The 72,089-nt window shown below is 36.9% G+C and overlaps 3 protein-coding genes across 5 annotated transcripts; 2 read left to right on the top strand and 1 right to left on the bottom strand.

Moving 5' to 3' along the window:
* The first annotated feature begins 11,766 nt into the window (after positions 1–11,766).
* On the top strand, positions 11,767–13,401 carry LOC104245397 (uncharacterized). Its single transcript, XM_070147229.1, has 4 exons — positions 11,767–11,783; positions 11,876–12,145; positions 12,573–13,123; positions 13,211–13,401. Exons 1-4 carry the CDS (start codon positions 11,767–11,769, stop codon positions 13,399–13,401), a joined length of 1,029 nt encoding a protein of 342 aa, XP_070003330.1.
* A 69-nt stretch (positions 13,402–13,470) lies between these two features.
* On the top strand, positions 13,471–14,852 carry LOC138869599 (uncharacterized). Its single transcript, XM_070147230.1, has 2 exons — positions 13,471–13,821; positions 14,460–14,852. Exons 1-2 carry the CDS (start codon positions 13,471–13,473, stop codon positions 14,850–14,852), a joined length of 744 nt encoding a protein of 247 aa, XP_070003331.1.
* Positions 14,853–25,120: 10,268 nt separating this feature from the next.
* LOC104245396 (uncharacterized) lies at positions 25,121–36,252 on the bottom strand. Of its 3 annotated transcripts, XR_715722.2 has the most exons (16): positions 35,935–36,252; positions 35,781–35,865; positions 35,294–35,333; positions 34,933–35,172; positions 33,010–33,109; positions 32,843–32,917; positions 31,221–31,319; positions 30,883–30,999; positions 30,685–30,800; positions 30,484–30,583; positions 29,709–30,067; positions 27,785–29,531; positions 27,149–27,286; positions 26,209–27,071; positions 25,615–25,685; positions 25,121–25,539 (listed from the first exon to the last, which is right to left on the bottom strand). XR_715722.2 is itself a non-coding variant. In XM_009800998.2 (15 exons), exons 1-14 carry the CDS (start codon positions 36,064–36,066, stop codon positions 26,247–26,249), a joined length of 4,173 nt encoding a protein of 1,390 aa, XP_009799300.1. In that variant the 5' UTR covers positions 36,067–36,252; the 3' UTR covers positions 25,509–25,685; positions 26,209–26,246. The 3 variants fall into 3 exon arrangements, 2 of the variants coding, with proteins under 2 accessions (XP_009799300.1, XP_009799299.1); XM_009800998.2 differs by having other exon boundaries at positions 25,509–25,685; XM_009800997.2 differs by lacking the exons at positions 25,121–25,539; positions 25,615–25,685 and having other exon boundaries at positions 25,975–27,071.
* Between the last annotated feature and the right edge of the window lie 35,837 nt (positions 36,253–72,089).

Raw genomic sequence — 72,089 nt, forward strand, 5'->3', positions numbered from 1 at the left:
ATCAGGGATGCCAAATGTCCTCGATCTCTTCAATTTGATCCAGCTTAATGGGATCCCCGCTTGGTGTGCAAACCATGGAACTCACGGTCATAGAACGGAAAATTGTCGACAACTAAGAGAAGAAGTATCCCAACTATTCAATGATGGGCATCTTCGAGAATTCTTGAGCGACCGAGCAAAGAATCACTTCAGAAATAGGGATTCTAACAGGAAAATAGAATAAAAGGATACCGAACCTCAATATGTCATTAATATGATCATTGGTGTGGTCGATATCCAACAAGAACCAACATTGAAATGCACTAGGGTGTCTGTCACCAAGGAAAAACGAACTCGAGAGTACGGATCGGAGGGAGTCCTATCATTCAGCAATGAAGATGTAAAAGGAATAATAAAACGTCACAACGATGCACTGGTAATATCTGTACTAGTAAACAAAACTAGAATTAAATGTGTGTTAATTGATTCAGGTAGCTCAGCCAACATTATTCAGTCGAGGGTCGTAGAACAGCCCGGGCTACTAGACAAGATCGTGCCTGAAGTCCGAGTCCTTAATGGATTCAACATGGAATGTGAAACCACTAAAGGGGAGATCACATTACCAGTCAATACCACAGGAGTCATATGTGGAACTAAATTTTATGTGATTAAAGGATACATGAGGTACAACGCCCTTCTCGGAAGGCCATGGATCCACCACATGAGGGCAGTGCCCTCAACTCTTCACCAAGTGCTAAAATTCCCGGTCCCGGAAGGGATTAAGACAATCTACGAAGAACAACCCACAACAAAAAAATGTTTGCCATCGAAGAGGTGATTCCGATATCAACACTCACAACATCAAAGAAACCAAGTTCAAGCTCGAACCTTGAGGCCAAATAGCAATCACCGATACCGGCCTCGACACAATCGGATCAGCAAAAGATTTTCAAGGGAGACGATTACGGGGTCTCTCGATCTTTTATAGTGCCAGATGTTTTCCAAATCAACGGTCCAAAAGTTGGACCAGGTTACATTGATCGAACATCTGCCCGATCGAAAGGTATACCTGGGCACGAGGTTAACTCCCGAGCTCAGGAAATTTTTTATTCAATTTCTCCTAGCTAACATTGATTGTTTTGCTTGGTCCCACCTCGATATGTCAAGAATTCAGCCAAAAATAACCGCTCACAAGCTGAGTCTGGATTCAAAAATCACATCGGTCAAACAGAAACAAAGACCCCAGTCCGAAGTAAAGCATGCTTTTATCAAGGACGAGGTATCTAAACTCCTTAAAATAGGGCCCATTCGGGAGGTTAAATACTCGGAATGATTAGCAAACGTGGTGGTAGTCCCTAAAAAAGGGAATAAAATGAGAATATGTGTAGATTATAAGGATTAAATAAGGCATGTCCCAAAGACTCTTTCCTTTTGCCCAATATCGATCGCATGATCGATGCCACGGCCGACCACAAGATCCTTAGTTTTCTCGATGCCTATTCCGGGTATAACCAAATATGGACGAACCCGCCGACCAGGAAAAAACTTCCTTCATTACTAAAAATGGCACGTACTGCTATAACGTAATGCCATTCGGATTAAAAACCCCACTTATCAACGTCTAGTAAATCGAATGTTTGAGGAGAAAATAGGAAAAATGATAGAAGTTTATATTGATGATATGTTAGTAAAGTCTCACCGAGCAGAGGACCATTTGAAACATTTGCAAGAAACCTTCAGTATATTGAAGAAGTACAACATGAAGCTGAACCTGGAAAAATGTGCCTTCGGGGTCGGGTCAGAAAAATTCCTCGGGTTCATGGTATCCAACGGAGGAATCAAGATTAACCCCGATAAGATCAAGGCTATTGAGGATATCGCTATAGTCGATAATGTGAAGGTCGTTCAAAGGCTAACCGGGCGCATTGCCGCCCTGGGGCGATTCATCTCGAGATCCTCCCATAAAAGCCATCAATCTTTTCTCACTACTGAAGAAGAAAAATAGCTTTGCATGGACCCCAGAATGCCAATAAGCCTTGAAAGGACTAAAACATTATTTATCGAGCCTACCACTACTTCACACTCTGAGGGCGGATGAACGACTGTACTTGTATTTGGAAGTATCAGAGGCAGCGATAAGTGGAGTCCTGGTTCGAGAAGAATGAGGTATGCAATTTCCCATTTATTATGTTAGTAGAACCTTAGGTGAGGCTAAAATCAGATATCCTCACCTAGAAAAAATGGCTCTCGCTTTGCTAAGTGCCTCTAGGAAACCTTAAACCATATTTTCAATGTCATCCTATATGTGTTGCACTTGTGACAACTTACCCATTATGAAATGTAATGCATAAGCCCTAACTCTCGGGACGATTGGCCAAATGGTCCATAGAAATTAGCGGGTACAATATCGAGTATCGACCCTCGACAACTATTAAAATTGCAAATTTTGGCAGATTTTATGGCCGACTTTACACCAGCCGTAATACCTGAGGTTGATAGAGAACTGTCGGTTAACTCGAAGATGTCCTCGGGAATCTGGTCTTATTTACAGATGGCGCCTCAAATGTAAAGGGGTCCGGACTTGGCATCATGTTAAATCCACCTTCGGGCAACATAATTAGACAATCCATTAGAACTCTGAAATTGACTAACAACGAGGCCATGATTGCAGGTCTTGAACTAGCCAAAAGCTTGACGACGAAGGTGATAAGGCTAAATCTGACTCCCTACTTGTGGTAAACCAAGTTAACGGGACGTTCGAGGTCAGAAAAGAACGAATGCAAAGGTATCTAGATAAATTGCAGGTAATACTGCACCGGTTCAGAGAATGGACTTTATAGCACGTGCCTCGAGATCAAAATAGTGAGGTTGATGCCCTTGCAAACTTAGGATCATCAATCGAAGATGCCGAGCTCAAATTGAAGGCAGTTGTACAAATCAGGAGATCGGTAGTAGCAAAACGGCCATGCCGAAATAAACTCTACAAGCCTAACCTAGTATTGGAGAAACAAATACATAAAATATTTGAAAACATGGAAACTACCCTCAGATACTAAAGAATCAAGGGCCCTGCACACAAAAGCAGTTCGATTCAGCCTATCCAAGTACGAAATCTTATTTAGGAGAATGTTCGATGGACCATTAGCAATACGTCTGGGACCAGGATACACCAATTATGTTCTAAGGGAAATCCACGGGGGAACCTGCGGAAATCACTCCGGTGCTGAATTATTGGTTTGAAAAATAATTAGAGTCGGTTATTACTGGATCAATATGAAAAAAGATGCGAAGGAGTTCGTATGGAAATGTGACGGATGAAAGAGACATGCTCCGATGATTCACAAGCCCGAGGAACCACTGCATACGATCTTGTCAACATGGCCATTCATGAAATGGGAAATGGACATCGTTGGCCCCTTCCACGGGCACCGCGTGAGGCTCAATTTGTTTTATTTATGGCTGACTACTTTTCTAAGTGGGTTGAAGCACAAACATACGATAAAGTTAGGAAAAATAAGTCATCGACTTCATTTAGGAACATATCATATGCCGGTTCGAGATGCCATCCGAAATTGTATATGACAACGGGAAATAATTTATCGGCAGCAGAGTTAAAATTTCTCGAAGACCATAAGATCAAAATAATCTTATCGACACCTTACCACCCCAATGCGAATGGATAAGTGGAGTCGACCAACAAAACCATAATCCAAAGAAGAGGTTGACCGGTGCCAAGGGGAAATGGAAAGAGATCCTGCCCGAAGTTCTTTGGGCTTATCGCACGACCTCAAAATCTAGTACCAGGGCCACCCCGTTCTCATTGGTCTATGGCACCGAAGCTCTTATACCGGTCAAAGTCGGAGAACCAAGTATCAGATTTCGATACACCACGGAGGAATCCAATAACGAGGCCATGCATACAATCATGGAATTATTGGACGGGAGGCGTGAAGCCGCGCTTGTTCGATTGGCCGCCCAAAAATAGTGGATCGAGAGGTATTATAATCGAAGGACCAATATTCGATATTTCAATATCGGGAACTTAGTGCTAAGGAAGGTCATATTGAACACTCGGAATCCGAACGAAGGGAAGTTGGTCCTGAACCAGGGAGGTCCATACCAAATTCTCGAGCTTACCAGGAAAGGATCTTATAAACTCGGAACAATGAACGGTGAAGAAATACTTAACAATTGGAATGTAACTCACTTAAAACGATACTACTGCTAAAGTACGACCCCCATTCGTTCTCTTTTGTTGATATTTCAAAACTAACAATTGTAGGTAAACAACAAAGAATAATACGAGACTTGAGGTCTGAAAGCACGCGTTGCACTCTTTTTCCCTTGAACCAATTTTTTCCCAAATGGGTTTTTCAACAAGTTTTTTAACGAGGCAACAGTGGATCGTGCTAACTTAGAACATCGAATCAGTGTTATATATTGCATAAACAGTATCCGAGGCTTCTCTCTATGATCAACCTCGAATACTAGGGGGTAACATCCTCGGATATCAGCTGCGGTAGAGAAAATGATTCATATTAAAAGGTCCTCGAGAAGACAAAATTATTGTATGGGACAAATGGTCAAATGAACCGTACCCACGTAGATTGCTCAAGCCTTAAGCATAAAACATGTACGCGTGTAAGATTGTTTTACACAAGAACGAAAAGAGGTCCCTCAAAGAATTTATTGTATCTAATTTCTATGAATATATCGAGCCTAAGGGACACTTCAGTCCGAGTTCGAACAAATCACTCTCACTCGACGATTATGTATAAAGCCTAAGGGCTACATTACTTCGAGTTTGAGAAATCATTCTCACCCGACTGCTAAGCGCAAGGGCTACTTTGTTTCGAGTTCGAGCAAATCCTTACTCGACTACAAAGCCTAAGGGCTACATTACTTCGAGTTCGAGAAATCATTCTCACTTAAATGCTAAGCCCAAGGGCTAACTTATTTCGAGTTTGAGCAAATCCTCAATTGACTATAAATCCTAAGGGCTACATTACTTCGAGTTCGAGAAATCATTCTACCCCGAATCAAGGACTAAGTATTAAGCCTAAGGGCTACCTCAGTTCGAGTTCGAAGAAACCATTCTCACTCAACTGCAAAGCCTAAAGGATACCTTAATTCGAGCTCAAACAAATCATCTCACTTGGAATGTATTTATCGAACCTAAGAGCCACCCCAGTTCGAGTACGAACATTCACTCGGGGACTACCGATTAGAAACGGTCGAGGGCAGTACTTATTATCGGTCCTTACCATCTCAAACCTTCGAATACAACCCATTATTTTATGCTAAGGTGCTTTGACCTTTGTATAAATGAAAAAAAAGACAACAAATTCAGAAGACATGGAAGGGAAAAGGTTTTATATATACATCAAAATCATCTACAAGGGCAACACGACCCGATAGAAGTTCTTTACAAAGGCCAAAGCGACCTCGACAGAAACACAATACCTATTTAAAAGCCTAAGTGGCCTGGTCATCTTCAGGAGTAGCATCTCCACCCTCAGGGTCTTCTCCACTTTTGGATTCACTCGAGCTCTCAGGTTCATCATCATCATTGGGATAAGCTAAACTCCTAGATTCAGCTTCGAGCTCCTTAATGTTCTTGATCTCGGCTATGAGGTCAAAGCCCCGAGCATGGATTTCCTCAAGGGTCTCCCTTCGAGATTGACATATGGCATGCTCGGCCATCTCCTTTGCTCGAACCTAAACGGCCTCGGCATCGGCTCGGTAAATAGACACCACTGTATTAGCATTAGCCTTCGTTGCTTTGATCTCCGATTTGGAAGCTTCGAGCTCCGTGACCAGTTTCTTCCGACTGGAAACTGCCGAACCCAACTGGGACTGGAGCTCCTTGATTTTCTTGGCTTGCACCAAGGTTTTCTCTTTTTTACTTAGGAGCTGGATTTCAGCCGAGGCCAGATGATCCATGTTCTTTTTTCGTTCCTTGGCCTCAGTTTTTATTGCACCTACTTATTGATGGAGCTGCACGATCATGTCAAGTTTTTGTTGGATATGCGGGTTCGGACCATTAGTCACCGTGCCCGATTCACCATCACTAACTTCAAAGATTCTTCTTACCTGCTCGGTTAGGTCGGCATGCTCTTTCTAAGCCATTTCTAGCTCAGCCTGAAGACCTTTAACTTCCCCTTCTCTTTGCTCGCTAAGAAGTTTGTAAGCACCCTTCTTCTTGGGGAGCCCTCGGATCTCGGCCTCGTACCGGCTCAACTTCTCTCGGGATCAGAGGAAGGCCTTATGATGAAGCACTGAATCCTGCAAACACAGAAAGGGAAATTATATAAAAAGCATAAGTGCAGAACTTAAAACTGTCCAAAAGATCTAAGGGTACCCGATTTAACGCATGTTGAGCTTTATTGAATAGGCAGGGTATTTCCACCTCATCCATCGTTGCTTGGTATTCTTCGGTCACCAAGCACTGAAGATATCTTGCCACCTCTACAGGGGTAGAGAGGACCCGAGCATCCTCTGGGATCGAGATGACAATCAATTGCTTTCGCCTGGAATCGACACTTGGAGATGGAAACCAACTAGTTAGTTTAAGGCTCGAGGAAGCCTGACTAGAGCTCTTTATCGGTACTTCCAAGTCACCCAGACCGGTGACATCCTCCACTCCGACAAAATAACCACGAAAAAGGTCTTCTTCTCTATGAACGCTTTTACCATGGCAAGTCTCCACCACTTGAGCCTCCTTGATCATCGACTCACTAAATGAGGGAAATGAGGGGGAACCTTCAATGTTTGTTACCCCAAGTAAATCTTTTGGGGATCCACCTTCATATAGGGAGGCCTCGAGCCAAGTTTCCACACCAGTGTCAACCGCCTCCTCATCAGCCCATCTCTCTCAAGATGGAGCATCTTCGACCCTTTGTGGTTTAGGGGCTTCGGATAAGACTCCCTTCTCGAGCTCACCAAGTCATGGTAGTGTAGTTTTAGCTCTCACCGGCTCGGGGATTTCTTGAATTACGATGCCTGACCTCGGATGAGCCACTAGCTTGGATCCTTCCTCTTTTTCTTCAGACTCATCCAACAGCCGACGAACTGAGTCGAAAGATAGGATGATCGTGTTTCCCTTGGGTTTAGTTTGCTTCTTTTTGGGCTTCTACCCCCCCGAACTCGTGGAACCCGAAGCCCCTTTCCTCTTCTTATCCCTCACCGGCTTCAGAACAGATGGTTGGGGAAGGATTTCTTCATCACCAGATGGGGGCCTCATTGTCACATCCTTCCTGAGACCTACAAAAGGAAAGAGACAAATGAGCTCAAGAAGAAGTCCAAAGCAACGACCGATTATTGAATTAGAAAGAAAAATTTACCATGATTACGGGCCTCTCATCGACCCTTCGATAAATCGCACCATGCGCACTCAGAATATGTCTTCTACGACACTAGGCCTCTGACCCAGTCCTCAAGTTGGGGAATCACACCCAACATCCAGGCAATAGTTGCATCGAAAAACACTAATAAGGGAGGGAGGAAAAATGAAGACACAATAAGGGCAGAATTATACTTACGGTTCATATTCCATTTCTCAGAAAATGGCATACTCTCGGTCAGGATCAAGTTCGAGGTCTTCAGTCGAACAAATCGGCCCATCCAACCCCGGTTTTTATCCTTATCTATGCTTGAAAATAGGGTCCTGTGGGATCGGCGTGCAAGTTTTATTAATCCCTCTCGATAGAGTCGGGGACTATATAGACGTATAAGATAATCAAGGGTGAAGGGACACCCATCGATTTTTCTTACAAAGAAACGAAGTAGTATCACTATCCTCTAGAAAGAGGGGTGAATTTGATTGAGGGTCACTTCGTACTTCTTGTAGAAATTGATAATAATCGGGTCCAAGGTACCCAACGTGAAGGGGTAAGAGTAAACACTTAAGAAACCCTCGACGTGCATGGTGATTGATTCCTCGGGCGCAGGTACCACCACATGTTTACCATCCCAGTTGCAATCTTTTTTAACCTGGGAGAGGAGATTGTTGGGGATCGAACACATATATCTCGATACTGGCTCACATCTACCGGTACCGATGAAGTCTTTTCAACCTTAAAATTGGAATCGATGACACACCCTCTGGGAAAAAACTCTTCAGGGCGTGGTTCCGCCAATGGTTCCTCGTTGGCCGACCGTGACGAGTAAGTAGTTGCCTTTTGTGGAACAGTTTTGGAGGTCTTAACCATTTTCTTTTGTGGGTAAATAAGAACAAGAAGAAGTCAGAAGGGATACTTGGTATTATGAGGCAATAATAGGCAAAAAACTTCGCAGAGATCTCTGATACAAGCACTGAGAATTGCAATGGATTTTGAAAATGAGAGTGAAGAAAGTTTGGATGTAAAGTTTGGGCAAAAGAAGAAGGGTATATTTATAGGTTTCAAATGGCGGTTCAAATCCAGTAATGGCCGACCGTCGACTGACGCACATTTAATGCCTTGAAAATTTTATCGATGGGACGTTTCGATGACCTTTTGTCACTTACATCATGATTTATCAAGGTGAAGATCGAGGATTCAAATCGTTTCTTATTGTTTACTCTCCAAAAAACAAGGGGATTGTCTGTATACGATAAAATTCGAGCCCGATGCTCGATCAGGAACCTGAAGCAATAGACCGGAGTTGGCACATCTGTATCAGGGTAGAAACCGAAGTCATGGGTGACATAGGCCTCAATATCCAAGTTCGGGGTTCGATCTAATGTCCAACATAGTCAGCCGGTTCGGAATATGATAAATACCAGACTCGAAAGCAATATCGAAGCCGACCATCGAAATTATCAAACTTGCCCCCGAGTTTGTCGAGGACATAATCGATCATATTCTTAACGGCCTTGAAGATAAGGCCTGCCAGCTCAGCCGATAAGGGTGACTCTTGCCACTAACTAATTATTATAGTGTGAATCATGGTATTAGTGGAAAAGGTAGCTAACGGTCAGAAAGACCTATATTTTCTTATAGAATAATGCAAAAAATGGGAGATTTTCCCCCAATAAATAGAGGAGACTGAGTTATTCATAGCGGCATTGAAATACACTTCTAATCAATATACTGTCACTTCTAGTTTCAATTTATTTCTACCCTGTGTTCCATAATATCATTATTGGCTAAAGGGAAATCAATCTCATAAGGCCAAAGTTTGCTACATTTGTGAAGGTTGTATTTATCTTTCTACAGTTTATTTCTACATTAATATAATTTCTTGCCCTTGTATCAATTCATATCACTTATCTTTAGAACCACGTATAAATTCAATTGTTATACGATTTTAAGGGTAAATCGGTTTATTCAAGGGAATTTGGCATTGCAAGACAATCTAACCTAATAAATAAGCCCAATTTATAGTTATTGGCACCTTGCAGTCCACATTTATATTTTAATTTGATAAATTAGTATTTTATAGTCAAACTCGGTTAGCTCACAATAATTAAAAGAGAAGAAGAAGAAGAAGAATAAGAAGAAGATGCAACTCTCTCTCTCTCTCTCTCTCCTCTCTTCGTTGAATACCTCTACTCTAGCTCCCTTCCAATAATCTTTCTTCTATTTCTCCCCAAAATTTTCAAACTTTCTTCCCAAATCTCCCTATTACATTATTCTCCTCCAATAACTATTGCTGAAATTATATAACTTTCGATTGGGTAATATTGGATATTTTTAGAAAACGTTTTAAGAAATTTGAATATCGAATTTTGGAGGTATTTAGAGATGATTTAAGGCGAATTTGGGATGATTTTCAGATTAAAAACTCTGAGATTAATGAATGCTACATTTTGTGTATGTCCCTCTATATATCCACGTATATCACTTTATATGCCAGTATATATTACCATGTATATCCGTTTATCTCATGTATAGTGGTGACAAAATGGTTAAAAGAAGAGAATTTTTCCTAAAGCACCATCTTTTAGGTCTAATTAGTCATTTATAGATACCTTTTGCTATATTACGTGTTATAAATACCTTTTATGTGGTTATACAATGTATTTGATGTATTTAAGCTATTGTATTCATTAATAAAATAGCAAAAATAGGCATTAAAAAGGAAATTCCAGCCAAGGTTGATATGTATTTGACTGTATTTACGTGGCCTTATCGTGAATACAGTAATGTATTTGCGTAAAACCTGGAAGGTTGAACTAGTTAAAAACGTAAAGGAAATCAAATCACCTGATATTCTCCTAATTTAATTCAACGAACAAAAACTATTATCCATTAATCTGTATTCTTCCATTCATGATTCAACAAAAAAAATAGCGAAAACAAGAGCAACATTTGTTCGTAGTTCTTCCATTCACTTCTCCATTTTCTCTGTTCGCAGTTCTCAATTCAACCACGGAAAATTACGATTGATACAATTGTATACAAAATACGGTATAGTTCTATTATACATATGGCAAGTTTAACAGTGTTGTTGTGTCATTCTGGCAAGTGGAACGATGAGGGCAATTACGTTGATTTTTCAATTGAGGGAATACTGATAAAGGAGTATGCGTCGTATAATGATTTGGTTGCTTCAATTTCTAATCAACTGGGCATAGATTTGAGCACAAAGTCCATTAAAATTCAATACAAAGTAGAAGGGAATAGCACGCCAATGTAAATACATAATGACATGGGTTACAGGGTGTATGTAGAGTTGAAAAAAGAGAACAGGGAATTCGGGATGTATCCTTTGTGCATAAATAGTATTTACTTTAAATAAATAGGGGATTAACCTTTGCTATAGGAGGTAAAAATTCCTTAAAGAGAATTTTTCCTAAAGCACCATCTTTTAGGTCTAATTAGCCATTTATAGATACCTTTTGCTATATTACGTGTTATAGATACCTTTTATGTGGTTATACAATGTATTTGATGTATTTAAGCTATTGTATTCATTAATACAATAGCAAAAATAGGCGTTAAAAAAGGAATTCCAGCCAAGGTTGATATGTATTTGACTGTATTCACGCGGCCTTATCGTGAATACAGTAATGTATTTGCGTAAAACCTGGAAGGTTGAACTAGACCTTTGCTATAGGAGGTAAAAATTCCTTAAATAGAATTTTTCCTAAAGCACCATCTTTTAGGTCTAATTAGCCATTTATAGATACATTTTACTATATTACGTGTTATAGATACCTTTTATGTGGTTATACAATATATTTGATGTATTTAAGCTATTGTATTCATTAACACAATAGCAAAAATAGCCGTTAAAAAGGGAATTCCAGCCAAAGTTGATATGTATTTGACTGTATTCTCGCGGCCTTATCGTGAGTACAGTAATGTATTTGCGTAAAACCTGGAAGGTTGAACTAATTAAAAACAGAAAGGAAATCAAATCACCTGATATTCTCCTAATTTAACTCAACGAACAAAAACTATTACCCATTAATCTGTATTCTTCCATTCACGTTTCAACAAAAAATTAGCGAAAACAAGAGCAACATCTGTTCGCAGTTCTTCCATTCACTTCTCCCTTTTCTCTATTCGCAGTTCTCAATTCAACCACGGAAAATTACGATTGATACAATTGTATACAAAATACGGTATAGTTCTATTATACATATGGCAAGTTTAACAGTGTTGTTGCGTCATTCTGGCAAGTGGAACGATGAGGGCAATTACGTTGATTTTTTAATTGAGGGAATACTGATAAAGGAGTATGCATCGTATAATGATTTGGTTGCTTCAATTTCTAATCAACTGGGCATAGATTTGAGCACAAAGTCCATTAAAATTCAATACAAAGTAGAAAGGAATAGCACGCTAATGGAAATACACAATGACATGGGTTACATGGTATATGTAGAGTTGAAAAAAGAGAACTGAGAATTCGGGATATTTCCTTTGTGCATAACAACGATTGAAAAAGAACTTGTATCTTGTGGTAGTTTAAGTGAAGGAGATATTGTGCAAATAGACGAATCACTCCAAAGGTATGATTCCGGTACGGATGATATGCTTGCTCTAGATCTTGTCAATTCAGGAGAAGCAATTGGGGTGTTTGAACTGAACAAGGATTTGATAATTTCAAAAACTAATCAAAGGGAGGTTATTGTTGGACAAGTATATAAGGACAAGGCTACATTGAAAGAGGTGATGGAGCATTATGCTATATCTCAAAGGTTTCAATTCCGGGTTGATAGGTCTAATGTTGTCAGGTTTGCGTGTATTTAATTTTTTTTGTATTTTGTATTATTGGTTCGAGCTGTAAGTTAAACATTGATGTATTTATGCGTATTTGTGGATTTACACTTGATCATCACTGATGTGTTTAACATATGTTTGTTTATGGTCCTTAAATACATGTATTTATATGTATTTTACTGGTATAATTACATTACATTGTCTCTAATTATTTTCGTATTTTGTTTATTGTCCTTTTAAGTGTATGTATATAACAATAATTGTATTCAGTTGTATTCATTGTATTTAAATGCATATAACTATAATTGAATTTAGTTGTATAATAATTTATATATATAGATGTCAGAATGTATTCAAGTCAGATTGTATTCGTGTGTATATGAGTGCATTTTTTTGTAAATATTTATGCTAATCATATGTACAATGATTAATTCTTTGCAGCTATGTATTATTATGTATGTCAGAAAATTGTGAATGGAAGTTTAAGGCTTCAAGCATTAACAAATTAGAATTATTAAAAGTGAGAGAGTTCATTGATAACCATACATGTCCGCTGAAGGACAAGGTGTATGAGCAGCGGCAGGCAAGTAGTAGCCTTATAGGTGGTATGATTAGGCAGAAGCTTACTAATCATAAGAGGAAATACACCCCAAAGGATATTATTGATGATGTGACATCAGATTTAGGTGTAGATGTTAGCTACATGTTGGCGTGGAGGGCTAAAGAAAAGGCAATGAATTTTTTGAGAGGTGAACCGGCTGATTCATACAAAAAATTACCAGGATACTTATATACAATGGATATGGCATATCCAGGTTCCCATATCAGAATGGTAAAATTGCCCAAAAATGAATTCATGTACGTGTATATATCTTTATATACCTTTATAAAGGGGTTTGATCATTGTAGACCCATTGTTGTTGTGGATGGAAGTCACCTAAAATCTTACTACACCGGGACATTCGTTTCGGCAAGCACGTTGGATGGTGCAGGTGAGTACGTGAGTTATAATAAAATCTGTTAATATTTTAAAGATTGAAATACATGTTTTAAAAAAATGTATTCAACTGTCTTTACAGGTCATATATTGCCACTAGCATATGGTGTTATTGATTCAGAGAACGATACTGCTTGGACATGGTTCTTTGAGCAGTTCAAGATAGCATACAGTGACGGGAAAAACATGTGCATCGTTTCAGATAGAAATGAGAGTATCATTAAATCTGTATCGAGAGTGTATCCATATGTACCGCATTTTGCTTGTATATAGCATCTCTGGAACAACGTATATAAGAAATTCAAAAAGAGCCATGCCAAGTTGAGTGAGATATACTTCTCGATGGCAAAAGAATACACACAAGCTGAATTTGACAGTCTGATGGAGAAGGTGGAGAAGGTAGATATTAGGGTGAAAGAATACTTGGAGTTAGCTGGATACGAAAAGTGGGCTAGGTTGTATGCACCTGTTAACAGGGGATGGACAAGGATGTCAAATATTACTGAGTCAATCAATGCCACACTAGTGTCAGCAAGGGAATTGTCAATATACGACTTCCTCGAAGAAGTTAGGAAGATGTTTGGATGTTGGAATTGTAGTAACCGCAAAGAAGCTACACAGACATACACAACGCTTGGAAAAAAATACCAGGAGATGCTGACTTTGAATGAGGCAATGTCTACATGCATGACTGTAAGTTTTATTTTAATGTCATTGTATTATATAGCTTAATTATTTTCTGAAATAACTTACATGAATACAACTGAATACAACACATTTTTCATAATACAACTGACATGAATACAACTAAATTCAACTACATACAACACATATTTTATCGAAGATCTGACATGAATACATATGAATACAACTAAATATATGCTGCAAAAATCAACTAGAGTAAGATATAATTGATAGAAATATATGTCCTAATATAATACATACACATACAACAAATAAAGACATTGCAATTAGAATAAAACACTAATGGGAACTTTGAAAATCCTTATAAATACAACTATGCGAATACATCAGAATACAACTGACAAATCTGTATTATACAGAATTTTTTATATAGGCTCATTGTCATGTCGTAGCCTTATAATGTTTTTGTTACACTTCAGTTGCCTAAAGTACATTAGATTTTTGATGTATGTCATTGTATTCATAAACTAAGACGTAATTATAGTTTATAGTCTGCCGGTCTAAATATATGATATATTCTTCTGTATTCAAACATTTTAGTTGTATGTAACCGAGTAATTCAGCATTATACATATGGTAATTCAGTTATATGTGCTCAAAACTTATAGGTCTATGTTTAGATGTAGGTGGTACCATCAATTGAATACTTACATATAGTTAACGATGGAGGGAGACATTACACTGTCTGCCTGTTAGAGAGAAAATGTGTTTGTGGGAGGTTCCAAGTTGATGAATTACCATGTCCACATGCTTGGTATGTATTGAAGAGCAAGTTTCTAATGCCAGAAGAATATTGCTCTAACTATTACAAACCAAATTTTGTTGTAATGACATACGATGTGTCTATGTACCCGCTACTGGACAAAAATGACTGGAATATACTAGCACATGTTGCAGAGGAGGTTGTATTACCACCCAAATGGAAAAGACCTCCTGGAAGGCCAAAGAAAAAGTGCGATAAACCTTTAAGTGAATTGCTGCAGCCGAAAAATCAACATTCATGTAGCATATGTGGGTAGAGAGGACATAACAAGCGAACGTGTAGAAATTCTCCACGTAGGATTTAGTTAACACTCTGACATGTACTAGTGCTCCAATGATTTGTCAATACTTATGATGACATTGTCAAGTAATAAATTCTGAAATACTTTTCGTGAATAGATTTTGGATACATTTAGTTGCAGTACTGTGCTGGATACATTCGAATACAACCTTGTCCACATATACTTTGACAATTTATTATAGACAGTGCCTGAGTTATATATATAACTAGTCAAAATACATCGAAATACAACTATATACTCGGCTATAATATAACAAATTCAATAAATACATATAACATGATTAGATTCTGTATACATTTAGTTGCAGTATTGTGTTGAATACAATCGAATACAACCTTGTTCACATATACTTAGACATACAATCATAGACAATGTCTGAGTTAAATATACAAAACTAGTCAGAATACATCGGAATATACTCAACTATAATATAACAATTTCAACAAATACGTATAACCTGTTCAATATACATACAGTTTCTGACTTTGATATTAACCTATTCAATACGTATAACCTATTCAAGCCAAGTGACTAAATATTAATACATACTTATATCCCGTAAGATACATATGAATATAAACTGAAGATTAAGCATGAATACTTATGAACAAAATAATGAAACATAGATTGAAAACTTGCAATTGTCATACACGAATACTGTTGATAAAGTGATTAAAACATGGTTTTTTCTAACTGAATACCAACTTCACCAAAAAATTATTCAAAAAACAGTATTCACCTAAAAACAACATTCCAAAACTACATTCACCTAAAGTTACTCTAACACTATCTGCAACTTTGAATCTGACTCCATGATTTGTCTAGCAATCTTTGAGGGTGCTTCATTCTCGCTTATGACATCAGCGTCTATCTTACGCATAGCATAGTACCAAAGGAGAGCACCATATCTTTGACGGAGTAGATTGGAATCAAATGTTGTTTGTGGAATATCACCAAGAGTGCTCAGAAACTCTGCGTATACCGCAATATGCACCCCGCAATCCCTGAAAAATATTGATTGAAACAATTAAAAATAATTCATACAATTAGATTTTTAAAATGATACAAGAATGATGATTGAATACATACATGCTCCCCGCTTTTTGTTGAGGCAGATTTGATATGAAAACAACTTCAAAGGGATCAGTATGTGACTTGTCAGTGTATGTTGAGTAAGTAGACCAATCTATGCCTTGACTATCTCTGTAAAAGCCACTGATTGATAGATACAGAGGTACAAACTTAGCTAGCTTATCTATCTCAGAAGCTACATAGGCATCATGACCTACAGATCTGTACGAGTCATACACTTTGATACATCTCTCCTTGAATGAGACAACAACCAATATCCAGTGTAGTTTGTCCTTCAAGTTGACTGGTATCAAGACATTGTCAACCGTATGCCAAGGTACATTATCTAGCAATCTGTAGCCCCTTATGTACTCACATACCATATCTTCTTCTTTGGCTACATTAGCATTACTATCTATATCAGCATACCTGTCGAAGATTTCAGCGATTCTTGTCTTGAATATACAATCAACAGTTGTATACTTGAAGTTGCTTTTTTGGTTGTACTTTCCCTTCTTTCTCAGATAGTAGAATATGACGTCAATATGCTATACACAAATTTAATTACATAGTGTTAGTCCAATACATCACACATATTAAAGAATAATACAACTGAATATAGAAAAATACAGCTGAATATAGCTGAATACATAAAGATGCATATTAAAGAATACAACTGAATACAACTGAATACAACTAAATAATACAGCTGAATACAGCTGAATACATCTGAATTTGCTTTATTATAGCAGAAATTCATATTACTGTAATACATATGTTAGTTACCAACTACTGATAACTTTGAAAATACAGAAGAATACAGCAGTACTTCAGGAATAATGATGCCATTAAGTACATCATACAGATTCAGTTAAAAACATGTTGCATTTTCAGCTAATAAAAAATGTTAAAATACATCTGAATACAATTAAATACAACAGATTTATTAGTAACATATGCATACAATTGAGTATATCAAAGTAATATAAGACAAATTTGGGTTAGAGATCAATTTGTGAATTATATAATTAGACAAACCAATACTAAAAAAATGAATTATAGTAGAGTTGGAAGGGGTAAAACTTACATTGTCATCTCATAGTTTACCGTCAAAAGATAGAAGGTAAAACCAATTTTTTGAATTGACTTGATCAACTCCAAAATCCAATGGTATATGAAGTATTGACTTGTTTTTCTTGTAATGGTCTTCCAAATTACTTCTACAAGTATGATATAAAAAATGAATTATATCCATTTTTAAAAATATAAATATGTAATAGACATACTGGGAAAAAACTCACTTCTACTCATGTCTAGAAAGAAGACTATCACGAACCCATTTGTTGTATTCCTGAATGATTAATGTAGGGTGCGGCCCCATTATTGAATCATCATCAAATGGGTGTCATTTTTCAAAAATGGGGGTCAACTTTACTGAGGTGCCTGTGGTTCATTGAATTCATGTATAGAGAGTTTTAATTATAAAAACCATGGGGAAATAGATAATTAGTTTATAAAACACTAACCTGTGGAGTCGAAGTTAGACTCGTAAGGCGAAGAATACCATTTACTTGGTCGCCGATTCCTATGAGATGGTACTGGGGTTGATGCAACTTTTTTTGCACTATTGTGTATCACAATTCTAGTTTCTGGAATTTGACTGGGAAGAAACTTGTCATACAACTCAAATTGAGATACATAGTAATCTGTAGATACACCGTCTTGGCCTATAGGTGGTAAGTTGCACGACACCTCTGATGTAGTATTCCCCTCCACTCTTGTCTCCACACAAGGAGCATTAACCACTGCATTTTGTTAGTCGTATGCATCATTGTTAGAAGTATGTTCAAAGACAACTGAATACAGCTGAATACCGAAAAATACATTTGAATTTGCTGTATTACAGCAGAAATTCATGAATAAAGAGGCAATTAAGTACATCATAAAGATTCAGTTAAATGCATGTTATTCAAAACTAATGAGTCAATTAAATACATATTACTGTAATACATATGTTAGTTACAAACTACTGATAACTTTGAAAATACAGCAGAATACATCTGAATACATGTCTTACTTAGATAACTTAGAAGTATGTTCAATGAATACATCTGAATACATGTCTTACAAATACATCTGAATACATGTTAGGGGTGTGTTCAATGAATCTCCTTAAGAATTACAACAGAAATATAGATGCATATAGGATTAATATAATTTAAAATACTAAATTATTCTGTATATACTTGTATTTCACAATGTTATAAAATTGTTTTATATATGATTAATCAGAACAAGAGCAAACAGGAGATCTAAACATATACTAAAGAGGTTAAAAAATGTTAAACCTCAATATTATCGCCGACTGGTGTATCAGTCTGTCTGTGACCTTTTGGAATATCTTGCAAGTTGGCTTCATATGACATTTCACTACCATCATCACGTGTCCATGTGGTTTCCTTTCTCTGGTGTAAGCTTTCTTTTTGCTGATTGTGTTGAAGATGGTCAGCAAGCATCTTAAAGTTATCATTGATCAATGATCTCAGAGACTTGAACTCGCCCACAACCTTAGCAAGACAGAAATAATTAGAAAGGTGCATTTGTACACATACGAATGTTAAGCACTAAACTGTAATGTTTAATGTGATAAAAAAACTCACGTATTCTTTGAATGAATTTAGGTCTTTCCTCAAAAAAGATACTTCATCATTTTTGGAATCTGCCAGCTGATTGTGATGCAAAATATTTTGTGCAATTTCAGATACACCTGTAGACATGTGAATTTTGACCCTCCCCAAGATGTTTTATATTTTAGCACGTAAATATTTATTTAGGCCTAATATAGCTATTTCAACTAATTTTTACTCTTTTACTTTATTTTATTACAAGAAAACGAAAATTACAAAAAAATAGTCTCAGTAATATTTTGTAGTCATTTTTAATCTTGAAAAATACCAAAAAAATAATTTATTTTAACAGTCAGTCTTATTTTAACAGTTATTTCACAAGTAGGCCTAATTAATATTTTTTAATAATATTTCTATATGGATAGATTTTTAGATAATTAGGCTAATTTTAAGCAAATCTAGTCATAAAGGCCCAAGTTTCAAGCCCATAATTCCTAGGTACATTTGACCTAACCTAATTCCTACCCCCTATAAAATAACACCTAACTCCTAAAATCAAAGGGGACTCGAAGCAAAAGCGGCAGCCTACTCCAAAAAAGATCCCATTTTTCCTTCAATATCTGATCTTCCTCAAGAATGCGAAGACCTGAGCACCCCTCAAGAAAAGAGAATATCGGCCACACCTAATTCAAAAAAATACCGTCGGCAACACCCTTGCAATTGCTTTGGACTAGCGAAACAAGCGTTTCTCAAGTGCTTGGGCTTTGATTCGGATCGTGATAATTGTAATACCAGAAGACATGCTAAAGAAGATTAATGGAAAATGCTATATTTTAGCTCCTTGAGACAAAAGTGTCTGCCTTTTGTACAAAGATCAAGGTTTTGGAAAGAGTAGTTGCTAGCCATTTTAAAAGTGTATTGTATGCCTTGAGATCTTGCTAAGTACTGTGGAAATCGTTGTTGCATGTTGTGTTTATGCCGATCATGGTCACAATAAGATCAAAAAATTCTTTTCTATTTGCGCATCAAATTAAAGGTCAGTTTTTTTATTTTAATCATGGTGCATCGTTTGTTGTTTAGTACTAGTAATTTATTGAATGAAAAGTAGGGATTTATGGTGGGTCGCATGTGCCTTTACATTGATTTAGTCATATATCTCCTCTAAAATTTGCAATTGAAAAGTGCTTAACTGGCTCTTTCCTAATCCCTACACATGGAGTTTGCCGTTTTCTTTTTTCCTTCCTATTTTAGTTGTCCTGACTGATATAGTAACATTTTTGGGGTTTGACATTAATTTGAAAATTTTGAGTTTTAAATGATGTTTCAATATTAGGGACAATTGGGCAAAGTGAATTAATTGACCAAATGGGAAAACTAACAATTTGCATGAGTTCATTAGTATTGATTTCTAAAAAATTGCTTCTAATATCTTCATTTGTTCACACGGGCCAAGTTACAGTGGTCTAATTATCCGTATCGTTTTGTCTTAATAAGACATTGAACTTGTTAATGAATCAATAGCTAATCATACACATCTTGTTCACAGCAACTCTCATAATTCTCATGACCACGCAATAATCTCAAAATTTAGGAAGAATAATAAACACCGTTAGAGTGCGTTAGGCACGTTATAATTCACTTTCCTAAACTCGGGTGTGCATTTATGTGATCCAAATCCAAATCTCAATAACGTTAAACAAAATGTGTCGTGGACCGCGGGTGCATTTATGTGACGTGGTTCAAGATGTGTTTTAGATGACGTTGAACTTCCTAAAATATAATTAAATAAAAGCGGTTATAAAGTTTAAAATTGCACCATATGTTAAAACATGTACTAAAATCAGTAAATATGCCAATTATAAAAGTTGAGCGACCGTGCTAGAACCACGGAATTCGGGAATGCCTAATACCTTCTCCCGGGTTAATAGAATTCCTTACCCGAATTTATGTGTTCGCAGACTGTAATACAGAGTCAATCTTTTCCTCGATTCGGGATTTGAACCGGTGACTTGGGACACCATAAAATTATCCCAAGTGGCGACTCTGAATTTAATAAATAAATAATCACATTTCGATTGTCACTTTAAGTTGGAAAAAACTCCCTCATACCCTTACGGGGGTGTAGGAAAAAGGAGGTGTAACAACACCAACTGGAGTTGTACTTGAGGGATGAATATTCTGTTCCTTGCGCTTTTTATGGGGCGGTGATGAAGATGGACCAACACTTGCAGCATGTTTCTTCTTACACTGGAGATCAGGTGTAGGAGAAAAGTCATCTGAATCCCCTGCCAACTTCTCTGAATGAGTAGGAGTAGGATTGATCTCAACAACAATGCCTACTGGAGGAATCTGAATAACGGCAAGCTCTATATCGGTTGAATGGATATCCTTGTAAACAATCTGAAAAATGAAATACAATCAAAGTTTTACTACAATGGATGTATTTTAATACTAGATTCAAAATGTAATTTGTATTCAAATGAAGGCAGCAGTAATGATTAGTAAATCATATGCAACTGTATTCAACTGTATTAATGGAGGCAACAACAACTGTATTGAAGTTTCAATTAACCAAATATGCAGCAATACTAATGAGAAAAACAGCAACTGTATTCAGCTATATGCAGCAACTGTACGCAGCTGAATGCAGCATTAATGATTAGTAAATTGTAAAGTATACACGATACAAATTGTATATTACCATGTTTCCCTTGTCATTGAACATGTTGTTCATAAGATAAGCAAAGTTTGGTTGATTTCCGGTGGTTCTCTAATTGAGTATTCTGGGGCCACGTTATCAACTTGGAGTGCAATTTTGGGATCTACATTTGAACATCACTTATAAAACCACACTTGTATAGCTAGGGGCATCCCAGTTATCCTGTAATACTTCTTCTGAGCATCCATCTTCTTGCTAATAGATTTTGTTAGTGTTTCAAATGCTTTAAACCCCTTGGATATTCAGAATAGCTCCCACTCTCGACCAAGTCAAAATGTAGCCTGGGTATGGTTGTGCTGTTCTTCTCGGATGAGAAAATGAAGGTGTGTATGAAATACAACAAAGCTATCTTCAATGCATCACCATCGTTGTCGTGACCCCAGTTCTTGTCAGCAAAGCATTTCATCAAATGTTTCTTCTTGACAAGATTGGCACCTCCAAAGTAAGTCTCAATAAGCTGGTTAAGAACATTTTTACTGAACTCAAAATTAGCATCATTACCAACACATTTGAGGCCAGTCACAAGCGCAAACTCCCTTATTTATATAGATAATGAAGTACCATTGACGTGTATAGCAAATACATTGTCAAGCATTCCTTCTAACTGGAGAGCCATGAAGCATCTGAAGAGTTGATGTTGGACTTCACAACGCTTCATTTGAAAGAAATTTCCAAAACAAGTATTACCCAGTTGGTTGTACTGCTCTGGATAAAGATTTTCTTTTAGCTTAGAGAATATGTCAGTGTTAGTATATACACTAATATACGATGCAAATATAGGTTGTTTTTTCACAAACAGCTTAATTCCCTACATTTAACAAATGTAAAATACATATAAATATAACTTAATACAATACAATACATATTTCATAAATACAACTGATATGTAACATAAATACAACTTACATGAATACATATGAATAGAACTAAAATCAACTTTATACAACACATATTTTCATAGTAAACTGAAAACAACACATATGTCATAATACAACTGAATTGAATACAACACATTTTTCATAAGCCAACTGACATGAATACATATGAATACAACTGACAACTACAAATACATATGAATATAACTGACAACTATAAATACAACTGACAACTATAAATACATATGAATACAACTGACAACTATAAATACATATAAATACATATGAATACAACTGACAACTATAAATACATATAAATACAACTGACAACTATAAATACATATAAATACATATGAATACAACTGACAACTATAAATACATATAAATACAACTGACATGAAAATCCTTATAAATACAACTATAAGAATACATCAGAATACAACTGACAAATCTGTATTATTAATTTCTATAAGTACAAAAATACAATGAATATCCTTTTTGAACAGAGAACTCAACCGTTGTATACATATAAATATAGATGAATACATCATAAAATACCTTTTCTTCAAGTGTATCCGAGCTTTTACTTGCTTCAACCTCCTTCCCCTTGACAGATGAAGCTGGAGAAATATGTTTTTTTCCTCTTTTCCGCAATGGGAAGTCTTCTTTCCTTCAATGATTTCTCGATTTGGGTTTGTTTGAAATTGTCATGTCGAATTTTTGTTCTCTTCACCAATGCCAAATTTTTGGCTATACCTGCATCCAATTCCCCTTGAGTGATTTGCAAGGAGAAAGAGGGCCCATCGAAATTGAGAATTTTAGTGGGTATACCTCTAGTAATCAACTTGCTGGGTATATTCTCAGACATTACAGAATATGCTTGGATACTGTTGATTAGAGAAAATTTGGCGAGTAGAGATGTTGCGAAATAGCAAAAAGAGCGAAAATCAAAAAAATTAAATACTTACCACACGAAATATAGAAACAAATGAGTAGAATCTAGAGGAGATTAGGGTTTACGCCGAGATTGGGGGAAGGGGGAAGCAGCGGTGTGGGTGAGGAGGTTTCTCTGATTTTGAGCGTGATTTTGATCGTGCGTTTAGAAGTTGTATGAAAAACGGTAAGTATGAGAGAGAAAAATCGGAGGATGGAGAGAGAAAAATAAAACATAGCGTATTAAGTGGCTTAAGTGTAGGATATAACCAAAATTAGAAATTTGCTATAACCCATAAAAGGTATCTATAGGAGGTAATTTATTTAAATGGCATTTATTTTAAATAAATAGGGGGTTAACCTTTGCTATAGGAGGTAAAAATTCCTTAAAAGAAAACAGTTAACCACCTTTTAGTAGTAATTAGCCATCTTTAAATACCATTTGCTATATTACGGATTATAGATACCTTTTATGTGGTTATAAGATGTATTTAAGCTATTGTATTCATAAATACAGTAGCAAAAATAGGCGTGAATCAGGGAAGTCCAGCTAATCAGTTGTTGTATTCGAGTATATTCATGGAGTGAAACATGGGATTACAGCTAGACAGATTATTGTATTCGACTGTATTCACAACGTGAAATAGGGGATTACACTATTTTTAAAAGGAAAATGAATCAATTAACAAAATAGACTCCTAATATAACTCAACAAACTCAATTATAACACACAAATTTTTTATTTTCGGTTATAAAAAAGATTCTCAACCGAAAAATTCTCCCAAAACATAGCAATTTTCAGAGAAATTATATAATACATCTGAATACATAAATTATATTAATTAAAAGGCGAAATACATAAATAGTCCATTCAAGTTGTCCCCAACGATCATTTGAACACTTAAACTAACCTAATGACCATTTAGACACTTTTATTTGACAGAAGTGTATTTATTGGACACTTAAGTCAAGCAGACCCCATGACATACACTTGCTGTTGACATGGCAAATGAGCCAATTAAATTAGAACACATGTAATTTTAAATAAAAATAATTTCACATGTAATTAAGAAATACTAAAAAAGACTAAAACATAATTTTTCAATTCTTCCAAACACAGAATTTCCCCTCTCCCTCATCTTCTTCTTCACGGCCTCCTCTCTCCTTCATCACAAACACCCTTTTTTTAATCTCCATACCAAATTTAATTTTTTTTACTCAAATCAATTTAACCTAAGTTAAAGTAATGCTTGTTTTCCGGAAAAATCAAACTTCGTGGAATGGAATTATGATAAGCCATAGCAAGGTATTTGTTGGAAAAATCAAACGTCACCGGAAAAAAGAAATTTTTTTGCCGTTTTTGTTCTATTTCCTCTTCTTCTTCCAGATTTTATTTTTTTGTCATTTACTTCTACCGCGAATTCAATTTGATTATTTTCTCATTCTTTAATTCAGATGATTGAGTGCATGCTTCTTCGTGAATTTCTACTTTTTAAGGTGAAAGTTTCTGTACACTTTGAATTTGGTATTATGGGTTTGCTATTATTTATAGATTGGGTAATTATAGAAAAACGATACTTTTGCCTAATTTTTCTTTCTTTGCTTTTTTGTTATGGCGGAGGTCACATGAGATTGTTGGCTTGTTTCCTTAATCCTGTGGTGGATTTATGGCAGACGGTGGCCCTAAAATGAGTAGGACCTGCTGGTGTTAGGTTGGAGGAAGATTGGTTGGTGGAGATGAATTTTTTGGGGGGAGACGGTGAAAAATTTTTGGAGGAAAAAAAGGAAAATGTGGTGCGGGCCACACATAAAAATAACTTGAGCTGAAAATAAAAGAAAACAACATTATTTAGAGTCCTCACGCGCTTAATGCTTAGTGAGGCACAACTAATTTGTCATGCCAGCATAAGGTGTTTAAAAGGCACACACTTCTATCAAATAAAAGTGTCTAAATGGTCACTAGGTTAGTTTAAGTATTCAAATGATCGTTGGGGACAATTTGACTTATGAATACATTCATGGCATATAACGAGATAGTGAATGCAATGAAATACATAGAATACAGGATTACATTGAAATACAATGAGAAAAGAAGACAGTGAATATAATGAAATACATTGAATTACAATGAAAAAAAAGACAATGAATACAATAAAATACATCAGCAAGAATAACATTAGAAGCAGGAAAACGGCAGTGACAAGCCTTGACATATATTAATAGGAAAAGAAGACCCATCAACAAGAACAACATTAGAAGCTGAGAGCCAACAAAGACTCTCCATAACTTTAGTTCGTCAAGCCCGTTGTTTATTATGCTTAAAATGGACTGAAATTCCTTTTAATTACGGCAATCTTCTCCGGCCAAGTCCCATAACAATTTCCCCTTTGCTGCAAACTTCCTCCTCTCCCCTTCCCCTGCGATATCGAGTTGTAAGCGATAATTTTTGGATCCGGAAGTGTTTGATTTTGGATCCGGAAGTGAAAACGTACTGTAGGAATATGCCATTGCAGTTGTCGGATGGGGGAGCCGGAGCAATTTCTGAAGTGGGCTTTGCACAAATCTGGTAGGAGGAGGAGGAGATCGAAAATTTTAATGGGATGGGGGAAGAGAATGTGATGTATCAAAGTAGAGAGAGAAAATAGTGTAACTGATTAGCGTATTTAGTGGCTTAGGGCTAGGAGGTAACCAAAATTAAATATTTTGCTATAAACCTTAAAAGGTATCTATATAATAGAATTTTTTTAAATGGTATTTATTTAAAATAAATAAGGTGTTAACCTTTGCTATAGGAGGTAAAAATTCCAACATTATATACAGTATAGGCTAAAAACTGATACAAACCAAAGAAGGGGCTAAAAACTGGTGCAGAAACACCCGTTGGGAACTTTCTCGTAGTTGTATCATTAAAGAATAAGGAACAGACTGGACAAACAAATATATAAGAAAACCAACCCAACACATAAGGTAACAATCCTATCAATAACCAGGCAGCTTCAGCTGCAACATGCGTAGTGCTTTAAAAGGACAAAAGGAGTAAAGAAACTATTCCACTATTAAAAGAAATGTAATGCAAGGAACCATACCGAGAGAATCTGCGTGGGGAAGAGTATACAAGAGCACATCAAGAAAAATCAATCATTAAAGGTTCATCAGGAACACTTGGTTTCTTATTATCTAGTGCAGGAGTTGGACTCGTGACTGAAGTCGATGGAACAATTTCACCTGTTGTAGATGGTTCTGCAGCAGCTGATGTTGATAAGACCAAGGCCTGATTGTCTGAAGGCTTTTCATTCAATGCTAGTGGAGCAGGAACAATTGATTCAGCTGCAACTGAAGCATCGGATGCTCGGGTTGTGATTGATTCTGCAGCAGCGGCACCAGTTTCTGGAGTAGGTGCAGCACCAGTCTCTGACGCAGGTGCAACACTAGTTTCTGTCGCAGGTGCTGCTGTGGTTTCTGTTGCAGGTGCAGCATCGGAGTCCAACGCAGGAGCAGCACCGGAATCCGATGTAGGTGCAGCACCAGAGTCCGCCGCAGGTGGATTACTTGATTCCGGTGTAGTTGAAGCCCCACTTTCTGATTTAGGAGGACCGCCTGATTCTGATGTTGCAGTTGTGTCGCTTCCAGCAGGAACAGAAGCAATTGGTGCTGTCGTTTTAGACCCTTCTAAAAGTAGTGGTTTGCCAGGTTGGGGAAGGCCCTGTTTCCCCAAAAGAGGTTTGGCTTGACCGGGATTAGGACCATATAGAGATGCCATACCAGGTGGCAGTATTTCAATTGGTGGTTTCTTTGCAGCATCTGCCAAACTCGTGAGCTTAGGTCCCTCGAGAGAGGCCAGAAATGCAGCTGCTGCATCAGTTTTCATTGATGGAGTGTGTTCCATCTCCTTCTGCAACGTTTTGTTCCACGACTGGACCAAGGTTCTCAATGAAGGTCGCCCATGAGCCTGAAAATAATGAGACCATTAATAACAACTACTAAATCAAGAGATTGAAATCCAACATTTAGAGAATAAAATTTTACATGTGCATGTAGTACAGACTCAGCAAGCATCCCAGTTTCCTGCCATGCTTTCTCCATAAGTACATTGTCTCCCAAAAGTGCAGCTGCAAATGCAGCCTCCCGTCCGGCACCAACTGATATCAAATTGTTTACCAAGTTCTGCCAAAGATTTATCAGTCACTACGCAAGGAATTTAGAAATCTCTTAAAATCATTTAGCAAATATATGCTGAATCTGACATGCAGCTGATTCAATCGATCTCAAATTCACAAGGAACTCCTATCATGCTAGCAGAGTCGAGTGAAAGGGGATGACAAAATATACTAGAAGCAGAAAAACTGAACGTATCCTTTGATTTTGATTGCTTTCTTTATTCCTTTAGACCCAGAAGTATGGGAAAAGAATATAATGTAGAAATGTAAATCAATGGTTAATCTGAAGGTCAAATCAATTTAAATCTGATAGCATAGATGGGCAATTCAGACTTGGGGAAGTTTATTATCAATGGAAAAAGTATGAAGGCCACCAAGAGCCAGTAAGTAAAATTCTACGTATATGAGGATCTGAAACAAAACCAGAAAAGAAGCAGGTGACATACCCTAGTCGTGTCAGCAAAACCAAATGGAAACAAAAGCAGAAACAAAGCAAGTGACATACACTGAGTCGTGTCAACTCCCCATGATTTGCAAGCCGTAAAGCAACACCTCTTAATTCCTGACCTCGTAGAGCTCCCTTTATGGAACCAGCAGCTGCTAGTCTTTTAAGAGCTTCACGAGCAATCTCAGCTTGTGCTGTCGCATCTGCAGCATCAATGAGATCCATAAACTCCTTGGCAAATTTAACTACTCCTTGAACAGCTTCAACAACATTTTCCTTCTTCTTTGTCATGTTCATAAGATCGTTCAGATCCAATCCAAGAGTTTCTTGCCCAATATCTCTGCTGTTGCTCATTATTAGAAGGCACTGAAGTGCTCTTTTCAAATCATTGCTCTGCAGGGCCAGATCAAACTCCAACCTCTTGGATATTCCAGGTAAATGAAGTGCTTCAGTAGCATAACCCATCCCAAGCATAAATTGTGCTAGATCATCATGATGCTCGCGGCCAAGTCGACTGGCCCATTTTACTGCACTAACAGCATCTCCATAAGCTGCCAAACATCGGCAACGGATACCAGGATGGCTGAGGGATATTGCATGGGCACACATGTATCGATCAATTAGCCAAAGAACACCATCTCGAACACCTACAATTAGAAGAGGTCCAACTGGCCGTGCTTGCTCTGCAGGAAAACGAGTGACAGCTACTGCAACCCCACCACCACCAACTGCCACCTCATTAGCTTTACGAGCATCCATCTCCTTGAGAACACTCGATGCATCACCATCAACTTTTGACTGTCTAGGCAATGACAGAAATGGAGGAATAGAGGGTGCATGCTGAAAAGAAGCCAACCGCACAACTTGTAGCATTGGGGGTCTCAATGCTATCCTCTCTTGTGGATTTGTTTGTTGACTGTCGACTGCTATCAATGCTAATTCTCCATGTTCAGCAACAGCTCTTGCCTGTGTCTCTTTAAGTTTCATTTCCTCTCTTCTTCGTTTTGTTTCTATGTCAATAGGCGCAACTCCAGCATCCACAAAAACACACTCAATGGTAGTAGGTGTAGCCACAAACAACTGCCTTCGCTGCCAAACTGCCCCAGTTGCATAAGGAATTGCCACATCCCCCAAGTATCTAAACTGTGGACGCAAAGAACATATGACAATGTGCTGCGGATAAGCAAAAGCACAATACTCAACTGTTTGATCCCATGCGGTCCAATCAGGTTGAGGAAGAAGACCACCCACTGGTTGAAATGTTTCCCAGCTGTATAATTGGAAGTTCAGTGGCACTGTTTCAGCTGCAGATTTTTTAGAACTGTCTTCCATAGTGCTAAATGAAGAAACAGAACTACTTCCAAAGCCTGATAATGGCATAGATTGAAATGTTGAGATTGTTGTAGCAGCAGCAGGGCTAACCCTTCGAGAAGTTCGATAGGCCATACCAAGTAATGCCCCTCCATGCAAGCCAATAACTGGTTCACTTCGGCTTCCCACCGACTTCATTAATACATTTGATGTCCCGTCATCCAGCAATATACGAACTTGAACAGTAGCAGAAGAAGCAGCAGAAGCAGCAGCAGCAGCTGCCTGTGCCGCAGCTGCAGCAGCTTCCTTCGCTTTTCTAGATGAACCTTTTGGAATAACAGGTATTCTAGGAGGGAGTGCAGATTCCAAAAAAGCAAACCTATCTCGACAAGTATCCCAAGCCAACAGCCTTGCGCTTCCAGAATCAACAACTGACCAATCACTGACCTTGTAGATAGAGAAGTACGGGATATCATGCCATACAATTGCTAGATACCTGCAAAATTAACAGTCCAAAACCTTGTAAAACCGTCCGGTACAACCTTAAAAAGCATAAGTGAAATAATGGATGAGGCAATAATACAAATCAAGATAATGCTAAAGATACTAGATGCCACCTACTACACTAAGCCTGATATAGGGATTGAGTATTGCTAGTGTCTGAATTACTTACTTCCCAGAACTGCTGACAGAAAGAACTGAGTATGAATCATGTGGAGCTGGAGTAGTAATATGCTTTTTGGTTTGTTTGACGTGGAGTTGTTCAGGTATCTCTCCTCTGAACCTTCCCGTGTCACTCAAAGAGCCATTACTTCCGAGTGCTGGAGGAGTGGTGTTAGATAACTGAAATTGCAACAGCTTCAATTCCCTTTCAACTACATAAACAGCAGTATGTTCACGACTTCCTGTTGGTGTTGGCAGTGCTACTACAGGAGGAAGAGACTTCTGATCAAATTCACACAGAATAATGCCAATATTGGTTCCAGTAGCTACAAGGTGTGGCTGTAAAGGGTGTGTAACCATAGAATAAACCTAAAAGACCAGAGAGAAGAACATAAAAAAATGTAGTCAAGTCATCTTCAAAAGGTCAAAAAATTAGATGCCTCCCAATGTAGAAATTTAATCATATGTGATATGATGGAGTGCGTAAATAATCCTCATAATTATCTAGTAGAAGAAACTAGTGGAAATAATTCTTACAAAAAAGCAACTACTATAAAAATCACTTTCCAGACTTGATACTCGAAGGCTTTGCTTGTTTTAAAACACAAAATTCATATTAGTTATTCATTTTTCCAGCCATCATACTGTAGATTTAACACTTCAAATTATCAATCTTCCTAAACCTAAGAAGTTGCATAAGGAAAAATAGGTCGGAATTGAAAGACAAGATATACAGCAAGGAAAACATTAAGATAAACAACGTTATTTATCTATAGTAGTTTCACCTTCAGCTTCTTGTGAGAGGCAAGTAATTGTGGAGGAACTAGTGCAGAAAGTTCACACAATGGCCTTGTAAGAGCAGAATAGGTAGGATGCTCGATAGCCCTGCAAAGTTGCAACAGAATATCATATTTTGCCGAAAGAGGGAAAACTTTAAGCAGTGTTAATAATGTTCCAACCAAGGGAGGTGTGTGAAGTATGCCTACCATATATGGGAATCTTTGACACAAGTCAAGATATCGAGGTTGGGAGCCCGTGGGTGGCACCACGATGCTACACTGTGACAAGCTAGTTTTGGAACAGGTTTTATTCGACGCAGTTCCTACAATTGGGTGGAAATTTCGTTAACATAAATATATCCCCTATGTAGTAAAGCTACAAATGAAAGAGATCTTATACAATACCTTAAAGGAGACTGTGTCCCAGATAGCTAATGTTTTATCAGCACCAATAGTAATGAGCTGTGGTGCATTACCAATCACTCTAGAGAGCTCTACAGCAATAACCCCACCATCATGAGCCTATAAAGTATAACAATGGAAGCTGAAGAAAAGCTTCAAGGATTTGATAGAAGCAGATAAGGACTTGCAGTTCAATCAGCTTTCATCTATCAGTGATTTTCCAGATGCATTCCATGTTCTCATTTTTTGCTTTTAGCAACGGCAAATGAAATTCTTACTTTGTGAAATTAAGTTGCAATAGAAATTTAAAAGGAAAAAAAACTAAAGGAATAAGAAGATACTTTTAAGCTGAGCTTAGGAACAAGCTCTCTCGAATCAAGAGCATTGTCTGCACTCCAAAGTACAAGCAATCCGTCACTACCACCAGAAACTAGAAGAGACTGCACACACGATAACAAAGATAATGGCAATTAGAAGTCAAACAGAAAAAATATTAAAAGTATAACAGTTTCTGCCAGGTGAACCTAGTCATTCTTTTTGGTAAATTATATAAGAGAATTATCACTTTCAGCAGTTCTGTTTACAGTAACAAATCTCAGAGTTAAATGTCCATGTTCTTCATTACAACAATTCATTTATTTTATGGAACTTCAGTTTCTTTTGCTCAGTTTACATGTTGAGAAAGGAAACACAAGGGACATTCAGATGGGGAATGGATGGACAGCAAGCATATGTACTTCTGTAATCCAGTTTCATTTAACAATGCTTAACTACCAAGTGAACTAGGTACAAAGCCATGCAAGCCAAGAACCTCAGATAGATGTTTCCCTTTTCCCCCTTACTTCTCTCTAACAGAGAAACCAACATTGACCCAACAAATTATCTGCTTCATTTAAGATTATTCTATCTGACAGTAAATGAATTACTAAGGCAAGAAATACTTCAGAAGAAACAAAGTCCACCTTCCATTGATTGTGTGAACCACCTATCTAAAAGTTTAAATTGTTAGAGAGAGGACACCAGTCTTTAAGTTGAAAAACATCTACATTGTAGGCTGAAAATTCTCTTTAAGCTCTCTGTGTTTAATCATAAACTATGTTGTTCGGACTCTCCAAAACAGCTGCCGCACCCATGTCGGATCCTCCAAAAATACATCGATATTTTCGGAGAGTGCGAGCAACATAGATCATAAAAACTGGAAAACATACTTTGCAAAATCAAGATCTATTAGTATTTTTTTCTGAGGCTATGACAAGCGTTTGAAGTCTAAATGAGAGATGTGATTCACAATCTTTTCTGGCTGATTCCTCTGGACACAGAATATCTATGCAAACAAATTGCAGGTTTAACTTATACGAAAGCTGCAAACGATGCACCATATCTTGGCCTCATATGGTACCATCTCTTTCTACAAAACGTATCTCACCATATCTTGGCCTCATATGGTACCATCTCTTTCTACAAAACGTATCTCGCCTTAAGAAAGAAAAGGAAAATGTTTAAGCACATCAAAAAAGGAAACCAGCTTAACCAAAACTTGCTGCTTCCAGGCAGCAGCACTAATCCGTTTGGCCATAGACATTATTTCAAATATTTGAGGTAAATGTATGTTTTACAATCTGGTCTATTATTTCAACTTCAAACTTGACATAGAGAACTTTAAGGTTGAAAAACAGGTTTGAGAGTATTTCAAGCTTCCACTCACAAACTTCAACTTTTTTTCCAAGTGAAATTCATGTCTTTTTCAACTTCAAATTCAACTACTCTCTTTTTTTTAAAACTTTAACCAAATCATGTCCAAACGCCTTAGCCAAGTATAGATCATGGAGACATTTTTGAAACACAGCCCGTCTCTAGAATTATAAATGGAGACACTAGGTTCTGGATAAAAAAATTCTAGTCCACTACATAGTGTAAGGTGATAAAAGGGGATTTAAGCATCAACTGGAAGCATAACAAGTACCTCGCCAGAAGCAGCCATGAAATTCATCAAGCAAGAAATTGCTCCCTTATGACCTCCTGTGTATCTTCGTGCAAGCTGCAGAAAAAGTCTTATTCATCTACTCATTTTGACAATGAATGGAACAAATATCAGAAAGACTTTACAATCCAAATATTCTAAAATGAGACCTTCCATGTTATCATTGAAAGAACTCTAATTACACCATCTGACCCTCCAAAAGCCACAAGAGGGCCATCAACAGCAGCTGCTTTAGAGAGGAACACCATACTGCAAGAGATTCAAAAGAACAAGTAAATTAAGACAATCAGATATGGTCTTTCCAACTTCCCATGACCCAGAAAACAACTTTTGCCAGCATGAAGACTAAACACCAGTATGACAAAGAAGTATTCATTTTAGCTCAAACCAAAAACCAAATAAACCCTATCATTGATATAATTAGTCATCTTTTTTAGCAATCTTAGCTTCTTAGCAGTTCTAACATCTGGTCTATCATTCAACTGGTAGAAACTCGACCATTTTCCACCAATTCAACGAACCCCTTGAAATCCAGCCACATATTTTCAAATTTGAGGTCATTCTTCAACTCCGTGTTCCAACAAAATTGGGAAATGATCTGAGATGGTTCTGGGAAGAACTCTCTATTTCATGTACTTGAATGTCTCGTCCCAGTCATCGTTGGTAAAAAAGTCTATCAATTCTTGACGCTCTATTGTCAGAATTGTCTCTAAACCAAGTAAATTGGCCCAATGAAGAGGCAAATCAACTAAAGACAGGTCTGGTACCATCTCAGCAAACTCTTTAAACTATTCTATAGATTTGATAAATTTAACATCAAAAATCACTACCGATCACCCATGAACAATCCCAAAGCCCTCTTTATGCAGAATGCTCTTCCCATGAATTTTTTTCCTGTCTTTCCTTGTAGCAGGTCCATACACCGCAGTCCAACCCAGTTTACATCATGTTCACCCCCTTTGGTCGCACTGTGATTGTGTGACAAATCATGGATATTTGATTTAGTTATCTCCATTATCATCTCTAAAGGTTCCTTCCAACTCACGATTTCGTAATCCCATTTAGCTTAAACATAAAGAGATGTTGAAGATGTAGCTGCCTTATTCACCTTAGATATTGTTAAACTTAGTAATTTTTCTCGCTTTCGATTTCCCAACCACCTCAACGTTTAAAGTCTAGTGGAGAGGAAGGAAAAGCGGCATCTTTAGCTGGTTGGCAATTTTGGGGGTTTATTTAACTCGAGACAATTTAACAAAAAGAGGTATTGCAATCTGAAACAGGTACTACTTATGCTTGACAGAGAATGAGAACATAGACCATTTATTTTTGCATTGTCCTGTAACAAAGAACATCTGAGACACGTTTTCTGCATTTTGGTAGTACAATGGGTACTACCAGGGAGGCTGAACTGAAGGAAGCATTTATTATCTGGGGAAAATGGAGACTTGTGAAATCCATCAGAAATACATGGCAAATGGTTCCATATTGTTGCATTGGAGCATTTGGAAAGAGGAATCTGAGGTGTTTTGATGGAGTCTCAACTCCAATACATGTATCGAAGACTAGACGCTTATTAAATCTCTTTGCTTGGTGTAATAATTGTAATGTAAATACTGCTCTTATGCTTTTGAATTTTTGTAAGCTCCTTGAATTTTAGATAGGAGTGTACAGGAGCTCCCTGTTTTTGTATTGCTTTTGCATCCTTCAGATGCTGGTCAATGAAATTCTACTTTTGCCAGATTAAAAAAGAGTCTAGTGGAGAGGAAGGAAATGAAGAGTGGTTGCTGTAATGAGTAAAATAGTAGGAAATAGCAAGCACGTTTAGTGAAGCGTTGATTAAGTGCTACAAACTTGAGATGCTCTAACTTGGCTGGTAGTTGGCAATGCTGATTCTATCAAATAGTGGCATAAGAAATTTACTAATTTCCTAGGGAAATGGTAGTCTTAAAAAATAGATGCAGCAAGATAGTTTATCTTTTAGGCAGATTCAAAAAAAATTAATTCGTGAACAACCATAAAAGTCCAAAAAAGTGGATAACACAAAAAAAGAAATTGATGGATTTAAGACTTGCCATAGAAGTGATTTGTTGTCAAGCTCCTGCTTTGGTACATCGCGGCCACGCATCGTAACCAAGTCTAAGAAGATAGCTTTGTTCTCACAACAGATGACAAGAAAATGGCGCCCTTTGGTTGATGGAGCAGGAGAAGCAAAAGTTGAAGTGACATGAGCTGGAGACTCAGCAGCAGCGGACTGATTATGCCAGAGTTGCCAAAACCGTACATCATCATCATAAAAGCTAACCTGCTTCACACTTGAGCCATGCACCAGAATAGCATACTAAAGATTCAAAGTTGAAGTGATGGCACACAAAGATTCAACAAAGAACTAAAGAAGCTGAAACAATATTTAAGTCCAATGTAAGGATCAATTACCTCCCACCTCGTATGGCTTCTGTAGGTTTCCCTCTAGGCTCTGCATACAAACATTGACATATCAATCTAAATTCTACCTATGTAAGCTTAGCATGTTATGTTAGCACACATTGCCAGTCCCAAGCCCGAATAAAGGAGGGAGAGTTAAAATAAGCTAACCACACGCAAAATATTAGTCAATTTAAGATGATTTGTATACCCGATTCCAACTAGTCTGGGTCTCTCGGATATCATCACAGCCAGGAGCGGATCTAGAATACAGGACACAAGTTCGGCCCAACCCCGTAGTAGCTTTAGTCCAAAATATTTATCTTAAAAATTCGTTGAATATGTATAAGTTATTAACTTAGAACCCATTAACCTAAACTGACTAGAATCCCGAACCCATGAGCTTCAAATCGTAGCTCTGTCGCTGGGCATAGCAATAGATGTTGCTAGTGTTACTGACATACCAATTTAACAATAACTAACAAAAATGAATAAGCACCTGATTCACCCTCGGCAAGCTTCTCAAGTTTGGCACCAACCAAACGCCGTTCATCAACACCACCAGGTTTCAGTTCATAAATAATCTGGCAACGGTATTTCCTATTAGTCAATTTCACAAACAGAAAAGCAAAATAGCGAAAAACAATTCAAACCTGGCGGTGGTCCCAATTCCAAACGGAGACGTGATCGGATGCATCAGCGGTAACAAGCCAAGGATGCGTCGGATGCATATGAATCTTCACGATCCTGTCATTTGTCGGACGAATTGCCCTTAGCCGCAGCATATTTAATCAACAGTTCCCGGAAAATGCAAGCAGCTAAGAAATGGATCCGACTGTAACTACATGTATTGAGCTTTTTCCGATGATTTTGATAGATCTTTTCCGGTGGTACTCGGAGTATTTAGCCGGTGTTGTAGTAATTATTATGGGTTTAGAAACTGCGGATTAATTTAAAGACAATTGCTTTATACGGAGTAGTTCATATGTACAAGTTAAATACATTTCGATTGCAGCTAACTTTGAAAAGTTAATTATGTTACTTTTTAATCTTCTTGCTAGCAGTTTGTAAGTTTTGCTATTATAATTCTATTGTTTTTGTAATACATTTGCTTTGTTATGTATATTGCAGGAGTTAGGTTAGCAACAACATCCTCCAATTTCCTTTGAGCTGCGTTTTTTTTAATCAGGAAATATCCACTTTAACAAGGATTTTGTAGGACTAATTGAAATCAAACTTATTCTCGGTTACTACTGGTACAAAGTGCCACTAAATTATAAGTCTTGGTTATCCAAGTGTAATGAAATTTGAAGGTCAAACTTATTATGTGGGAAATCGATTTTAAGAATACAAAGCTGACTCGAACCGCTAACATCCGTCGCAGTATAAACCATCGCCTCTCAGATCCCCGACTATTCTATTATAGAGGCCTAACTCCTCCGAACACAGCATATAACTTTCATCGTACTGTGCTCTTCAAAGAGCAACTTTTCTCAAAATTTCACTTAAAAGGTGCTGAGTTGGAATCTCATTCTAATTAAGAATGAATCATTGCCCATCTCCGACCCTGAATGCCTAACCTGAACGCGGATAACTAATGCATTGTCGTTGAACTATAAGTTTTGGTCATCCGAGTGCGATTAATCCAAAAGAAGTTATTTTTCCCCTAAGCCTAAGGTTGATAGGTGGAGTTATATAATATCTATAATGGTAAAAGAATGCAAATTGTACGATAGTTATTTAAGAATTTATTCAATGTCAATACTTTGTTTGAGAAAAAAAAAAAACGATATCAAGATCTTTATTCAAACTACTTTGAAGGCACCATGTTAGATAATCACAAAAAAAAAAAAAAAAAAATACATTTCTAAAATATAACTAAGAGCTCAAATCTTGGACCTTAAGCTCTCCTAAATATGACATAGGTCTTCGAATTTGGGATACTAAGTTGGCAGGCACGAGCTCAAAAACTGCAAACAAATCAGATATTGAAGACCGGTAATGTTATGTAGGGGTGTATATGAACCGGGTTGGTTCGGTTTTGATAAAAATCGAACCAAACCAATTATATCGGTTTGGATTGGTTCGATTTTGTCGGGTTTTTCGGATTTTCGGTTTTTTTTTGTTGCATGAATATAATTCTAATCTTACTTTGTTAAAGTTATAGATAAAGTTTTGATAAGTTAATATATGTTTAGTAAATATTGAAAAAATTGACAAACAGATGATCTATTAAAATATTCTAATGGGAGAATTTTTTTACTAATACATGATAGTTATTTACTAATACGCTTTCTAGGTAAACATATGAGAGGATGTCAAATATTTCAATATTGTTTAAAGAAAATTCAATATAAGGTCTTAAAAATATATATAAAAATTATATATTTATATGTCAGTTTTGTTCAGATTTTTTTACTCAATACCAAATCAAGTCAAACCAAACCTAATCGGATTTTTTAATCGGTTTAATTTGGTTTTTCGGTTCGGTTTGAACACCCCGATTGTTATGTATGTATTAGTTGAAGTCTTCAGTCCAAAATTGAAGGAAGTTAAATTTCCTAATTAGTGGAAATAATTTCATTTTCTGACAACTAAATATCAGAAATTTTGAACAGGATAAAGTAAGCCAACGTGGCAGGATAAGTCCAAAATTGTGGAGCATTATTACAGTACGGGTTTTTGTCAGTTACTAACTTGCAGTATTTTCAAATTAAAATCTTCTCTTTATTAATTAGCTTGAATTATAACAAGTTATTCTTTAAGCCCCAAAAATTTACAAAAAAATATATATATAGCCATTGAAATTTCAAAAAAAAGAATTTGAATTTATCTCTCTTTTTTCTTCTTTAATTTTCTTCTGAAATTCAAAGCATCATTTTGCTTTGTGACGTGTTTTCCTATAGGAGCTTCAAAATTTTATGTTTACCTTTTCATTCTTTTCGTAAGTGGTATAATTCCCCTTTAACTAGTAAATTTACGGACAATTTCTATTTTTGTTTTACGCTATTGTTACAAACGTAGTTATTTTATGGTCTTGGGATTAGATGTAATATGTAATATAGTTGAATTGTCATAACTCAAATATGTAGAGTTCGTGATTAACATTCTACTCATCTTTGTAATACATGATTCAGGGGTCGTAATTTCAATATACTTGAGGGGGTATGATCGTGTTAGGTTAAATTAAATAATTCTTTTATAACAAGCTTTGTTCGTTTTTTTATCATTTATAATTAAGTTGCTACTAATTTCAATGAGAATATTAATAATAGATTATTAGATTGTACTAATGATTTAAGTCTGGGTTTTGCATGTTAATTAAATAATCATACGAGGTAACTCAAATTTGAAAATACATCAAAAAAATTTAAAATTGAAATACAGACTCGAAGGCCGTATATAGGAGTAGAACTTATACGAATAAATTAAACGAGGCATTTACTGGATCAATTATCTTGCACGAGAATGAATCATGTCATTATTCCTAATTTCATTTTTATGGACTGATTTTGCTATTAAGGTATCGAGCATTTGCACAAATGGCCTTTTATGAGGCTACTATGTAAATTTTTTTATGTGTTCGTCCCAGTATTATATTTATTGTACAAAGAAGTAAAGAACATAGAGGGTGGGAAATTGAAGAATCTGAGCATACGATAGATGAATGACCATTCATTGTATAACTACTAGTAACATTACCATTCTCGTTAATGGATCAACTAAATCCTTTTTTAGTCCTAGTAGGGTTATCAGGCAAGGATGCCCCCTATCCCCTTATATTTTCATCCTATGTATGAAAATATTTTCACGCTTAATTTCCCATCAAGTAGATATCCACAACTGGGATCCCATCCAGCTTAGTCCAAATGATCCTGGTATTTCACATTTATTCTTTGCAGATGACCTTACCCTTATGGGTAAGGTAAACAAGAAATCTTGTAGCATTATTAAAAGAAGCATTTCAATCTTCTGCTCCTTGTCAGGGCAAAACATCAACCTGCAAAAATCTAAAATAATCTTCTCAAAAAATTGTCCCACAACTATCTCTAAAGAAGTTGCTAAAGATTTTAATATCAGCATTAGCAACACCTTTGGCAAATACTGGGATTTCCAATTCTTCAAAATCATCCTAACCCCAGGGATTACCAATTTATTATTGACAATATGCAAAGGAAATTGTCTTCTTGGAAAGCCAATTTTCTGAACATAGCGGGTCGAACCACCCTAGCAACATCAACTCTTAATCTTATCCCTAGTCGTGTAATGCAATACACCCATCTTCCTACCAAAATTTTAAACCAAATTGACCGTATTCAACGTAACTTTATCTGGGATTCCACTAATGAGGCCAAGAAAGTTCACTACGTCAATTGGAATACTATTACTAAAAGTAAAGAAGAAGGAGGGCTTGGCATAAAAGATGCTAATACAAAAAATTTGATAACACTCAGTAACCTGACCTGGAGAATTATTACCACACCCACAGCCTTATGGTGCAAAGTTCTCATATTCAAATATGCGAGAAATAAAACTCCAATCTCCACCTCCTTCATCTAGAATAACATCCTTAAAGGGTGGTCAATATGCACTAAGGGCATCACTTGGCAACCCTGCAAGAATTCTAATCAAAATCTTTGGCTATCCAATTGGATACCCAACCTCCAACCCTTAAGAGAATGCATCGAGGGTCCTCTCAATAAACATAAATTATCCACTAAAGTAAAGAAAATATTTTTAAATGGCCGATGGGATCCCTCAAAATTATCTTTTGAATTGCCTACCAATATTATCGAAAGATTCATCAAACACCTATCCCTTTAAATGAAGACAATAAAGATACTCCTATCTGAACATGAACACTAATGACTTTCACCAGCAAATCCTGCCTTACAATTATTAAATCTACCATAAAGCCCCAATATGACTTCATGTGGATATGGAAACTATATTGCGCTAATAAAATCAAATACCTCCTTTGGCAGTGTCTACACAACAGACTACCATGCAGGAAATATCTTCAGCATATTGGGATAAATATAGACAATAAATGCCCGATGTGCCACAATGAAGAAGAATCTATAGAGCACATCTTCATTAACTGCCCCCTAGTGCATCACTTATGGGATAAGTTTGGTATCAATAACCCTCCATCAATAATTAACCACCACTGGCTCATCCACATTAAAATCAGACCCCCAAACTCCAATCCCCTCACCTGGAATGGTCTGACCTCCTTCCCTTTCTAATCTGGGGAATTTGGATTAATTGCAATCACAACAATACTAATAACACCAACATAAAACCCTCCTTAAAGACTATTAATAATCATGCGATTGAATATCACTTCTTCACTACCAAAAGCACTTCATCGCAGGCCAACAGAGTAATCCAAGTTAAATGGTATACTCCACCAAAAGGTTGGATTAAGCTCAACATAGATGGGGCATGTAACAAAATAGATGGTAGAATAGGAGGAGTATTTAGAAACAATACAGGAAAGTGGATTCCAGGCTTCCATAAATACTGTAATGCTTTATTTCCTCTACACATAGAATTACAGGCACTCATGGAGGGACTTCAGATGGCTTCAAAGTTTGATCTTTACCCATTAGAAGGGAAACAGACTCAACTGAAGTAATTAATGCGATAAACAATGAACATTCAGTTCTTACTAATCGGATTCTTTCTTACAGGTTATTAATGCTCCAGGGGAAGGGCCTTCTACTACGACATAATTTCAGGGAAGGGAATGCAGTAACTAATGCACTAGCCAAGGAAGCAAAAAACAAAAAAAAATAGTAAATTTAACCCTAGAGGGACTAAGGTGCTTGCTGAACTGCCGTTTTTTATACAACAACTGCTAACAAAGGATATGAGCGGGGATAGCTTATCTTCAAAAAAATTACCTACCTCTTTATGTAATATGTTTAGATCATTAGGGAATCAAAACATTACAAGTGACACCAGTTGTTTGCCCGAGGGGATATCTAGCCCTAATATCACTATGACATGCAATATGTAAGACTTTATCTAGTAAGTATTATATAAATTTTCAGTTTACTACTCAAAAAAAAACTACGTTTAAAAACAAAATTTGGCCAACTGAATTAACGAGTCAAAATTTAAATGGTGGCCTCAAGAAAGGTCATATGGTACAAATAATCCTTAAGGTATCTTTCAATAATGACTCAAACATTATTTGGAGTTAAATTTATTGGATATATAAGTCCAAATAAACTCTTCAATCAATATAATCAGTAATCACTACCTAAACCTAGTAAATGAATTTTTTTTTTTGTTATAAAGATTATATATAATTCTTGAATCCTCTTGACACAAGAAAAGCTGTTATTGTAATGACAAAGGTGATTTAAACGTTGTTTTAAGCTGTAGGTTTCAATCCGATGTAGCATTCTTATATTTTCTAAAATCCCCTTGTGAGAATTCATGATTCTGCCATTGCCTAAACCACTCAAATTTTGAGGAATTGGGCAATTTCACTAAGTTAAACGTGACATCAAACCCCAAATAACTGAATGTAACATGTGAAAAACTAATTGACGTATTCATGAGTATTATTACTTAACAATATCTATAGCTATCAAAGATGACTGTAGGTGTTCTTCTTTAGTTAGCATGTTATGTAATTAGTTTTCTGTGTTGTTGGAGGCCTCGATACTCATAATACCTTCCTGGAAGGTGGTTGTGAGGTTGAGGTTGAGGTGCTCTTTAGATGTAATGTTTTTTGATTGTTATGGTAATCATGCCAAAAAAATATATTTATAGCTGTATCTATATTTTTGGTTCACTTAATAAAGTTTGAGGTGTGTTGGAAATTAAACCAATAATGATATTAGAAAAACAGATTAGTTAATGGCCATTAATCTAAAAAAATAGCACAAAGCATCATTTTTAAGAGAAAATGTGATTAATTTGCGCCCAAACTCCTACTTAAGGTTTAAAAGTCAGGGGCGTAAACCCTGAGACATGGGGCGTAAGTCCCACAGATATTTAAATTTATTAATTCTAAGAATTCTAAGATAGTATGAAATAAAAAATAATTTAAAAATTATATTAAAACCACAAAATTATAACAAATAATCTATCTAAAATATTTATCAATTATAATTCAACTATGAATAATATGAAAAGTATGACATACATCATAATATGCAAATTAGCTGCAACGTCGTTACAATTCAAACATCAAAATTAATGTATTCGATACGAAATCTTATATGTATCTCTTACGGAGTAATGAATCTTGAAAGAATTTTTATATTATAATTTAATATTTTTTTTTAAAATACTCCTTTTATTTAATATGCTTTCTATTTGAAAGAGAATTTATATAAAAACATAATTCACAATTTAAATATGATTCTCTAGCATTATTTATTTTTAAGTTTCAACAAGTTAATAAAGTGACACATAACTCACCATACAATACCATGATAACTAATTATTTGTAAATAGCTACTAGCTAATACTGAGCTATTAAATTAACAAGTATTGTATCTCATAAACGTGAAAAAAATAATATTTAGGACAAAGATTATTAAAAAAATTATGGACTATTATATAATAAAGATACAACAAAATTTAATAAATAAATACTTTTAAATGAAAGAATTATTTAAAGTTTACTATCATAACAGTCTAATTGGATAACGTGCAATAATTTTTATTTTAATTATGACATAAAATACTCAGACTTAATGATTTATGATTAAAAAAAGTAATTTTGAATAGTCAACGATTTATTAAGAAAATTTGGGATTTACAAGGTTAGTTACACACAATTGCATAAAGTTCTATTAGGCGAGCCTAGTACACTGGACTTGGGCGTGTTGGGGGCGTAAGCCCCAAAGGCCGAGGCGTAAGTCTCACAGAACTAAGCCCCGCACATAAGCCTAGGGGCGTTTTACAAGTGCTTCGCGTTGGAGCGAGCCCCGAGCGAGTCCCAATTCTGTCTTTTAAGACAGAGCTCCTACTTTCCACATAATTCCTCTTTTTGTTTTGTCATAAAAAGGAAAGCAGTACCTTTTTTCTTTTAGTTTGAAAAGTTGGCAATTATAGCAAAGCTTCTCTCAACAAATACAGGTCTGATAAAGTTTTATACAATGTCAATGAAATAGTACACTATAATTAAATAGGGATGAAAATAATGGAAAAATAAAGAAAAAAACCTGCCAAATGAGACAAGAATAGAGCATTTTGGCAATTGGCCTAGCTTTTCTCCCAAGCTTCAGGCTAGCTGATACTTTTACGTCCAATTTCGTACATGTGTAAGTTAGCATTCTTCCACCAAAATGCACACTCAGGCTTATCTTAGCTCATTTGGTGAAGGTTAACTTTCTATTCAGTGCTTTTTTGCACTACTCTCTGAAATTACAGAGTCAGTTGGAGAGCTTTCATTTGCAATGCTCATTTCTTGACTAAACAGCAAAAATGGCGGATTTCAATGAACTTGAAGGTTAACCTTCTATTCATTGTTTTTTGCACTACTCTTTCACTTGTTTTGGATTTGTCATTAAGTTGGGGTTTTGTTTTCAAAATAGTATTGTTTGGTTCTTGTGTTTAAGCTGATCAATCTTTAAAATGCATTTTGGAGTCTACATTCAGCTTGCATATATCTATGTTGATTTGTGGATAATACTTAAATATAGCAGAAACTGAGCTTCTTTTTCCCTTTTTATCTCTGGCTCAAGATTACTATTATGAGGGGATTGGACTGCTTATGCCGCCACAACTTAACCCTCCTCCATCTCAAGAATTGGAAGGTGATAATTCATTTCAAGATTTAGAAGGTGATAATTCATGCTACTTTTAATACCTACTAACTTAGTGTTCATAGTTAACAATTCCAGTTTTATGTATGTCACTTTTGGTTTTTTAACAGCTACTAATTGAATGTAGTTGATGTGTAGTGTTATTTTTAATTGGGTCTTTTAATTTGTCAGTTGGTGCTTCTTCAACTCGAGAGTCAGTTTCTATAAATGCTTTGGCTGCTAATGTTGAATCTATAGAAGGTTTAGAAAAGCAAAGTGATAAGCTTGATTCAAGAGCAGAGGGGATCATAACTTCACTGGGCAATTATATTGCCTTTATGCTCTCGTATACTGGAGGTGGAATAGTCTTCCAGAATTTGAAGAAACTTTCTTGTCCAGTTGTTCGTGTATCACTTCCGCGTTAGTAACTTGCTTTATTGGAGGGTTGTGTCTTGCTATTTGGGTGACAAAGATGAAATTAAAAAGTATGATCCCTAATGTCAAGAAACTGGACCAAAGGAGAGTAGAACTAGCCAAACGAGCAGGAGAAATTTACAAGTCGGAGAGTCAAAGGATACATCAGCAAAATCAAAATGGAAGTGTTGATGATATAGCTCCACTACATCCTGTGGTGAAGGCCGAGTCCGTGACTCACCGGTGTAAACTGATAATGGAGTCAAAGGAATTCTTAAGAAAATTCGAAAAGTACAACAAGATCTTTATATGGGCTGCTGTTATATGCGTGGTAGTCAACGGGATTGGTTTATGTTGCATCGCTTACTTCACATACTGTCGTAAGTGGTTCTCATTGACTTTGTGAAAAATTCTTTGCAGATCATGTGACAGCCAATTGATCTTGTTAACTATCTTTTATTACAGATGGGGATGTGCCACACCAACCTATTCAGCTAAGCAACGTGTGTAGCCTACCTGAAGAATCTGTAAGTTATTCGAGTTGAATCAACGGATTAAGAAGTTGTAGAATTGCTGATAACAATCTGAATCTGACTAATTTTACTTTAATTGTTTTTTTTACTTCATCCATAACTTCTTTACTTTCCTGAAGTAGTGAAGTGTGGGGCAAACACAACTATTTTTCTTTATCTTGGACTGCACAAGTGACAATAGTAACAGTAAATGTAGTGCTGGATTTTATGGACCATAAGTTAATGGATTGTATGTGATACTGTTGCAGAATGACAGTGTCCATGGCCAGTGGAAGCACCAACAGGTCAATGTTAAGGATGAGAAGCCAGTTACTGAATGTGGCATTAGGTAAATATATGCCTCTAGCTTCTCATTAAACTGCATAAGAGGGTCAATTTGGATATCTGATTGAACTTTAATGTATGAATATGTAAAGAAACCAAGAGGAGATTTGTGCTAAGGCTGGAGCAGAGTACATGGTGGAATCAACGGGAGTCTACACTGAGAAAGACATGGCTGCTGCTCACTGGAAGGTTAGTTATTGTAGAGACCTAACTTTAACTTTATTTGAGGAAAATCATATACATAATACATATATCAACTACTTTCCAACTTGGTAGACAAGGACTAGAGGAGGAAAACAGGTTATCCAAATACTTTCCAACTTTAATTTACTACTGTATTCTGCAGTTATCAGTCCTGAATTTTGGGGGTGTGGCTTAGGTATTTAACTATTCGAAACTTGCCCTTTTGTTCCAACTTCCAATTCCCTTAGCAATGGAATCAATGTTAATAAACACCATTACCTTTCATCACCCACACATCAAACTTGTGTTTATACTTTATTACATAACAAGAGACAATCTCTCAACATTCCAACATTAGTGACATACAACCAATCATGTTGATACTTCCCATATCCAATTGGAAATAAAAAAATTCTCTTCACTGATCCCTCCATTTTGTAATGTAATAGTTTCTTTCTGCTGCTTAAAATGAAATATAGCAATGGATTAAGTGTTTGTTGATGTTGGACTGCCCATCATAGATTGAATCTTTTTGTTCATTCTATGATTAAAGATCGGATCATTGTTTTTGGTTTTTGATGAATATTTTGGTATCTTTTGTTTGTGTTGGTGTTTACTGTTTTGTAGGAGAAGAGGATGAATAGAAAGCTGTGGATGCAGCATTGATTGTGTTCCTGAATATTGAAGGCTTATTTGGTTCTTACTCGAGTCGGGCGTGAAACCACATGAACTTGTCTTTTTGTTTTTTTTGAGTTTGCTTTTGGTCATAGTATTGAAGAGTTTGTTGGTTACAACAACAACGGCAACAACAACAATATACCCAGTATATATATAGTGAGTGTTGAATTTGGCAAATCCTACATTGGTGGTTTAACCATTTGGTAGGGAATTTTTTCCTATAAAAGGAGGCCTAATATTTAGTATTTAGACACATCTCTCATTTGTCTTTTTATCTTCTTAAGGTATTTGTATCTTCTCTCTTTAGTATTATTTCACTTGTATTTTTGGAGTGGAATAAAATATTGGTTGTGTCCAAAGAAGTAGGCAAAATTGGCCGAACCTCGTAAATTCTGGTGTTCCTTTTATTGTTGCTTTATTGTCTTATTTATTATTTGGTGGCTGTCATAATTTTTTGTATAGTAGTTGTGACTCATACACACTATATACATTTGGCTTCCGCAACAATTACCATTTTTCAAATGGTGTCTTGTCATCAATAGCAGCAGATGGTAGACGATTAATGAGGTGGCATGCATATGTAACTACCTCAGCCCAAAATTCTTTGCCCAAGCCAGCATTGGACAACATACACCGTACCTTCTCCAGCAAGGTACGGTTCATACGTTCTGCCACCCCATTCTGTTGTGGTGTATGTCTGACAGTAAAGTATCGGATGATGCCATCATTTTCACAGACCTTATTAAATGATCATTTTTGTATTCACCTCCATTGTCTGTGCGAATATACTTGATCCTCCTGCCTGTTTGATTTTCCACCATCATTTTCCATTTGAGAAAAATACCCAACACTTCATCTTTGCTCTTTATTGTATACACCCACACTCTTCGGGAAAAATCATCAATAAAGGTTATAAAATAGTGCTTCCCATCCAATGAAGGTGTTTTGGAAGGACCCCAAACATCAGAGTGTACATAATCCAAAATACCTTTAGTATTATGGATTGTTGTACCAAATTTAACCCTTGTCTGTTTCCCTTTGACACAATGCTCGCAAAACTCCAAGTTGCAAGCCTTTACTCCTTTTAACAATCCTTGATCTGATAAAGTTTTCAAGGATTTACCTCCAGCATGTCCCAAGCGCATGTGCCATAGCCTGGTTGCTTCTGCCTCTTTTTCGTTACTGGATGTTACTGTCGTTGTCCCAATAACTGTACTACCACGATAACGGTACATATTATTATTCTTCCGATTAGCCTTCATTACCACTAGTGCACCAGAGCATACTCTCATCACTCCATTTTCTGCAATGATTTTGAACCCTTTTGATTCTAGGGCTCCCACAGAGATGAGATTCTTCTTCAAATCCGGTACATATCGAACATCTGTTAATGTTCTGATCATTCCATCATGGTTCCTTAATCGTATTGAACCAATGCCATATGAGGTAAGAGGGTTGTTATCCGCTGTGTGGATGACTCCATATTCTCCTTCTTGAAATTCCACAAACCAGTCCCTGTTGGGACACATATGATGGCTACAAGCCGAGTCCATCAACCAGCAAGCCAAAAAGGACAATAACAAAACATGTTCGTCTTATAGAGACGGTTGCTTGTGCTGCCTCAATTGTAGCTGATGATGTTCCTACCACTTATAAAGATGCAGTCCAAAGTTCAGAAGAAGATAAGTGGAGGATTGCCATGAATGATGAAATACAGTCCCTTCATCAGAATCATACATGGAGATTGGCCAATCTTCCGAAGGGAAAGAAAGCAATTGGGTGCAAATGAGTATTTGCAAAGAAAGAAGGATTTCCTAACCAAGAAGTTGTTCGCTACAAAGAAAGATTAGTGGCCAAAGGATATGCTCAAAAGGAGGGAATTGATTACAATGAAGTGTTTTCTCCAGTTGTAAAATATTCCTCCATTAGAATTATGTTGGTTTTGGTAACACAATCGGATTTGGAACTAGTTCAAATGGATGTAAAAACTGCGTTTTTACATGGAAACTTGGAGGAGGAAATCTACATGACTCAGCCAGAAGGATTCAAAGTTGCTGGAAAAGAAAATATGGTATGCAAACTTGAAAAATCGTTGTACGGATTGAAACAATCTTCTAGACAATGGTACAAGCGATTTGACGAGTTTATGTTGCGGCAAGGGTACAAGAGAAGCAAATACGATCATTGTGTGTATTTGCACAAGCTTAAAGATGGTTCCTTTGTATATCTTCTCCTATATGTTGATGATATGTTGATAGCTTCCAAGAATTTGGAAGAAATTGATAAGTTGAAGATTCAACTGAAGAAGGAGTTCGAGATGAAGGATTTGGGTGAGGCAAAGAAAATTCTTGGCATGGAGATAATTAGAGATAGACGTTCAAAGAAACTCTGTTTATCTCAAAAGGAATATTTGAAGAGAGTACTTCAACGTTTTGGCATAGATGACAAGACTAAGCCAGTTAGTACTCCACTTGCTTCCCATTTTAAGCTAAGTACTACTATGTCGCCAATGGATGAAGCTGAACGAGAGTATATGTCAAAGGTACCATACGCAAATGTTGTTGGTAGCTTGATGTATGCAATGGTTTGCACAAGGCCTGACATTTCACAAGCTGTTGGAGTTATTAGCAGATATATGCACAATCCAGGGAAGGAGCATTGGCAAGCTGTGAAGTGGATTCTACGGTATATTCATACTACTGTAGATGTTGGGTTAGTTTTTGAGCAGGAATGCAATCAGTCTGTAGTTGGATATTGTGACTCAGATTATGCGAGTGATCTGGACAAATGAAGATCAACTACTGGTTATGTGTTTACTTTTGCAAAGGCACCAGTTAGTTGGAAGTCTACTTTGCAGTCAACAGTTGCTTTGTCTACAACAGAGGCAGAGTACATGGCTATTACAGAGGCTGTGAAGGAGGCAATTTGGCTTCAAGGATTGCTAAAGGAGCTTGGTGTTGAACAAAAAGGTATCACAATTTTTTGTGATAGTCAAAGTGCTATTCAATTAGCGAAGAACCAAGTTTATCATGCAAGGACGAAGCACATTGATGTTCGGTATCATTTCGTACGAGAAATCATAGAAGAAGGTGGAGTCACGGTGAAGAAAATTCATACTACAGAGAATCCTGCTGATATGCTGACAAAGGTGGTGACTGCGGTCAAGTTTCAACATTGTTTGGATTTGATCAACATTGTTGAACACTGAAGATTGAAGATGAAGACACAACCAAAATTTGTTATTGAGAGAGAATTGAAAATGTGGAATTTTGCCAAGGTGGAGATTTGTTGAAGTTTGGCAAAATGCCAAAGTCCCACATTGGTTGGGAGTTAAGTTTGGGGGGGATTTTTCCCCTATAAAAGAAGGCCTAATGTTTAGGATTGAAACACACCTCTCATTTGCCTTCTCATCTGTTTAAGGCATTTGTATCTTCTCTCTTTAGTATTATTTCACTTGTATTTTTGGAGTGGAATAAAATATTGGTTGTGTCCGAGGAGTAGGCAAAATTAGCCGAACCTCGTAAATTCTGGTGTTCCCTTTATTGTTGCTTTATTGTCTTATTTATTATTTGGTGGCTGTCATAATTTTTGGTATAGTAGTTGTGACTTATTCACACTATATACATTTGGCTTCCGCAACAATTGGTATCAGAGCCAAGGTACTGTCTAAGTATGCTCTGTGGTTGCAGCATAGTCTGATCTTCCACATCAGAAAAGATTTATCTTGGTAACTGAGTCAAGGTTCTGTCTGAGTATGCTCTGTGGTTGCAGCTTAGTCTGATCTTCCACACCAGAAAGGAAATAATCTTGATTTGTGTCGTCAGCTATTAAATAATATTTGTGTCAAAGATGGGAGACAATAAACAAGAAGAATCTACATCAAGTGTCAACAATACGTCATCATTGGCATCTTCGCTTATGACAAGAATTGTGTCAAATGCGAAATTTGCGGTCGAAATATTTGACGGGTCCGGACATTTTGGGATGTGGCAAGGCGAGGTTCTAGATGTCCTTTTTCAACAAGGGCTAGATCTGGCCATTGAAGAAAAGAAACCAGATGTTATTGGAGAAGAAGATTGGAGAATTATCAACCGTGTTGCTTGCGGTACCATTCGATCCTACCTTGCTAGAGAGCAGAAATATCCATACACAAAGGAAACTTCTGCAAGTAAATTATGGAAAGCACTGGAGGATAAATTTTTGAAGAAAAACAGTCAAAATAAATTGTACATGAAGAAGAGACTGTTTCACTTCACCTATGTTCCTGGTACCACGATGAATGAACATATCACCAGTTTCAATAAGTTGGTCACAGATTTGCAAAATATGGATACAACTTATGATGATGGTGACTTGGCCTTAATGTTGTTGGCGTCACTTCCTGATGAGTACGAGCACCTTGAAACTACTCTACTCCATGGAAATGACGAAATTTCTCTCAGAGAAGTTTGTTCAGCTTTGTACAGCTATGAACAAAGAAAGCGAGAAAAACAGAAGGGCGGAGAAGGAGAAGCACTGTTTGTGAGGGGTCGTCCTCAAAATCAAACGAGGACAAAGAAGGGAAGATCCAAGTCAAGATCCAGACCCAGCAAAGATGAATGTGCCTTTTGTCGAGAAAAAGGGCACTGGAAGAAAGACTGTCCGAAGTTGAAGAATAAGGCCAAACATAACAATGGAAAGGCTATTATGGATTCAAATGTAGCTGATTGTGATGTCTTTCAATCTAGTAGAGTTAAAGACACAATTTCCCCTATGCAAGCATATGTTTAGCAAGAAATTTCACTATGAGATATTAACATGACTTACTTTCATAAATAAAAAACATTACCTTACATCACTATATGTTTTCAGACTTATCTTGCCTTAATAATTGAAACAATAATTAAAACACTCGTAAATTTATCTATCTATCTATCTATATCTATTTATCTATACTATATTAAAAGTACGAAGGTCCTTAGTGAAATGTCGTTCGCCTTTTTTACCCTTTAAAAATAGAGCTCACACTAAGACAAAATAGTCATTTTATTATTTTTCTAAAATTTAGGAATCTAAAATCAACTAAAATTATTGTTATTAATTATTTCCTTATATAAACAATGTAAAAAAATTTAATATTTAGGACTTTAAAAAAAATATAATTTAGTACTTACATAGGTGTGCAAGAGTTTACATATTTAAGGAAAATTACTAACGAAGCATTAAAATACTAAACTTCTTTTTGAAAACTTTTGAGCAAATAAAATTTATTTCCTTAAGACTATGAGAACATAATATAGTTACGTAATATTTGACAAGTCAGTATATTATTTTATTCTATTTGATCTATTAAAGCAAATGCACAACTTATATATCGAAGTTATGTAAAGGCATTAGAATACCTTTGCAAAATATAATTATTTTCTTTATTAAGTTAGCTAAATTGGATCAATAGTCTTTATTGGGCTTTTATTTTATAACTCATCACATAGTTTAATAATTTTTGTGCAATTTTTTCAAATTTTATATTTGTTAATATAGAAAACACGCACTAAATAAAATAGTCATTTAATTCTTTTCCTAATATTTAGAACCTAGAAATTCATTAATATTTGGTTATTATATCTTTCTTTATTTAAACTAGATATCTAAAATTTAGGACTTTAAAATCAATTAAAATTTTACCTTAAATAAATATTTAAAAAGTCAATTTGGAACAGTAGTACAAAATCTAGAGATGCTCGTCTGAAGTCGGTTATACATGGCAAGTGACAAATGAAATCCTAATGGTACTCAAATTGTATTCACGGTAAACAAAATATTTTTTTAACATCAATAATTAATTTTTTTTTGTTGAAGAATTTACTTTATTTAGTATTTGCAATAAATTACATTAATGTATTTTAATTATGTGGTAAATAGTGTGAGACTAAATTGAAAACTACTAAATATATAGGAAAATAATGTTTGGGTTTTTATTTTATCTTCTTCAATCAATCTAGACTATTATAAAAGCTCGAAACTTTAACGTGAAATTGATCAAATTTTTTTCATTTAAAAATAAATTTTATATTTGACAAAATTATTGTTTAATTAATATTTTTTTAATAGTTAGGACGTTGAAATTAACTAAAACTTTGACTATTAAATATTTTACTTATTTGAACTATATAGGAGCTCCTAATATTTAGAAATGTCATCCCAGTAAGATTACTTAAATAAATTGAGTAAGTCCATTTTTCACAAGAACTCATAATTTTAGGATTTGTTATTTCACCCCGAACAATAATATTATAGGTGACATTAAAGTGTTCTACTTTAAGATACCAAGAGACTAAAATTTAAAACAAATTGCACAAAAATCATACTCAGAAACTCACGATTATTTTCAGATTACTAAAATTTTAAAGATTTAAGGTTGATAATGTTAGAAATGTTAGCTATTTCAAGCTATTCTTTTTTAAGAAAATATTAATAAAATATTTTTCAAAAGTGTTGTCATAGAGTTTCTTAGTTTCTCATGGTGTTGAAACGTGGCTACTGATATTATCCATCACTATTGAGCTAAAGGAAGTAACAATGTTTATTAGCATGTATAATCCCTTTATCATCATAATGATCGAATTTTTATAGAAAAGATGGCGTGAGAACCCAAATCTAACGAAAGTCCAAAGATCAACATTTATCTCTTTTTTTTCTTCAGCGGTTTGGATTTTCTTGTAATTTTTATTTAATAATTCAAACACTATATATATGTGTGTGTGTGTGTAATTTTTATAAAATTTACATTCATTGATATGAGATACACGCGCAACGCGCGTACTCTTAAACTAGTACTATATTAAAAGCACGAAGGCCCTTAGCGAAATGTCGTTCGCCTTTTTTGTCCTTTAAAATAGCTTATAGATTGGACAAACTTGTAAACTTATAATTTAATTAATTTACTACTGTGAGCACGTAATTTTTGCCTTACGAAAAACTACTCCAAAATAAATCAAAAAATAAAATAAATTTCTTTTACTGTGTAATTTCTGAATTTTGCGTGGTGTTAAATATTTGTTTATGTCCGTAAAATGTTTGTTTTGTTATAATTAAACAAAATAAAAATAAAAGTACATGTCTCATGTATATCTAGGATTTAAGTACGCATTTAATTAAGTTAATTTAAATAAAATCACAAAAATATGCATTAATTTCTATTTCAAATGTTTCATTGTTTGATTGATGTTTTGTCTATGTGTTAAATAATTATTGTAGATTGATTAATATATTTTTGAGAAGTTAAAATTATATTATAGTTAATATTATTGTAATTTTGATTTTTTTTATTAGGATTTTTTTTAATAAAATCAGAAAATAAAAAATTTGCATACAAGTTATAAGATTTGGACCTGGATTAAAATCCAGGCCCAAATCAATTGAATCCCTTTCACAGCCCAATCCAAAACAGCCCTGTCCGGTCCAATTCAAAGCCAGAACCAAACGACGTCGTTTGGTCATCTCTCATCAAGGGCCGTTGGATTAAATCCAACCAACGGCCAAGATCTCATCACCCGAACCCAAGACCCTTACCCGATCCATTGACCCGGTTCAACCCGTCCCCCAACTTAAACCAAACGACATCGTTTGGTTAAGTGAATAGATCCTAGCCCTCCATTCTAATTGATCCAACGGACGATACTAATCCACCCTACCCCTATATAAATCCCAAACCTTACCCAGCCCCTAACTGAACACCCCCCCTCTCCGCTCCTGTTCATCATCGTTCCAAACAGACCTCTAACCCTAGCCGCCCCTATTCCCCTTCGCCTGAAACCCGGCGGCATCAACGCCGCCGGTCACCAACTTAACACCCTAGGACCTCCTGAACCTCCCCTACACTAATCCAACCTTAGTTTCCTTCGAATCAGGCCACAACTCTTCGAATCTTAAATCGAAGGTTGGCCTGAAAACTTGATCTAAACCAATCAGCCCCAAATTAACACCATGGCTTCCCCTAGTCATCCTAAGTATGGATCTGTTGGTTGTTAGGTTCGAATCCGTTCGGAACTTCTCGAATCTTCTTTTGAAGATTCGGACCAAACAAAAAGTTACCCAGATCTGTTTCAAACTCACACCAGTTACCCTCCTGGCCTCCCTCGTGCCTAGAATATCTTTGGTTCTTCTCGAATCTGACCAGAAATGGTTAAATCCCAAATCGAGTTTTTAAGAAACCTAAAAAATACCAAACTTCCGGATTCGGTTCAGATTATGATGAAGATTGAGGTTTAATCGACCTTAGTCGAAGTATTTTCAGTGGAAAATACTTCGACTAAGGTCAGTTTGATTTCAAACAAAAAAATCCGAAATCCAAGTTGAGTTCGAGTCAGAATTTAATTAAAGTTCAGAGGTATTTTTCTATTTATTTTTGTGTATTCTACGTGTATTGTTGTCCGTATTAATAGCTTGTTAATTTTTCATCAATTCTGTCATTTCTGTCTATTTGATCCGAATGTAAATTGTTTCTGTTGGTTGCGGTTATTTACAATATGTGTAATCGACTCGATTAAGTTCGTCGATTAGTTATATTACGAATTTTTTCATTTCTGAAAATGTTGACTAAAACAGTCTGCTTCTATTTTAGACTAGTTATTGACAAATGTTGTAAATAGTCAATTGATTAATGCTCGTCAATTAAATCATGATTGTCTGTGAATCAGTGAATTCAAATGTATGTTGTATATGTTATTGTCTGAACATTAAAAGTTTCAGGGCATTGTCAGCATTGACAATGATCCTGTGTGTGTTTGATTTTGGTTTAATGTTAAGTCCAGTCTGAATGATTTTGATAATTTCAGAAATATGCTGTTATGATGTTAGTTCTGAATTCAGTGTTGTAATGTCCAGTTTGAATTCCAGTTTACAAAAGTTGGTCAAATACAATTGTGTTTAGGAGGTTAATAGGATTGATTTAGCTGTAAATCAGAAAGATAACTGAGTCTGTACAGATTTTAGAATATGTTTTGCTGAAGGTTCTGATTTTTCAGTAATAACATTAGGATTTCAGGGGCACTTATGGGAATGAAACAGTAAAAACAGGGTGTTAGTACTAGTATATTATAATGTAATGTTAGTTGCTATTAGTTAATAATACTAATGGGGAACAAGGGATAATGGGCTGCTGAAAATCAGGGAAAAGGTTTTACATAATGGGATTTTCTGTTTTTTTTTTAAAAAGAAGAAGGGGGTCCAAGAAGCACTTAAATTGCCTAGGACCAGCCCTGTATAAATACAGGAGCTGGACAGACAGTTGAAAGGGCAGAATTTTTTGAGTGAGAAAAAAGAGAGAATTTTTGAGTGAGAAAGAGAGAATTTTAAAAGAGGAAAAAGAAACAGAAAAGGAACAAAAGAGCATTCACACACACACACACACAGATATACAACAACAGAAAAACAGAAATCAGAAACAAACTGAATTTGAAACTGAAAAAAAAAACTGAAATCTGAAATGTTGTTCTTTTGTTGAATTTGTTCAACTTTATGTGATTCCACTGTTCAGTTAAAATCTGAAGTGTCTTTCAAAGTATCTTACTGTGAATCTGGGCTCTTCGAATCCTATTCTTGATCAGATTTACTGTGTTATCAGTATATTCTACTGAATTTGTTACTGCTGTAACTGCTGAAACTTACTTCTTCTACCTCCATTTTCAGGTATATGTCTTTTAAATTTTAAGTCGGAAAGAGATTTCAGCATGACCCGTCAATGAAGCTTGAATTGAAATGTTATTTTCCAATTGTCCAAGTTCATTAGTTCTAATTTTCATTTTTATGTTAGTTAACTAATAGTGAATTCAATTTGATAGCTATGAGTTAAATTGTCTTATTTTGAAATTCATATAAAGTTTTGTAATAATGTTAGCTATTCCGAAATCTCATTGGTATAGATATACGTGAATTGTCAAAACAGGGAGTGAGGCATAAAAATGGGCCATTGATTACATCCCATAATACCATTAGTTGAATGTAATGATTAAGAAGTTACATTAGTAGAATATTTTGTAACAAATATGATTTTTTGTTTAGGTTGGTATAAGTTATTATATGGTATGATGACAGGTATAATCATATGAGTAAAGTAAGTTGGTATAGCTCATCATGATGTTAAAACGTTATGAATATTTACGCCAAATAGTTAGGTTATATGTAAGGTAACTTTGTTGAATTAACTTGCATAATAACGCCTTTTCTATAAATTTGATGCTTATCTACTTTCCTAAAATAAAGTGACCAAATAATTAGGTCTATTAAGATTAAAACGAGCATGTGAGAATAAGTTGATTTGTATATACACAAATGGCAACTTCTTAAATCAATGGTAATAAAAAATAGAATTTGCATTAAATAATCATGAAAATTCCCGGAAAATATTTCCTTCCTTTATGAATCATTTATTTTTGGTTTCAAATGCAATTTATTCTTTGGCATATATATATGTCACATTTGTTTTAAAGTTAGTATTAATCATATTTTTATTCTGTCCTTTGACTTTGAATAATTGGAATGAATATGATTTATATTCGGAAATTATAGTCAATGGTCAATATTTAATAAATTGTGGTTTACTTTCCAAAGTTTAAAGAATATCTTAAAACAAGATTTTTCGTGATATAACAAACATTTTTTTAAAAAATTCCTTAATATCATTGCAAATATTTTTGCGCAATTAGGGATACGTTCGCGTACCCTGATTATATTTTAGAAGCAAAAATTCGGATTATGCGTACGCGCAATTTCGAACAAATATTTAGTAAAAGGATTTTTCTAAAAGCATTAAATCAATTTCATAAAAACCCAATATGTATGGTTCACCATTTAAGAAAAAAAATATTCTTGATTCAACACAATTTCGGAAAAATGATTGCTTAAAATATTATCAAAAAATTATTGTGTACACGTACGCGTGACACAATTCCGCATTTTTAAATTTGTAACACGAATATACGTACGCGTAATTCGATTCGAAGAAGGGTCCTTAATCACGATAAGTATAAGCGGTAGCAAAATCAGATAACATCAATATATTTAATAAAATCAAGATGATTAAGCCAATAATAAAAACAGTTAAGCGACCGTGCTAGAACCACGGAATTCGGAAATGCCTAATACCTTCTTCCGGATTAACAGAATTCCTTACTCAGGATTTTTGGTTCGCAGAAAAAATAAACAGAGTCATATTCTCCTCGATTCAGGGATTATAATTGGTGACTTGGGACGCCTCAAAATTCCCAGGTGGCGACTCTGAAACAAATAAACAAATCCCGTTTCGACTGTCCTTTAATTGGAGAAAACTCCCCACGCGCCCCGCGGGCGCGGGAAAAAGGAGGTGCGACAGCTCTGGCGACTCTGCTGGGGACAAAAGTGTTATCTTAACCCAGAACCATTGGTTCAGGGTTTAAAGAATTCGAGCTTAAAATATCTGTTTTATTGGCTTTACTTACTATATAATTTTCAACTGTTTATATGCTAATATGCTAAATGTTTTTTTTTACCGCTTTAATATTATTTGAATTGTGAATATATACAACTGCTACGAAACCCCCTTCTTTCTGAGTCTTCTGAATTTATGGTGTACACGTGCGCGTGACCCACCTTTCTGTTAAAGTCATACCAAATAAGACGGAGTTGGGACAAGTAACTAGGCCGGGCAGACTTTCGTGCTCCCTGTACGTTACCCCCACTTCGGCTCAAACTGTCCGTTTGGGTAAGCCAGGTTTAGAACAATCAACCTAAGGTTTTACACTTAGAATAACTCAGCCATGTACCGGATCCCTAGTAGGAACGAATATTTGCATCATATGCATTTGCCCTTGGAGACTCAACACAGGGGTTGGGTCTGTCTAGGACAGGTGAACCCAAAAATTAAAAGACCATCATGATGCATCCTACTTGCTACTTGTGCATTCATTTGCCTCGAACATGCTTGTTGACCAGCTTAAATAAAATCATGGTAAGAAGCAAGGAATAAAATGGGTTGCCTTAAAATTTTCGAAAAAATATAGTTTTAATTTTTATTTTTTTTTTAAAAATAAAAGAAAAAATTTCGAAAATGATTTTAGTATAAATTTTGACTTTATTAAAATTAAATTTCAGATACAAAATGAGCACTACACAAAGCTCCTCATCCACAAGTATGGAGGAATTTTTATGTCAGCTTCAAATGTGGTGGTATGATTTGGGCGAAGACGGTCAAAAATGGGTCGTCAAGCATTTGGGAAATCTCACGGACATTATGAAAGTTGAGCCTCGGGATGATCTGATTACGGCATTAGTTAACTTTCTGGGACCCTGTTCACAATGTGTTCCGTTTCTCTGACTTCGAGCTTACTCCTACATTAGAGGAGGTAGCTGGCTATGTTGGTTTTGACGGAAGTTTAAGAAATCAAAGCTTGATATTCACAAAAGCTCCTTCAATACATCGATTCTTCGGTCTTCTGAACATCAGCAGTCAAATTAGGAAAAGCAATGTCATCAATGGATGTTGTTCCTTCAACTTTTTGTATTCCAGATTTGGAAAGTCAGATGGGTTCGAAATTCATGAGAAAGGCCTTACTAATAAGCAAAACAAAGACACTTGGCAGATACACCGACGATTTGCTTTCATGGTGGCTTTTCTAGGAGTCATGGTCTTCCCAAATAAAGAGCGAACAATTGATATTCGCACCGCAAAAATTGTGCAAATCCTCACCACTAAAGAAAATCACACCCTTGTCCCCATCATTCTGTCAGATATTTATCGGGCTTTGACTTTATGCAAATCAGGGGCGAAGGTTTTCGAAGGATGCAAAATTTTGTTGCAAATGTGGGTGATTGAACATCTCCAACAACAACCCAAGATCATACAGTATGGGTCGAACAGAGCTAATTGCATCGAGAGCTATGAGGAAAGAACAAAAAATTACCAAGCTCCAGAAGGGATAGAAGCATGGGTATCTCATCTAAAGGCTTTAACGGCAAATCAAATTGAATGGACTCTGGGATGGCTCCCGATGAGAGAAGTAATACATATGTCAACCTCAAATAGTTATCTACTACTATTGGGATTGAGAAGCATTCAGCCATATGCACCACTAAGAGTCCTAAGGCAACTAGGGAGATATCAAATAGTTCCTGATGAGGAAGATTTGAGTATGCAAGTAATCGAATTACACCCAGAAGCCACTATTCCCGAAGCTCTACTTCAGCAGATGTGGAATGGGTGCCGATACTTGAAAAGTGATACTCAAGTCCTAGACGCTACCAAGGGTGAGATAAATCCTGGATATGCAAGGTGGTTCGAAAAGCGGTCCCGCGTGGATGATGCACCGGAACCTGAGCTAAAAAGGCCAACAAAAAGACCCCATGTTCAAAATTTCAATGATAAAATCCAAGAGCGGTTAATCTGGGGAGAAAAAGAAAAAGGGTACAAAGCCACTATCCATGCCCTAAAAGAAAATCTAAGAAGCCTCAGTTTGGAGAAAGATTTGCAAGAACAAGAAGCCAAAGGCGAGAAAAAGAGTCTAGCTTGTGAGAATGAAAATCTTCATGCTCGATTCCAAAAAATGAAAAGAGTCTCTGAAACGCCAAAGAGAAGCTGGAAAGATCAAAAAACCATCGCCAATCTCTTCGAAAAAATGCAAGATTTTGACTCCATTCTTGCAGAAAACGAAAGGGCATTGAGCAAAGCAAAAGAAAGGATCCAACAATTAAATGAAGAAGCCAGATCTAACAAGGAACGCCAGGATAGGCAATCCGAAAAAGACAAGGCTCAATTCAAGAAGGAAAAAGACTATTGGATGCGATCAGAAGACCAGCTTCGTGCACAACTAGAAGAGGCAAGAAGATGCAACAGAGAATACCAACAAGCAGACCTCGACAGGGAAAGATCACAAGCAAGATTAGAGCAGGCCAGACTCCGAGCTCTATTAGAATCAGCTTTAGATCGTGAAAACCGTGTCAGAGACATAGCCACCACTCGTCAGCAGCAATTGCAAGACCAAGACCAACGTCTCCAAGGTTTCAGGGCACAAGTCCACGACTTGGCAGTCTTCACATCTCAAAGTTATGTAAACTGCCAAGGAATGGATTATGAAAGGTTTACAGAGCATGCGCCCACTTTTGCTCGTCATCTAGCAATAGAGTTGGAAAGGATGTATCGTACGCTGGGAGGCCATCCAGGTCAAGCCCCACATTGAGCAGATAATCCAATATTAGAGAACAAAAGTGGAAAGTGGGGCATTTTGTGAGATGTTATGAATTGTATCTTTTATTCTGATTTAAGTGTGTGTGTTTCAAGCTATTTTCTTAAAGTTTTCGAATGTAATTCCATCTTTGTGTAATAAATAAACATGATTGACTTTGGTCCGAACTACGCAAGGTCTGATTCATGTTTGACATAATACATAGGCAATCTCTAAGAGTCGATCACCACGATAAAGATATCTGTAATAAATAAAAGTGAATAACAATAAAAAATTTCAAAAGCTGGGACGATACAAGCAACCGAGCGAATGCATAATAGAAAGGGATTATTTGTCTAGGAGCATTGCATCTCAACGTGTGATTATATATGTGTTAAACTCTCGAAACTAACAAGTTTGTCCATTTTCAGAATTCAACCAGTTAGTTTCTCTAAAGAGTATACTGGCATATTATCACTATCACACAAGATCAAAAGGACCAATACCCGAAAGTATGTCTATCCCAGATGTTGACACAAGTATGGAGATAGAAGAGATGGATGTCGGGAAAATGAAAGAAGAAATGCTTAAGCTCAAGCAGCAAATGGCAGAAATGTATCAAGCTTGGTCTACAGGACAGTTGCCCCCATCTTACCCAAATAACCCTGCTCCATCAATAATCCAAACTCAGGATAATATCACCACTGAATTATCCCCAAGTTTCCCCATTTATCAGCACTACCGAGGCACCACCTCTCAGACACCACAGTCTCCACCTCCAAAACCAGTTCCGTACCTTCCTCCACCTATGACTCCTGTTTTTGTAGCACCTCCCCCTGCTACATTTCACAAATCTCCTAGTGAGCCTACATTTCAGGCCCAAGACAACCAATATTACCCCCCGGAGCCCACCTTCAAAGCCTCCGAAATCAATTCACCTGCTCCTCAGTTTGATCTCCCAACCGAAATTAACAAGCCAGCCAAAAATGCTGAACAAGAAGAGATGTTCAGGAAGGTCAAAAGTCTAGAACAGTCGTTCCGAGACATGCGAGGATTAGGTGGGCAAGTCAGTGTAGCCTACAAAGATTTATGCTTATTCCCTAATGTACAATTGCCATTTGGCTTCAAGATGCCCAAATTTGACCTATACAGCGGGCACGGCGACCCAGTAGCCCACCTAAGGGGTTTCTGTAGCAAGATGCGAGGAGCTGGGGGAAAGGATGAATTATTGATGGCTTACTTCAGTCAAAGTCTAAGCGGATCAGCTTTGGAGTGGTATACACGCCAAGACCATGGAAGATGGTACACCTGGGATGACCTGGCACAGGCATTCGCATACCATTTCCAATACAATCTGGAAATCATCCCAGATCGATTATCTTTGACCAAATTTGAGAAGAAACACAATGAAAGTTTCAGAGAGTATGGTTTTCGGTGGAGAGAACAGGCGGCAAGAGTGGATCCTCCTATGAAGGAGAGCGAAATGGTAGACTACTTCCTCCAAGCCTTGGAACCAACTTACTACGCCCACTTGGTTTCAGCGGTTGGAAAATCATTCAACGAGGTAGTGAAGATGGGAGGTATGGTAGAAGAAGGCCTCAAGACAAACAAAATCATGAGCTATTCAGCAATTAAAGCAACTACTCAAGCTATTCAAGGCGGGGTAGGAGGAATCGGAAGAAAGAAGAGGGAGGAAGCAACCGTAGTTGATTCAGGAATTTGGCCAGGACCCAGGGGTTCACCGCTTTACTATAATCAGCAACGACCTCGCCAATCAGCTTACCACCATGATTCATCCCAACATTACTATCACCCTTCAGAGCCTCATTTCGCCATTAACCACGCTCAAGCATACAATCAGCCACCTGTTCACACCAATTGGCGTGCTCCTGTCACACCAAATACCTACCCCCGAGCTTATCCCGGACCAGGTTTCAGGCCTAGACCAGCATTCAGGGGAGAAAGGGAACAGAAAAAGAAAACTTACACTCCATTGGGAGAGTCTTACACTAGTCTGTTCCACAGGCTAAGACAGTTAGACATGTTGAGACCAATACAATCCAAGCTACCCAATCCTCCACCAAAGAATCTGGATTACACAATTAGCTGTGAATATTGCTCCGGTACACCAGGCCATGATACAGAGAAATGTTGGCATTTGAAAAATGCAATACAAGAGCTGATTGATACTAATAAAATCGAGGTTCAAACCCCCGAAGCTCCAAATATCAATAGAAATCCAATGCCAGCCCATCAAGAGGCTAATATGATAGAAATCATACAAGCTGATGGGGAGACAAAGAAGCCGTCACAAACTGTCATGATGATCAAGTCTCATGAAACCAAGCCAGATAAGCAGTTAATGGAGGAGAAGCCGGTGTCTAAGCATAACAAGAATGGTGGTGAACCGTCTATGATAGTCGATGAGGGATCATCGAACAAAGTTGCCGCAAAACAAGAGAGGACAAAGGTGATAGTACCAGGGGTTGCTAACAAACCCGTCGTAATTGTGGAAGGAGCACGTACAGATCGGGTTATTATTGCACCTGTAATTCAGCTGCCAATCATCAACAACAAAGCCATCCCATGGAATTATGAACGGGTGACCGTAATGTACAAAGGCAAAGAAATCAAGGAAGAAGTGTGTGAGGTACAAGGTTTGACTCGATCGGGAAGATGTTTTACTCCTGAAGAGTTGAGAAAAACTAAAAACAATCCAATGCCCACGAAGAAAGCTGTGACGGAAGAAGAGGCGGAGGAGTTTTTAAGAAAAATGAAGCTCCATGATTATTCTGTTGTGGATCAATTAAAGAAGACCCCCGCTCAAATTTCATTGTTATCATTACTGATCCATTCAGAGGAACACCGTCTGGCATTGATGAAAATCCTGAATGAAGCTCATGTTCCTGAAAAGATCTCTGTAAATCATTTGGGCAAAATAGCCAACAGAATCTTTGAGACGAACAGGATTACATTTGCTGATGATGAATTACCTGTGGAAGGTACCGAGCACAACAGAGCTCTTTACCTCACCGTGAAATGTGAAAACTCCGTAGTAACCCGGGTATTGGTCGACAATGGGTCCAGTGCAAACATATGCCCTCTCTCCACTTTAAACAAATTAAAAATTAAAGAGGAGAGGATTCAAAAGAACAGTATCTGCGTACGAGGATTTGACGGTGGAAGTAGAGATTCATTTGGCGACATAGTGTTGGAACTAACTATAGGGCCAGTTGAATTCACAATGGAATTCCAAGTTTTGGACATGACTGTTTCTTACAACTTGTTGTTGGGTCGACCATGGATCCATGCTGCTAAAGCAGTCCCGTCAACATTACATCAGGTTGTCAAGTTTGAATGGGACCATCAAGAAATAGTCGTGCATGGAGAAGAAAATTTAAATGCTCACAACAGCACCATTGTACCAGTCGAGGGAGCAGAAATTGACCAAGGACCATGGGTATACCAAGTGTCAGACACAGTGTCGGTAGAGAAAATTCCAGAAGGAAAATACCTTGCGAATCCAAAGGTATCCTCTACATCAGTCATGGTAGCTTATGAAATGCTGAAGAATGGCTTTATACCCGGCAAAGGTCTGGGCTTATCTTTGCAAGGAATTGTACAACCAGTATCTCTCCCCGAGAACTGGGGAACATTCGGTTTAGGATTCACACCAACCGCCAATGACGTGATGAGAGCCAGGAAGTTGAAACACCAAGCATGGGTTCTTCCAAAACCAGTACCACAGCTGTTGAAGTCTTTTGTCAAGACCGGTGCTAAAAATCGCCCGATAACAACAATTCCTAAATCCCAGGTCAATCCTGAGGAGGAATTAATTGAAAGGTTCGAGAAATTGTTTAGTGATGTAAATATGCTGGAAGACGGAGAAGGGTGTAGCAACGCAGAAGTTCAATTCGTTGGACCAAAAACAAAGCTCAATAATTGGAAAGCCACTCCTCTCCCAATTCGAAAGGAGTCTTGGTAGTTTATTTTGATTTTTTTTCAGTTTGTTTGGGATATTTCAAGGTTGTAATCCCAAAATTTATCTTACAGTTGGTTTGAAGCGTGCAAAACCTTGTTATTTTTCATTATCCAATAAAAAGCAGTTTCCTTTTTATTATCATTCCTAATAGCTTTCTTTTCTTTTTCTTCTTTTTTGTACAGTTCTTTTTATGCTGGCTCTAGTGATATGGCATGCATGAGGAATCTTCAGCCCAGTCTTAAAAATCAATCTGATTCCGAAATATTAATTCAAGAAACATATTGTGATTATGAATCAGAATATGATGAAGATGAGGTTTTTGAAGAGATTAGTAAAGAGTTAATTCACTTTGAGGAAAAAATCAAACCTAACTTGAATGATACCGAGGATGTCAATATAGGGGACACGAGTAATGTCCGAGAAACTAAAATAAGTGTCCATCTCGAGCCAAAAATCCGAGAGGAGTTAATTAAAGCACTCATAGAATTCAAAGATATTTTTGCATGGTCGTATGACGACATGCCGGGCTTGAGCACTGATTTAGTGGTCCACAAATTGCCCACCGATCCAACAGTGCCTCCTGTCAAGCAGAGGTTGAGAAAATTCAAGCCTGATATGAGTGTGAGAATTAAAGAAGAAATCACCAAACAATTGGAAGCAAAGGTCATTCGAGTCACTCGATATCCTGTTTGGTTAGCTAATATCGTTCCTGTGCCAAAGAAAGACGGCAAAATTAGAGTATGCGTCGACTATCGCAATCTCAACAAAGCAAGTCCAAAGGATAATTTCCCATTACCCAATATCCATATCTTGATCGACAATTGTGCCAAGCATGATATAGGATCTTTCGTGGACTGTTATGCCGGATATCATCAAATTCTAATGGATGAAGAAGATGCAGAAAAGACGGCATTCATCACACCATGGGGAACTTATTGCTACAGGGTAATGCCATTCGGTTTGAAGAACGCCGGAGCAACCTATATGAGAGCAATGACCACAGTGTTTCATGATATGATACACAAGGAAATTGAGGTATACGTGGATGATGTAATCATAAAATCAAAGCATCAGACCAACCACGTTGGGGATTTGAGGAAGTTCTTCTTAAGACTTCGCAGGTACAACCTCAAGCTTAACCCTGCCAAGTGCGCATTCGGAGTTCCATCTGGAAAATTGCTGGGATTCATAGTCAGTCGACGAGGCATCGAGCTAGACCCATCAAAGATCAAAGCCATCCAAGAACTGCCACCCCCAAGAAACAAAACTGAAGTAATGAGTTTGTTGGGAAGGTTAAATTATATCAGTAGGTTTATTGCTCAGCTCACAACAACCTGCGAGCCAATTTTCAAATTGTTAAAAAAGGATGCTGCAATCAAATGGACCGATGAGTGTCAGGAAGCGTTCGATAAAATAAAAGGGTACTTATCAAACCCACCCGTGTTGGTCCCGCCAGAGCCAGGAAGACCTTTGATTCTTTACTTGACGGTTTTGGAAAATTCATTTGGTTGTGTATTGGGGCAGCATGACCTCACTGGCAGAAAAGAACAGGCCATCTACTACCTTAGCAAGAAGTTCACAGCTTATGAGGTTAAGTATACTCATCTGGAAAAGACATGTTGCGCCCTAACATGGGTAGCTCAAAAATTAAAACACTATTTGTCATCCTACACTACTTACCTCATTTCTAGGTTGGATCCATTGAAATACATTTTTCAAAAGCCTATGCCAACAGGAAGACTTGCAAAGTGGCAGATATTGCTCACAGAATTCGACATCATCTATGTGACTCGGAACTGCAATGAAGGCTCAAGCACTGGCCGATCATTTAGCCGAAAACCCGGTCGATGAGGAATATGAGCCGCTGAAGACTTATTTTCCTGATGAGGAAACAATGCATATCGACGAGGTGGAGCAAATTGAAAAACCTGGCTGGAAACTTTTCTTTGATGGAGCTGCTAACATGAAAGGAGTCGGAATAGGAGCTGTAATCATTTCTGAAACAGGGCATCACTATCCTGTTACGGCTCAACTACGATTTTATTGCACCAATAATATGGCTGAATATGAAGCTTGCATTTTGGGGTTAAGGCTAGCTGCAGACATGGGTATCCGAGAAATCTTAGTCATGGGAGATTCGGATCTTTTGGTACATCAAATTCAAGGAGAATGGGAAACCCGAGATTTGAAGCTCATACCATACCGACAATGTCTACATGATCTTTGTCAGCGGTTTCAATCAGTGGAATTCCAACATATTCCAAGAATCCATAATGAAGTTGCTGATGCATTGGCTACTCTAGCATCAATGTTGCACCATCCAGACAAAGCTTATGTGGATCCAATACATATTCAAATCCACAATCAGCACGCTTATTGCAATATGGTTGAAGAAGAATTTGATGGAGAACCATGGTTCCACGACATCAAGGAATATATCAGGATGAGCATATATCCCGCACAAGCCACAAGGAGATCAAAAGAGGACCATCAGGCGATTAGCAAATGGATTCTTCTTAAGCGGAGGAGTTTTGTATAAAAGAACACCAGATCTTGGATTATTAAGATGCATAGATGCCAGACAAGCTACAACTGTCATGACTGAAGTACATTCAGGAATTTGCGGACCCCACATGAGTGGATATGTGTTGGCAAAGAAAATCCTCCGAGCTGGTTACTATTGGCTTACCATGGAGAGAGATTGTATCAATTTTGTGCGCAAATGTCATCAATGCCAAATACACGGAGATTTGATTCATTCTCCACCATCCGAGTTGCACACAATGTCGGCACCATGGCCTTTCGTCGCTTGGGGCATGGATGTGATTGGACCAATTGAACCGGCAGCATCCAATGGTCACAGATTCATTCTGGTAGCTATTGATTATTTTACCAAATGGGTTGAGGCCAAGACATTCAAATCAGTGACCAAGAAAGCTGTGGTCGATTTTGTCCACTCAAATATCATATGTCGATTCGGAATCCCGAAGGTGATCATCACAGATAACGGTGCTAATCTTAACAGCAACTTAATGAAAGAAGTATGTCAACAGTTTAAGATTACACATCGTAACTCTACCCCATATCGGCCCAAGGCGAATGGAGCAGTAGAAGCAGCCAACAAAAACATAAAGAAGATACTGCGGAAAATGGTAGAAGGTTCAAAACAATGGCATGAAAAATTACCCTTTGCATTATTGGGATACCGCACTACTGTTCGCACTTCAGTAGGAGCAACTCCTTATTTGTTGGTATACGGCACCGAAGCAGTAATTCCTGCAGAAATTGAGATTCCTTCCCTTCGGATCATTGCCGAAGCAAAGATTGATGATGATGAATGGGTCAAAACCCGTCTAGAACAGTTAAATTTGATTGATGAAAAACGATTGACCGCAGTATGCCATGGTCAATTATATCAAAGAAGAATAGAAAGAGCATACAACAAAAAGGTGCGTCCCCGGAAGTTCGAAGTAGGTCAGCATGTGCTGAAACGCATTCTTCCACATCAGGTTGAAGCAAAAGGCAAATTTGCTCCGAATTGGCAAGGACCATTCATTGTGACCAGAGTATTATCGAATGGTGCACTATGTTTAACAGATATTGAAGGCAAATGCATAGATATGGCAATCAATTCTGACGCGGTAAAGAGATATTATGCATAACTTTTGAATGTTTGTATTTAGCACTATTTCAAAGATTGAAATGACAAAGGCAATTTATTCTGCTGTCCAAACACTATACCATTTGCTTCCCCTTTGAGCCATGCTTGTTTCTTTCCTAACCTCTCTTGGAATCAATAATAAAAAAAAAAAAGATCAAAATCTTCACTATTATGTAGTGAACTACGTTTGACCTGATTCCTCAAAGAAGGATACGTAGGCGCCTCACGGCTCGGTCATAGGGTGCACAACATGCACAATGTGCACGGAAAAGAAATATCAAGAGACCCCAATCAAGAAACTGGGGCAGGAATTGTATTGGAAATAAGAAAAGATTCCAAGAGTTGTAATTTTAAACCCATACCACAACTATTTAGCTTTTAATACCTTTTCCATTCCTAACCTTATACCAAAAAGACCTTTCGATCAATCTTAGAAAAATGCTGATGCAAGCAAATGAAGTGGTACAAACAAGGAAAGAAAGTAAAAATGAGAGAGTCTTATAGGTGAAAACCCGCACGGGCACCATAAGGCGACGGAAGTTGAGAGAAAAGTAAAATGAGAGAGTCTTATTGGTGAAAACCTTCGCAGGCACCATAAGGCGAAAGGGAAGTGGAGAAGTGAAAAATGAGGAAAATTGATCAATGAAAACTCCTTGAGACAATTGAAAGGAGATTGATTAAAAGACTGGGTTGATTAATCCGAAATGCATACCCTGATCATTGGTGCCAGTAATTCCAATCAGATAAGTCTTTTATTCCTTTTCCAACAGTCATCCAAAAATTGGATTTTTCTTTTCATTCTATAATTGTCGAAATCAGCGTATTTCGCTACTAATAATCTTACTTTCTCCAAGCTTTGAGATAAATTTTATTCTAAACAAATAAGAAAGAATGTCAAGGTATACTACCAAGATTCAAGGTTACAAAATACAGCCACGAAAGGTGGGAGATAAAAGTACGGGTGTAAGAAAGATGAAATCAAAAGTGGATCAGCAAAGTTAGAAGAGGCATTTGATTACAGTTAAAAGGTTTTAAAGGAAAACATACAGAAGGAAATCCTATAGTCAAGGATCAATTACAAAGACAAAATAGTCTTTTCAATCATTCCAAGGCAATAAAGAAAGACGAAGAGAAACATCACCATCGGCAAGAATACCACAACCAGCCACCCTGCTTTAAACTAACGAAGTTTTCTTTGATTTTAAAACAGGGGCAAATACAATATTTGTGTCTGGAAATAACTGGTAAAGAAGAAGAAGTCAGGCGTCCACCTGGAAAATGAGGATGAGAAAAGAAGAAGTCAGGCGTCCACCTGGAGAATGAGGACAAAGAATTGAAGAATTCAGGCGTCCACCTGGAGAATGAGGATGAGAATTGAAAAAATCAGGCGTCCACCTGGAGAATGAGGATGAGAATTGAAGAAATCAGGCGTCTACCTGGAGAATGAGGATAAGAATTGAAGAAATCAGGCGTCCACCTGAAGAATGAGGATGAGAATTAAAGAAATCAGGCGTCCACCTGGAGAATGAGGACAAAGAATGGAAGAAATCAGGCGTCCACCTGGAGAATAAGGATGAGAATTGAAGAAATCAGGCGTCCACCTGGAGAATGAGGATAAGAATTGAAAAAATCAGGCGTCCACCTGGAGAATGAGGACAAAGAAAAGAAGAAGTCAGGCGTCCACCTGGAGAATGAGGACAAAGAATTGAAGAATTCAGGCGTCCACCTGGAGAATGAGGATGAGAATTGAAAAAATCAGGCGTCCACCTGGAGAATGAGGACAAAGAATTGAAGAAATCAGGCGTCCACCTGGAGAATGAGGATGAGAATTGAAGAAATCAGGCGTCCACCTGGAGAATGAGGATAAGAATTGAAGAAATCAGGCGTCCACCTGAAGAATGAGGATGAGAATTAAAGAAATCAGGCGTCCACCTGGAGAATGAGGACAAAGAATGGAAGAAATCAGGCGTCCACCTGGAGAATAAGGATGAGAATTGAAGAAATCAGGCGTCCACCTGGAGAATGAGGATAAGAATTGAAAAAATCAGGCGTCCACCTGGAGAATGAGGACAAAGAATTGAAGAAGTCAGGCGTCCACCTGGAGAATGAGGACAAAGAATTGAAGAATTCAGGCGTCCACCTGGAGAATGAGGACAAAGAATTGAAGAAATCAGGCGTCCACCTGGAGAATGAGGATGGAGAATTGAAGAAATCAGGCGTCCACCTGGAGAATGAGGATAAGAATTGAAAAAATCAGGCGTCCACCTGGAGAATGAGGACAAAGAATTGAAGAAATCAGGCATCCACCTGGAGAATGAGGATGAGAATTGAAGAAATCAGGCGTCCACCTGGAGAATGAGGATAAGAATTGAAGAAATCAGGCGTCCACCTGAAGAATGAGGATGAGAATTAAAGAAATCAGGCGTCCACCTGGAGAATGAGGACAAAGAATTGAAGAAATCAGGCGTCCACCTGGAGAATAAGGATGAGAATTAAAGAAATCAGGCGTCCACCTGGAGAATGAGGATAAAGAAAAAGAAGAAGTCAGGCGTCCACCTGGAGAATGAGGATAAAGAAAAAGAAGAAATCAGGCGTCCACCTGGAGAATGAGGATAAAGAAAAAGAAGAAGTCAGGCGTCCACCTGGAGAATGAGGGCAAAGAATTAAAGCAGTCAAGACACCCACCTGAAGAACGAGGGAATACAATTGAAGTGTTGAAATCAAAAGCCCGCTCATATGATAAAGGAGCACACCTAGAATCAATAAAGCAGAGAAGTCCAACAGAATCCCCAACAAGAAACAACAAGAGTTCCAAAAGGAATACGGAATAAGCCAAATGCCCAAGAGTCACCAAGATATCAAGACAACAAGAAACGCAAGGGCATGATCTAGATAAGATTTTTATAATTCATGTACCATAGTCTAATTTAGCTTTTTGTATTTCCTTTAAAGTAAGGTGTAATAAGGAGGTCAGCAAGCAGTAAAAACAGCACAGAGCAGCAGTAACATCACAGTCCCATGGTAGTCCCAGCTACCAAAAATTCCCGAACTACATTGACCTGATTCCTTTATAGCCAAGGATATGTAGGAAAACCTTTGAAGCAGAGGTTCGGTCAAATCTTTCAAAAAATGCTTCCCACGGAGTATTCGAACGGGCAAGAAATCGCTCATGTCCGCTCACTTTATCTTTGTACGAAAACTCTTCAAGTTTCCGCACAAAGAGGGGCAGCTGTGAGCACGTAATTTTTTCCTTACGAAAAACTACTCCAAAATAAATCAAAAAATAAAATAAATTTCTTTTACTGTGTAATTTCTGAATTTTTCGTGGTGTTAAATATTTGTTTATGTCCGTAAAATGTTTGTTTTGTTATAATTAAACAAAATAAAAATAAAAGTACATGTCTCATGTATATCTAGGATTTAAGTACGCATTTAATTAAGTTAATTTAAATAAAATCACAAAAATATGCATTAATTCTATTTCAAATGTTTCATTGTTTGATTGATGTTTTGTCTATGTGTTAAATAATTATTGTAGATTGATTAATATATTTTTGAGAAGTTAAAATTATATTATAGTTAATATTATTGTAATTTTGATTTTTTTTATTAGGATTTTTTTTAATAAAATCAGAAAATAAAAAATTTGCATACAAGTTATAAGATTTGGACCTGGATTAAAATCCAGGCCCAAATCAATTGAATCCCTTTCACAGCCCAATCCAAAACAGCCCTGTCCGGTCCAATTCAAAGCCAGAACCAAACGACGTCGTTTGGTCATCTCTCATCAAGGGCCGTTGGATTAAATCCAACCAACGGCCAAGATCTCATCACCCGAACCCAAGACCCTTACCCGATCCATTGACCCGGTTCAACCCGTCCCCCAACTTAAACCAAACGACATCGTTTGGTTAAGTGAATAGATCCTAGCCCTCCATTCTAATTGATCCAACGGACGATACTAATCCACCCTACCCCTATATAAATCCCAAACCTTACCCAGCCCCTAACTGAACACCCCCCCTCTCCGCTCCTGTTCATCATCGTTCCAAACAGACCTCTAACCCTAGCCGCCCCTATTCCCC

Source organism: Nicotiana sylvestris, chromosome 5 (assembly GCF_000393655.2).
Source record: "Nicotiana sylvestris chromosome 5, ASM39365v2, whole genome shotgun sequence".
Lineage (NCBI taxonomy): Eukaryota > Viridiplantae > Streptophyta > Magnoliopsida > Solanales > Solanaceae > Nicotiana > Nicotiana sylvestris.

Bases quoted from the DNA above. Each gene is read 5' to 3' on its own strand.
- LOC138869599 (XM_070147230.1), top strand. From the start codon at position 13,471: ATGGCAAAAGAATACACACAAGCTGAATTTGACAGTCTGATGGAGAAG. The intron at 13,822-14,459 runs GTAAGTTTTATT...GTTTAGATGTAG, and splicing joins CAATGTCTACATGCATGACT to GTGGTACCATCAATTGAATA.
- LOC104245396 (XM_009800998.2), bottom strand. From the start codon at position 36,066: ATGCTGCGGCTAAGGGCAATTCGTCCGACAAATGACAGGATCGTGAAG. The intron at 30,801-30,882 runs GTATTGTATAAG...ACCCAATTGTAG, and splicing joins GGGACACAGTCTCCTTTAAG to GAACTGCGTCGAATAAAACC. The intron at 27,287-27,784 runs GTATGTCACTTG...AATCTTTGGCAG, and splicing joins GGGAGTTGACACGACTCAGT to AACTTGGTAAACAATTTGAT.
- LOC104245397 (XM_070147229.1), top strand. The intron at 12,146-12,572 runs GTTTGCGTGTAT...AATTCTTTGCAG, and splicing joins GATAGGTCTAATGTTGTCAG to CTATGTATTATTATGTATGT. The intron at 13,124-13,210 runs GTGAGTACGTGA...CTGTCTTTACAG, and splicing joins AAGCACGTTGGATGGTGCAG to GTCATATATTGCCACTAGCA.